General features: G+C 37.4%; 1 protein-coding gene across 1 annotated transcript; it reads right to left on the bottom strand.

Moving 5' to 3' along the window:
• Positions 1–9934: 9934 nt before the first annotated feature.
• Positions 9935–47778, bottom strand: LOC106069325 (uncharacterized). Its single transcript, XM_056039359.1, has 4 exons — positions 47759–47778; positions 35479–35827; positions 32967–33118; positions 9935–11833 (listed from the first exon to the last, which is right to left on the bottom strand). The coding sequence occupies exons 1-4, from the start codon at positions 47776–47778 to the stop codon at positions 10246–10248; spliced, it is 2109 nt and encodes a 702-aa protein (XP_055895334.1). The 3' UTR covers positions 9935–10245.
• Between the last annotated feature and the right edge of the window lie 7467 nt (positions 47779–55245).

The raw sequence follows: 55245 nt of genomic DNA, 5'->3' as shown, positions 1-55245 counted from the left end.
CGGTGTACAGAATACAGAAGATTTGCTAGGCCGCTAGGGGGCGGATGTCTCTCTTCATTCTCAACGTGGAACGTCTGAACGCTACTCAAATAGATGAACTATGCAGGGAAACAAATTCAAGCATTAAAAACAAAATTTATCTAAAAAATTCTCTTCATCTTGTTATTTTGGTAGTGCCTTAGACATCACAACCGCTTTTTGATTAACTATGGAGTTATTCATATTCCCAAGGGAAACAATTAAAATGACCTTTTGAAATAGAAAGATTATTTCCCTTTCAAAAGGTGGGGAAAACATCTCTTAGTGATGAGCAAATGTAAAGCGTAATTGATGTGTAAGATTTGTCTTTTCAATGTTGTTATATACTCCATAAATGCTGTCTTCAACCAGTTTCCGTGATATTGCAGTCTCTTCATCTTAGCATAAGTGGCCGCTCAGCAGCATATCAACAGTCACATTAATGACACAATCAAAACCAACTTGATCAGTCAGAGGAACACTTCAGGGATGACATCTTGAGGAAGGCGAGACTGCTGGCAGACGAACTTTGTAATCAGATGGTTCTGCAGAGAATTGGAAGACTACAGACACACCCAGCAAAAACCGCATGTTTGGATTATTACAAAACACGGCTTTACATTCCGTCTCTTGATTCGTTAGTTTCTTCATTAACGTCTCGCTTTTCAAGCAATACTAATGCTCAGTTCAACCTGTTTTGTCTACATCCAAAATAGATGCGAGAATTGCAACGTACAGAAGAATATCAGAACTGGCAGTTAAGAGTTTATCGCCGGGTTGTCCATCGCGCCGAGAAGCCATTTAGTAGCAAATTAATTGACAGTTTTGGCAGCGTTTGCATTTTTTGTTTGATCGACCGTCGGGATGCACGAACAGCACGTTTTAAATTACCAAAGTGTACAGTAAATTGTTTGTTCATAATTGTTTTTTATTTCCTGAAACATTCACAGTGAACTTAATATCATCGTATAGGAATGGGAGGGGGCACCATTTCTTTTCTTTAATATTCTCTGTAAAAAAAGTTGAAGCTACGATTTTGAGCCATAGGTGGCAACCTGTACAACCCCCTGCAAAAATTCCTGCGGGCGACCATGCCACGTACTATCAGCGCTGAAGGTTCTATATAGACACATGAGTGACTGAAACATAAATAAATCTTTATGTTTGGAAACCTGCTATCAGCTAATAGTGCTAAATGCAAACCCTTGACCAACAGAAGTAAAAGGCGGGCCTAGGCAAGTCTAACGTTTCTGAGATTATATAGATGTGGAAGAGAATTAATGTAGGAGTTATGTGTGGACTTAGAGATAATTATTTGTTAAAACTTTGAGTTCTGAGTGGACTATGAGATAATTGTTTGTTGACATGTTTAGTGGGTTTGTTAATACATTCTATGGTGTAAAGGAAAACATTTTATGTATTTCAATATTTAAGATTGATTTCTAAGATGTTGAACATTGTTAAACTTGCATTCAGAATATTGTTAGAACTTTATATCGTATAGGGCCTAAGTGTGTGTATACATTCTAACGTTTGACCGTAGTGATCTATTGGGGGACGATTCATGACAGAATCTGGCTGGACCAACAGGAAATAGCATGATTTGATTGGACATTGCAGCAGATGAAGAAAGCTGCTCAGAACCGAGTTCGGTGGAAAGGTGTGGTTGCGGCCCTATGCTCCCCTGGGAGTGCACATGATTAAGGCAAGTAAGTCATGATTTGTTAGTGCGTCACGTGGTTTAGAATTGAATCATTAATCTGCTAGGAACCTGTAGACCTACGATATTTATAAAAGGCTTGAAGTTTATTAATAAAGTTTGTTCCATAACAATGAATTGTTTCATTGAGTAACTTTGTGGAGAGCGGTTGAAAACACATTGAAAACATTTTGTTACAACGTTCTTATTGTTTTGTAACCTCTCACACCTGCAACTGGACCAGTCAGTGTAAGCTCGCTGTGCAGTTACATGCTCTCTATCTCTCACTAGATCTACCTGCAACTGGACCGGTCAGTGTAAGCTCACTGCAGTTACAGGCTCTCTATCTCTCACTAGATCTACCTATATAGTCCACTCAACACGTAGATCAGTACTATCTATCTATCTATATATATATAATTCTCTTCTTCGCTCAAGAGTTTGGGCGAGAAGAAGAAGTAAAGGAAAGATCACTCTTTTATTTCTGCGGATAGAGTTATCACACGAACTTTACGAGCCTTGCGTGTAGCGAAGTCATACAGTATATCTTTAAAATTCTATTTCCTACATAGATCACGCTCAATAGCAAGAATTAACAAATGTTTCAATCTATCTACGAGAATTGTTGAACTTAAGTAATTCTTCATTAGTTTGAGGCGCGAGAAGCTTCTTTCACCAGATTCCAAAATTACGGGTTAATGCCGTTTTTTTTTTTAATCGCGCGTAGGATTGGCATTTTCCTTATTTCAGATTTTCAGAACCTGGTAAATTGACAGGAGGCCGCGGGAAATCTGTTATAAGTTATACAATGGTTCAATTTAATAATTTATACACCTAGTATTAGCGCGGGTCCTATGAATGTGCGGGGCCCACTGCGGTCGCATAAGTGCGGAGCCCACTGCAATCACCTAAGGCCGGCCCTGCAAAATAGCGGCGTATGCTACGCCGCCGGTTGACTAGTGCGAATGAATTCTTGAACACACATAAGTCTAACGAATAAATAAACGCTGAAACTTCGCTGAGCCACACGTAGGATTGTATTCCTTTATAAATGGGAAGGACACACTGTTTTATACATTTAAAAATGCCGTTTTATAAATGGGAAGGACACACTGTTTTATACATTTAAAAAAGCCGTTTTATAAATGGGAAGACACACTTTTGTAAATAACAACAGAAGCAAGACGTCTAGAGTAGACGAGAATCTCGGAATGCATCCGTTTATTGTAGAAGTAAACCCGATTTGAACTTGCTGATCACGCCTTGACGGCGTGAGTGCGACAATGAAAAAACAAAATCAATGACAAATATGCGTCGGAGATGACGTTTGAAGTTAATTAAAATCTATAAATATATATATATACATCTTTGTCAACGAAAAAATATATATCTTAATTTTTACAAAAAATATACGTTTTATAATCGATTACGATTATGTATAATATATATATATATATAATATAAAGTATATTTAAATTCAGTATTATTTTATCAATTAATTCATTGATAAACAATGGAGTTTAAAGAGTTTACAGTTAGACCTCCACAAAAAAAAAACAAACTCATATCAAAATGTTAAAAACAAGATAATTATGAAATAAAAGTTACATGCGTTGATTTACATCTAGACCACACACACACACACATATGTATAGGCCTACATACATTCTAGACCTATGTATATTTCTATGCCTATGATTCAGACACATTTTTATACAATTATATTGACTACAGTATAGTTTCAAAACCTAACAAGTCATAATTTTTTATTAAGAGAAATATTGCCCTATGCAATAACTAAACCTCAAGACTCATGTGTTCTCAGAAGAGTTTTGAATAACATAATTATACTAAATGATGCGTATCAGTAATACGAACTGTTTAAAAGCTGGTCAGAAAAAAATGAACAACACATGAGTTTGGCAGAATGACAGCTATAATTGTGATTCGAAATTAGAGGAAATTAAATAGGAAGCAGAACATTTACAGTTGCAGTAAAATGTAAAAAATGTTTGTGTAAAATGTTTGTTTGTCAAATGTTTGACATGTTTCGGATGTTCCTTCAGAGTTGAAGATAGTTTATTTCCTAGATGGGATGGGAGCGGGAAGGGTTTGAACCCGGGACCATCGATAAATCCAAACGACAGTCCAGCGCGCAAACCGCACGACCAGGCAGCCATCCATTATATGTTATTTTTTTTTCTGGATCGACTTCTAATTTCCAAAATCCCTCAGACTTCATAAGATATATGGGATGGAAATATTAAAACATTTATCATTGTCAAGAACTGTTTGATTAATTTTTTTCTTGTTGCTTCTTTAAATCACTTCTGATTTGTTTTTTTGCAATGCGCAAGCTTTAATCATTAATAGTGAAGTAAAAAGCCTAGGGAGCAATTGGAAAGGATTAGTACCTTTGATAGTTCGGCATACTGCACTTTTGGGTGGACTGCCTCACTGGTACCCTACCATGTCTTGGAAAACTCTTCAGCTGGCGGACTAAACCATGCAAGGTGGTGGTGATAACGTGGCACCGTTGGACGAAAGGCCCTCTTGACTAACGTCACCGGCCAGGGTGGAAGAGACCCAGGATGGAATACAACGGCCACATGTTCAGGACCAAGGCGAACCACCTAATTGGAGGTAGTCTGCAGTGGTCAAGCATGGAGAAGGATGGGCGCAGCCATGCAATTATCTAACCCTCGTTACACCATATGAAAATATGACTCACGATGACCTGATAACAACTGTCGAAAAAATTGAAGCTTAAACATATCACAAGGTCCTCAGGACTCGCAATGACCTTCCTCCACGGAACAGTACCAGGAAAACGAAGAAGCAGACAGAGAAAGCGATGGTAGGACATAAAAGAATGGAGAGGCTTTTGTTTGAGACTAATTCTATCCAAGGCAAAAAAAAACAAACAAAATCCCTAAAAAAAAAAGCATATCTAAAGGGAAGAATCCTAACCCTAACACTTATAAATATATTTATCAAGAATGTAGAAGCTATTTCCTTTTTTTCAATAAAAAATAATTTATTACCAATGATTAATTAATTTATTGGTTAATTTTTTAATTGATTCATGTTTTGTTAGCTAGATACAATAAATAATTGTTTAAAGTTTCAATGTGTACGAAACCCGCGACATAACCGTTTGTATCATATAAGATAAGATAAGATATTTAACAATATCTGTGAATACTGAAGGATTAGTTTCCCTTGTTGATATCAAACAGAATAATTAATAACCTGTAATAAATTGACTAATTGGTTTTTTTTTTTATGAGTCATGTATTGTCTACGCCAATAAAAAATTTTGCAAATTTTAACTTGATCTGAGAATGTGGAGGCAATAACGTGTTCAAATGTTTTACCAGACAGACAGAGCGAGTTGATATAAGCTTTGTAAAGACAGAAAGGAATGGAGAAAGACGTTCAACAGATCTTGTGTGATGCCCCAACGGTTCTAAGGGATAGGTGAAGGTGAAAGTAAAGTACCTTGCAATCTTTGGGTGGACCCTAGAAATCTCGGAATTAAAAATTCGGGAGTTCGGTTCGGAAGCCAAGCGCTCTACCCTTCTACCACCTAGCCCCATTTCACTTAATGATATTTATTGCCTTTTTTATGTTCTGAAATTTCTAGTAACGTTTGTGTAACTCTTAAAAAAATATTAAAATATAGTCAGTAGTATTGTTTGATATTTTTCTGTGTGGTTAAATTCATAATTTAATAAGAAACTACCTACTAGCTAACAACAAGTCAAGGGATGTTCATTAAATGTATGTCATCAAAGATAATGTCTCTATACTGCTACATGCCCAAATTAATCACTTTAGTTTTATCACTTTTTGAGGCAACATGCCCAATAACTTGCTTTTCTCTTTTCATGGGCAGCATGCCCACTTTAAAATTATTTTTTTTTTGAGGCAACATGCTCAAATTCTTGCCCAATGAACATGCCCAATGATAATCTCTCTCAATCTCCAAATGCCCATCATCGCAAGGTTTCAATCTTGAGATCGAATGTGTCTCTGACCTAACACTCTGTCAATCATGCAGAAATTAATATTTACATTATCACATACATTGACGTCATATGTTTTGAAAGAAGAAACTTTAAAACATGAAACAAAAAATTTTCTGAAAAAACAAAACAAAAACAACAACAAACATTAGAAGTTACAGGATAAAAGAAATCTGAAAATAAATACAATAATGTGAAATTTACAAGATATTGAAGGTGATTTTTAAAAAAATACATTTATAAAAATGCAATCCTATTTTTTTAAATATATATTTCAATGTATTACACAATATATATATAATTAATGTATTATTTTGAAATGTGCAATTATGACAAATAGGTTTCTAATAATAGAAGCTTATGTCACAACGTCTAAACAACAAATACATTGCATGGGATTGAGAAATACTCAGAACTAAGTGGAACTGGCCAGTGTCTCTCTACTTTCTTTTTCCGATGTATCGTGTTCACTTGTTTAGGGCCATGTTTTTTTCAATAAAAGGGAGTCGCGGCGACAGAGTGGTAAGCTCTTGGCTTCGAACCCGAGGGTCCTGGGTTCGAATCCCGATGAAACTGAGATTTTAAATTTAGGGGCGCCTCTGAGTCTCACCTGCTCTAATGGATACCTAGCATTAGTTGGGGTAAGGGAAATGCAATTTGTCGTTGTGCTAGCCACATGACTCTCTCGTTAACCTAGGCCACATTGACCTTTAAGTTTATTTTACTTTCTTTTTGATGTAGACGGTTGGGCCAATAAATCCTTAAAGTCTAGAGGTGTTATAAAACCGAACGTGTCAATTAAAAAAAAAAATTAGATCCACAGCGGAAAGCCAGGCAGTTAACAGACTGAACTTTGTCGCTTTGTCCATGCGCTATTGTTCTGTCGCCTAGGGTGAAATAATTATTCTGAAAATGTCTTGTTTTAAACAGCGGCGACCTACTGTACGTCTTTGAACTGTTGCTCTACCATATTGAACATTCCTTTTCAGAAATGCCGAGAAAAGAAATACTAGCTCGTCGGCGACACGTGGACAATTTTAGTTTAACCGATATATTTTTTCAAAGTAAAAAATAAATAAATTTGGCTTTAAAAACATGGCGTAGTCAGTCAGTGTTGTACCGATAACCGATAACTGATTTATTTATTTAATTTAAGATTACATTCTGTTCATTGATAGATTATCTACGCTTTGCTTATGTTTTTATGTAAATCTAATATAGATTACATCTAGATTCTAGATCTAGAAGTAGATCTAGATCTAGACTGGATGAAAGTTTAGGTATCAATATTGACCAAAAATAAAGTGAAAATGTCAAGTTCTTAAGTTTCCAGTTTCCAACTAGACTAGATGTCCTTAGAGCTTTGTACATAATGTATTATGGGAGGACTACCTAGTCGTTTGGTACGCGCTCTGGGCTGTCGTCTCGATGGTACCTGGTTCTAACCCTTCCCTCCGCCTCCCGTTGGGAGATCTGGGCTAGGATGTAATAACCCTCCTAATGAACATCCGCAAAATGTGAAATGAACAGATAGGGTTCTATTACTTTGGTCATTACTGACAAGAAATGTGAAATGAACAGATATGGTTCTATTACTTTGGTCATTACTGACAAGAAATGTGAAATGAACAGATAGGGTTCTATTACTTTGGTCATTACTGACAAGAAATGTGAAATGAACAGATAGGGTTCTATTACTTTGGTCATTACTGACAAGAAATGTGAAATGAACAGATAGGGTTCTATTACTTTGGCCATTACTGACAAGAAATGTGAAATGAACAGATAGGGTTCTTTTACTTTGGCCATTACTGACAAGAAATGTGAAATGAACAGATAGGGTTCTATTACTTTGGTCATTACTGACAAGAAATGTGAAATGAACAGATAGGGTTCTTTTACTTTTGCCATTACTGACAAGAAATGTGAAATGAACAGATAGGGTTCTATTACTTTGGTCATTACTGACAAGAAATGTGAAATGAACAGATAGGGTTCTTTTACTTTTGCCATTACTGACAAGAAATGTGAAATGAACAGATAGGGTTCTTTTACTTTGGCCATTACTGACAAGAAATGTGAAATGAACAGATAGGGTTCTGTTACTTTGGCCATTACTGACAAGAAATGTTTTGTCCCGTCCTCTCTTCTCTATTTTGTTTTATTTCTCTCCTTCATATTCTGGAATGTCTTCCATTAAAAAGAACAAAAAGTACAACATTAACAACATCAAAATCGCAAGCTTTTAGTTGACAAGTGTTACACTTTGATCCTCATAACGTCTATTGACTTTAACACAAAGACAATCATTTTATCAGTGCAATGGTATTACTAAAGGTCTCAACGTGAAAATGAATAAATATATATGCAGTGGCTTATATATCTATCTATCTATATATATATATACATTGCATAGAGAAATCAAAGTGTATTTCATGAAAAAAAGAAAAAAAAAAGAAAAAAAAATAGGAGATGGGGTTTTAACAACTATCTAGGCCAAGATGGCGTAGTCGTAAAATGCTTGACTGCCAGCGCAAATATGTTTATATTACGTCATTGTTTGTTGTTGATGTTTTGTGAAAAGTACATGAAAGGACATGACGCAATTAAATAATAGCGTTAATGTCTACTCTTAATAAAGATGAAGTCTCAATTAATTCGTATATTTATTAGTCTACATTAATTTATTTCTCTGAAGTAACAACCGACCTGGACATTGGGAGACGCCTGGATGCCCAGATCATATCTAAATAGATTCGTATCATCCGTCAGAAGCGGCCCACAATGACTTTGCTAACATTTACCCAATCCCAATCCTGGCATTGTCAGAGAATGACTAATAGTATCATGTTTTCAACCATAAAAACAATCTTCTTACAATAATAAACACATTAATATGAAAAGTTTTAAGTATAGAAAATAAGTTCATGATATTCAAATAAATGTCAAGATTGATCTTGTGGTAGCCCTCCTTTCATGCTCCTGCTCCTTTCTGTTTTTCTTTATAAACTTTATCAACTGGCCATTTTGTCTTGAAGTTGATTATTTGAAAATATATAAGCTTCTTTGAAGTTTTCTTAAAAGCATGTATTAATTTACTATCATGCCAGTTATCAAAAGCTAACGTAAATGATTACGGTAATAGATCTACACATGATTTCTTAACATGTGTTCTAGGAATGATTTAAAGTGCTTTTCGATGTATTAAAAAAACAAACTAGGAGAAATCTTTTCAGAAAATAACTTTCTGCCTGAAAGAAGACCACATTTAATGTCTTCACTCATTTAAAATTAAAATGATCATTCCTTTTTTTTTTGTATTGCACTATAGCTTTTTCCCTAAACTTTTTCCACAACGGAACACTTTGCACATTGTGAGTATTTAGCGGAACACTTTGCACATTGTGAGTATTTAGCGGAACACTTTGGTTATTTTTTAAAGAGATTTATTCACGTAGTGGCCTACGAGTTAATTACTTCAGTAGTTCGTGAAACACATATTGAGGCCTCACGGAACCCTAGCTTTGGGAAACATTGCACTATAGATTGGACATTTCTATCATATCGTCTGCACATTTCAAATTAGCCGTTACCATTCTCGCGCCGAAAAAAAAAAAACGCCGCACCAAAGACGAAAAGTCAGAACTTAACAAGAAACATTTTTAAAGTTAATGTAATTTAAAGGTTTACCGTAATAAATTAATACATAGGTCAACATAATTAGGCTTCACGTAAATATTGTTTGGGCATTCACATTTACAGATACAACATACGAAAAGGGAATTAATTCTTCCTGAGAGACAAGGGAGTGCATTTTGGCCTCAACATTATCATCACAATTGTTTGGTAAACAGAACATATGCGAGGTGTCCGCTGAGTGAAAGTAATGAGTTAATGTCTGACAGGGCATATAGTGGACAAAGACTCAATGCTGGACCAAAAGAAATGGACTAGAAATAAAAAAAAACTGATTGTATGTCGTTTTACTATTTAACTTTTGAGTAAGTAGCTATATTTAGTTCCCTAGCAGTGGCGTAGATAGGGATTTGGGGCAGGGGGGGGGGCTTGACCTCTTTAGGGGCCCCTGCATTTTGATATTAGACATCATGACATGAGGTAATGCCGTATTATTTTAATATCTAATGTAAAAACAATCTTCGGACACTCATTTAGCCCCCCCCCCTCAAGTGGGGGCCCGGGGGGATTTTCAAATTTGGACCCCCTCTTCCACCCTAGCTACGCCACTGTCCCTAAGACAAGCATAAATCCTTTTAAATTATAAAGGTAATAAGCCTTGGTTTAAGTTACCGCTTCTCTACCAAATTTTTGCAGCTCGTTTCTTCGCCCCAACAATCTAAATGTTTGGACACCTCAAGAGACATCATTAACTCGAGTGGCTCAGAACTATGTGGGTTTAGTGTTTCAATCTAAAGTCGATGAAGTCTATGCTGCCTTTTTACTTGCGCGATGATTTTGTTTACGAAGCATTTAAATTCTCATTCAGGACGAACCAGGAAAAAAAGGCGTAATAGAGGAGGGCACAGTTAAATAGTTGCAGCTGTTGCCCCTGCGAGGCACAGCAGTGGGCACGGTGAGAGTGTTTCTTCTGGAATCATCTCGAATTTCTGGACTTGGGCTTTTCAATGTAGGCGATCCGATTGCGTCCGCGCTTCTGCTGGTTGTCAGGCTTGGGGAATTTCCTTTTTCAAGAGGAAGGGAGTCCTTGTAGTTTCGATTTAGTTCTAGACAGTCGGTCAGCTGTATTTTATTGTTGTTTTTACTTGCGTTGTCGATAGTCAAAACAAGGCGGTCACTGTCGTGATCCATGACCGGTGATGGCTGGTCGATGTGCAACGTTCTCTTGAAAACAGGGCTGGGAACTTTGCGAAGCTCCAAAACGACCCCGTCACTATCATTAGAGTTAAGATCGGCGCTATCTTCTATCAGTTTGACACATGCCTTGATGTTCTCAGGTGAGTTGGAATGTTTGAGCATTGCGTGTTTGCTGGCACGGACTTTGAGATGAGACACTTTGTCACCGCAAGATTTTCGCCTCTGGTATTGTTGTTTTTTTGCAGGGACCCCCATCTCAGCGACGCTATCCGATTCGGAACTCTCCGGGATCATTTCGCAACTTCCGAAGCGAGATTTCCCGGTGAGAGTGTTGCGCCGATTCAGGTCGACGACGGGCGGCTTGTTTGGAGGGAACATGAGATTTCTCGTGTTTTCCCAGGCACACGGTGATCTTGGAACGAGGTATGTGTACGTGACCACGGGGATCTGGAGCTGGGGCGCCGCAGGATTTGCGGCACCCAGAGAACTGTCTTCTACGTTCACATAGTTGTTGATCAGTACAAGATGGGAGTCATCCTCTTGTGGTGTCACTCCTGGGTGGTGCTCAATCTGGCACGAATGAGGGTCGTCAAAGGCGGATGCCCTCCTGCTTATGTCACTAGAGTACCTACGGCTAACAGACGGATCGCTGTCTAAAAGACTGGTCGACATAGGTCGATCCGACATCGGGATTGCCAGATTAGATCGCTGAACTTGCAACGACCTTTGCTCCCGGAAGTGGGCCAGCGCCTTCTCTTTCTTGCATACATAATGTCGAAACGCACCAAAAATAAATATATCCCAGAATCCCCTGGAGAAAGAAATGAGGTGCAGCACCTTCAAACTGATCAACTGGTCCGCGTAGTGCGCTGGCGCGTCGTGGTTCAAAACGAGGGTGGCTATCTCCCACGGAAGATGGCTCGCTACGAAGGACACCAGCAGGGCAAAAGTGAAAATGACCACCGACTTGGAGGACTTGTAAGGCCGCCCGGGTTTGTCCGCCTCCCTCTTGTTCCGCAAGAAGTAGAGGAATAGAAGGCTGGAGCATAAGGCCGGGAAGGTGAAGGTCACCAGCGGGTTGAGCACCGCGAAGATGTCGTGCAAGTACATGAAGCGATTGGAGGCAAAGCAGAGGAAGTACTCCGGGGACCTGGCAGCGGGCAGAAGGTTGACATTCTCTACGTCGTAGATGACCACCGACCAAATGTTATAGGCAGCAGAGAAGAACCATGTCAGGCTCGCAAAAAACAAACACCTGAAAAGAGAAAAAAACAACAAAGAATAAAATGGGTGACAAAAAAACAAACAACAGACAAAAGTGAATGAGAAATAACAGAATAAAATGGATGAGGAAAAAACCCCAAGAAGAACATAAATACTTTTTTAAAAAGACAATATCTCCTTTATACAACTTATAAAAGCGATTGTTATTCTCTTAAAAATTAATAAATGTTAGATTAAAACAAGGTTACAAAAGACAGTTTGTGTGGAAACACAAACTCAAAATCGGCCCCCGAAGAGGTCCACCCAGGCAGGCTTCAATATTTTCAGAAAGAACATCCAAATAAAATTATATCAAAGACAAATGAGAGATAAGAATGGAGAAAGAAGGTTAACAGATCTTGTGTAGTGCCCCAACGGTCCCGCAGATCAAAGGATAGGTGTAAGTGAATGTAAAGTTAGATGTGAACCTGGCCTAACTAGTTCCCCTTTTAGACCTTGTGGTCTATAGGGCAGATGATGTAAAGTTCATCTGTTTTTGTGTCCTACGGTTAACGAGGGTGTCATGTAGCCAGCACAACGACCAACCGCCTATACTTTTCCCCAACTAATGTCAGGTACCCATTAGAGCTGAGTGGACTCAAGAGGCGCCCAAATATTCCAAAGTTGAAAATCCCAGTCTTCACCAGGATTCGAACCCGGAACCCCCGGTTCGGAACCCAAGCGCTCTACCGCTCAGCCACCGCGCCTCCCCTGGCCTAACTGATGTCTTATAATTGATCTAATTGTTTTGAAAAGGCTCAATCTCTTATGCGAATCCTGAAGGTGAAAATAAATTACGCAATAAAAAAATGTTCAGAAAAATGAAGTTTTTTCATTTTAAATTAGATCAAACTTATAATGCATACTAATTAGCTTTTTCTCTTTAAAAAACTGCTTGCATAACTGATTTTAAAAATTAGATTTTTCGCTTTCAGAAAAAAAAAAGTAGCCGTTGCATCAGAACTTTGAATGGTCTAAAATATTGTGATGTCGGATTTTCAATATCTTTTCTAGTTTACGAGATCTAAACGGGACGGACGGACAGACGGACAGACATTTCGCACAAAACTAATAGCGTCTTTTCCCCTTTCGGGGGCCGCTAAAAAGATGGAACATTTTTTACCCCACTCCTCCCACCAGTGAAAAAATCCTGGTTAAAAAAATGTATAGATCTAGTACACTTTATAACATTCCAATGATAAACATTTAGATCTAGACTTAGAAGACGATGCGCTAAATCTTCCTGAACATTCATTTATTGAACTCTTCAGTCAGAAAAGCCTTGCATTCGGAAATTCCCAAAGGCGATAGTCATTTCAAGAACGAGAAAGTCCTTTCAAAACCGATGTTGGATATAGATCTAGACCTAGATCTCTAGCCAAATAAAAACGTATTTCATTTTTTGCTTGAAAAATGAAAACGCTCAACATAGCGTTTTTCCCCGTGTGACTAACTTGCTAGTAGGCTAATTCTTTTTTTAGCGATATAAATTGACTGTTAAATTTCTAGAAAAATAATCAGACCCATTTTTGAGATCAGCGTACAGCTTCCTACGTAAAATTCTGACTTGAATAGAGGGATTGTAACAAAATGGATGAGAAAAACTTATTTTCCCTTTTATTTCATTTTTATTTTAAATTTCTTTATTAATTATTAATTAAAAAAAAAGTGAATGCGGTACAAGCATTCTTCAAAATGTCCAAACTCAGCCTCACTTTCATAATGAGGCTAGAAATACTGAAGTATTGCACTTGCCAAATATTTGTTGAATTGAGAGAATTACATGACCGAAATAAACAACAACAAAAAACAAAAACAAAAAAAAAAAACGGTTCTCAGAGTATACATTTCGATTTGTTGCGATTGTAATGTATGTACCAGTTAGAAACAGCAGTATAAAATAAAGCCTAAAAGCTATTTATTCTAAACAAGTCAGGCTGATGCGCTTTTCTGGTTAGGGCGACATTCTTTTATGCTTGCGAATCTTGAACGCTAACTGCGGAATTAGAGAGGAGCCATGGAGTCGAGATGCTATAGAAGGATTCTACACCTACAAAGGCCGCATTATAAATGATTAAATTTGAAAAAAACAACAACACAAAGACTATTGAGCCCCACGATGACCTGCTGACCACAGTCTGAAATCGCAAGCTGTATGGTTATATCAAGAGAGCTCGTAAAAATCTTCCTAGAGGGAAAAGAAGAAGAGGCAGAGAATGCAATGGTAAGATAACATCGAAGAATCATGTGTGGTGCGCCAACAGAGTCAGGAATTGGTGAAGGTGAAGGAAGTGAGATACCATTTTGACAGCAAAACAACAACTTCGTCTCCATCTTCTCTTAACGCTATTGCTGCTGGTTCTTTGGCCATCTGTTCTTGTTCTGAAAACGAATCCTGGATTAAAAACTGATTGTTGCAGCCCACAGTTTTGTCTGTTATTGGTTTCAGTCCAATAGCAATGGAGTTTTTATAACACACACACACACACACATAGCGCGATTGAGAAAAAGATTCACGATAATTAAAAGTAACCTACATATTGACCAGACAAGTTACGAATGCACCGGGCTGTCCAAGTCTCCCTGAGTGTCAGACTATCCTGACAAAGCGAGGATTGTGTAGACATATTTAATACCTAAGAATCAATTCTGAGAATTAACTTTTAAGCACTGTCTGGAAGCATGTAACTAAAGCAATAGTTTGAAAGAATGCCACATGCTCTTTCAAGAAGACGTGAAAACGTAATTTCAATCAATATTAGCTGACATTTTCTTCAGCAATTTTAAACTATACATTTCTGTTCAATCTTTTATTAAGTTTGTAATAACATTTTTTGAAAGGCTCAGTTTGAATCCTTATATCATATGGGATTCTGGTAACCACTGAGCTAAATGAAATCCTGTGTTTGGTTTAAAAAAATCTCTTTTTTTTTTTTACAAAGTTTATATCAACTCATTCTGTCTGCCTGTCTGTTTTTCTGTCTGTCTGGTACAAAATTTTTACAAGTTATTTTTCCCACACCCATTCTCGGATCAAGATGAAACTTTGCACAATTATTCATTAGTGTAGACGATACACGAATCAATTAAAAAACAATTACCTAATTAATCAATTGATTACTGGTTATTAATTATTTTTGTTTGATACCAACAAGGGAAACTAACGCTCATCTCGTAGAACATTATTCCTTGTTACTTATATAAATATTGAAATGTTAAAATGTATTCTTTAAAACGTATATCCAACACAGTAGACCCTACTACATTTTTGTGCGTATCAGTCCTTATAGATTTATTTTGTCTTTTGTTGATAGTTCATTAAAAGTAAAAAGTTCCCCCATTCAGACGTTGCGATCTATAGGGCAGATTATATAAAGGTCATCAGTTTCTGTGGCTCAGGTTGTCATGTGGCCAACACAACGACCAGCCGCCTTTAATTTCCCTAACTAATGTCAGGTACCCATTAGCGCTGGGTTGAGAGAGGCGCCCAAAGAGCCCGGAATGAACAAAAAACCCTAGTCTTCACCAGGAATCGAACCTAAGCTAAGCGCATTACCACCAACCTGCGGACATTCATTACATTCCTACTCTCCCCTCACACTTTCGCCATAGTAAAAAAAATGCGCATCATTTATTTTGACAGGTTTTCATTATCTTAACAAGCTGAAAGAAGCTCGTCCTGCGAAAGACATTTTATTAAAATTTCAGAAATATCACTGCATTAATTAGTGAATTAATTGTCTGCCTTTAAAGCATTGTGATCCCCATGTATGGGACTCAGAGGAAGTAACAAGTATATTGCATTTTTCTTCTTATTGATTATTAGTAATTTCCCTATTCCTTATAATCATGCAACGGTAAGACAAAATATTTATTTCATTGATATGTCTCTAAATTATGTATTTAATGAATATGAATAGTATTCAATATGAATACGATATCTGTTTAGTATTAATTTCACTTTGTAACTGTTCAGTCTGAGGTGTCCCAATTGGATTTTAGGAATTGATTTTTTTTTAAAATCATTGTGTATGGCGTGTAGATGCGTGCATAAAAAACATACATCTTCATTCAAACTATTTCAATACCTAAAAAAAAAACATATATATCTTCCAACATTATATAGCAATTCCTTGTAACACCGCACCAGAGGCGTAGTGAGCAAAACGTGCGCCCGGGGCAAATTACTTTAATGGCGCCCCCCCCCCCCCCCCCATTTTCCATAAACCACACATAGTAATATAGGTTTATAAATAAAAAAGTATTTACTAATAATATGATACAAATAACCTTAAAATGTATGACCTAACTAAAATATCTACAATACTTTTATTTGTCATCAAATACTTTTAACATGCTGCGTCTCCATTCGTTTGTGACATCTGTAACTTATGTCTCATATAGTTTGTAACCATCTTCTGGTATTTTTTTAACCAACCGCAGACATAATCACCTTCCTGCATAATACTGTTTTCTCTCGCTGGTGATAGGTTCCTCAGTATCTACATTCTGAATATTCTTAGCTACTGAGAGTTTGAGATTTGAGACATATACATTTTTTCTCAGATTCGGACAAATACGATATTATAGCATTGAATAGCCGCTTTCATTACAACAAGTCCTCCCAAATCACTTAGACAATATGTTGGTCTTTGTAGGGAATCAAACAGTTGGAGGTTTTTGAGGTTCAAAACTTCGTCATTAGGTCATCTCCCACCCTCAATACAATTTCTATCGAAGTAAAGAATGTCAAGTATTTGGTTTATGTCGAGCTTACATCCTTTTCTTGTTTTACATATATATAAATTTAAAAAACATAACAAAATATTATTGTCTACATTCCGTACTGATTGTTTTTTTCCCCCAAGATTTATGAAGACATTTCCATCGCTCTCAAAGATTAAAACAAGACACACATTCAAAGATTTATGAAGACATTTCCATCGCTCTCAAAGATTCAAACAAGACACACATTCAAAGATTTATGACAATAAACTACTCCCACATTCATTTATATCTCCAGGGCATAATTAATGTTTCAAATTGAGTTCTTCTTGTCCATAGTGAAAAGGTCAGAAATGTTTTACTGCTAGTTAGCGTCACCAGCTTTTTTTTTTTTTTTTGACTTCTCAGTTCATAAGGACTTTGTGTTTAACAATAGATCTTAGAATATAATGAATTTTAACCTAATTAATATTTCTTTTATTGTGGACCATCACGTAATATCATTTAAAACAATACACTATGTTGAGATTGCACTTTTACAAAATTCTATAGTCCATTCAATAAAAGTGGTAACTCACTGTAGGAATAGAGTTTATCTGGTAACTCACTGTAGGAATAGAGTTTATCTGGTAACTCACTGTAGGAATAGAGTTTATCTGGTAACTCACTGTAGGAATAGAGTTTATCTGGTAACTCACTGTAGGAATAGAGTTTATCTGGTAACTCACTGTAGGAATGGAATCTACCTGGTAACTAACTGTAAGGATGGAATCTATCTGGTAACAAACTGTAGAATAGGAATCTATTCTATCTGGTAACTAACTGTAGAATGGGAATCTATCTGGTAACTAACTGTAGAATGTGAATCTATCTGGTAACTCACTGTAGGAATAGAGTTTATCTGGTAATTAACTGTAGAATGTGAATCTATCTGGTAACTAACTGTAGGAATGGAATCTACCTGGTAACTAACTGTAAGGATGGAATCTATCTGGTAACTAAATGTAGGAAGGGAATCTGTCTGGTAACTAAATGTAGGAAGGGAATCTATCTGGTAACTAAATGTAGGAAGGGAATCTACCTGGTAACTAAATGTAGGAATAGAATCTATCTGGTAACTAACTGTAGGAAGAGAATCTACCTGGTAACTAAATGTAGGAAGGGAATCTATCTGGTAACTAAATGTAGGAAGGGAATCTGTCTGGTAACTAAATGTAGGAAGGGAATCTATCTGGTAACTAAATGTAGGAAGGGAATCTGTCTGGTAACTAAATGTAGGAAGGGAATCTATCTGGTAACTAAATGTAGGAAGGGAATCTATCTGGTAACTAACTGTAGGAAGGGAATCTACCTGGTAACTAAATGTAGGAATAGAATCTATCTGGTAACTAAATGTAGGAATAGAATCTACCTGGTAACTAACTGTAGGAATAGAATCTACCTGGTAACTAACTGTAGGAAGGGAATCTACCTGGTAACTAAATGTAGGAAGGGAATCTATCTGGTAACTAAATGTAGGAAGGGAATCTATCTGGTAACTAACTGTAGGAAGGGAATCTACCTGGTAACTAAATGTAGGAAGGGAATCTATCTGGTAACTAAATGTAGGAATAGAATCTATCTGGTAACTAAATGTAGGAATAGAATCTATCTGGTAACTAAATGTAGGAAGGGAATCTATCTGGTAACTAAATGTAGGAAGGGAATCTATCTGGTAACTAACTGTAGGAAGGGAATCTACCTGGTAACTAAATGTAGGAATAGAATCTATCTGGTAACTAAATGTAGGAATAGAATCTATCTGGTAACTAAATGTAGGAAGGGAATCTATCTGGTAACTAAATGTAGGAAGGGAATCTATCTGGTAACTAACTGTAGGAAGGGAATCTACCTGGTAACTAAATGTAGGAATAGAATCTATCTGGTAACTAAATGTAGGAATAGAATCTATCTGGTAACTAAATGTAGGAATAGAATCTACCTGGTAACTAACTGTAGGAATAGAATCTACCTGGTAACTAACTGTAGGAAGGGAATCTACCTGGTAACTAACTGTAAGGATGGAATCTATCTGGTAACTAAATGTAGGAATGGAATCTACCTGGTAACTAACTGTAGGAATGGAATCTATCTGGTAACTAACTGTAGGAAGGGAATCTACCTGGTAACTAACTGTAAGGATGGAATCTATCTGGTAACTAAATGTAGGAATGGAATCTATCTGGTAACTAAATGTAGGAATGGAATCTACCTGGTAACTAACTGTAAGGATGGAATCTATCTGGTAACTAACTGTAGGAATGGAATCTACCTGGTAACTAACTGTAAGGATGGAATCTATCTGGTAACTAACTGTAAGGATGGAATCTACCTGGTAACTAACTGTAAGGATGGAATCTATCTGGTAACTAAATGTAGGAATGGAATCTATCTGGTAACTAAATGTAGGAATGGAATCTACCTGGTAACTAACTGTAAGGATGGAATCTATCTGGTAACTAACTGTAGGAATGGAATCTACCTGGTAACTAACTGTAAGGATGGAATCTATCTGGTAACTAAATGTAGGAATGGAATCTATCTGGTAACTAAATGTAGGAATGGAATCTACCTGGTAACTAACTGTAAGGATGGAATCTATCTGGTAACTAACTGTAGGAAGGGAATCTACCTGGTAACTAACTGTAAGGATGGAATCTATCTGGTAACTAAATGTAGGAATGGAATCTATCTGGTAACTAAATGTAGGAATGGAATCTACCTGGTAACTAACTGTAAGGATGGAATCTATCTGGTAACTAACTGTAGGAATGGAATCTACCTGGTAACTAACTGTAAGGATGGAATCTATCTGGTAACTAAATGTAGGAATGGAATCTACCTGGTAACTAACTGTAAGGATGGAATCTATCTGGTAACTAAATGTAGGAATGGAATCTACCTGGTAACTAACTGTAGGAATGGAATCTATCTGGTAACTAACTGTAGGAAGGGAATCTACCTGGTAACTAACTGTAAGGATGGAATCTATCTGGTAACTAAATGTAGAAATGGAATTTACCTGGTAACTAACTGTAGGAATAGAATCTATCTGGTAACTAAATGTAGGAATAGAATCTACCTGGTAACTAACTGTAGGAAGGGAATCTACCTGGTAACTAACTGTAAGGATGGAATCTATCTGGTAACTAAATGTAGGAATGGAATCTACCTGGTAACTAACTGTAGGAATGGAATCTATCTGGTAACTAACTGTAGGAAGGGAATCTACCTGGTAACTAACTGTAAGGATGGAATCTATCTGGTAACTAAATGTAGGAATGGAATCTACCTGGTAACTAACTGTAAGGATGGAATCTATCTGGTAACTAAATGTAGGAATGGAATCTACCTGGTAACTAACTGTAAGGATGGAATCTATCTGGTAACTAAATGTAGGAGTGGAATCTACCTGGTAACTAACTGTAGGAATGGAATCTATCTGGTAACTAACTGTAGGAAGGGAATCTACCTGGTAACTAACTGTAAGGATGGAATCTATCTGGTAACTAAATGTAGGAAGGGAATCTGTCTGGTAACTAAATGTAGGAAGGGAGTCTATCTGTTGCCAAACTGTAGGAATGTAATCTATCTACAAGTCAAATGAGGGAATGGAATCTTATCTGGTAACTATCTGTTAGAAGGTTTAGTTACTAATTGTAGGAAGGGAATCGTTCTGGTAATTAACTGTAGCAATGAGATCTATTTGAAAAAAAAATCTGCTTTTCATCGCATTGTGTGTAGATTAAAAAAAATCAGCTTTTCATCACATTGTGTGTAGATAAAAAAAATCAGCTTTTCATCGCATAAAGAGGTCTTAGAATGATTAAGTGAACGCTATTATTGCCTTGTATCACTCTACCTTTAGTGCTTCCTGTCTTGCTTATGTAGATCAAGGTCAGTCTCATTTATTGAATACAATTAGAACTAAAACTTGGGAAATTGTATAAAGTTTTTACTATTTAACTGGACACAATGAGAAAACTCTGGCTCGACCGTTATGATATTCCAACTACAATAATTTAAAAATTAAATTTGGTCTGGAGCTGTAGACATTCTATATCTTGAACACACACGTACGTCAGCGGGTATTCCCGAATGTATTCGTTAAAGAGTTCAATATAAACATTAACAATCTACATGTCGCGTACAGTCTTCTAGCCTCTATAGGCCTATTATTATAATTTTATATACTCTGAATAGATTTTTACATTCGCTTAACTCTTTCTCGCCGAACTGACGATACCAACGTTGATTCCACCAGATTGTGGTAAATAATTACGGAGAGAAAGAATTAACCAGGATTTATTTCTGAAGGGACGGGGTAGGGTAGGGTGAGTCGGGGGGGGGGGGGGAAGGGAGAATAGGGTCGGGATTAAAATGTCTCATTAAAAAAAAAATCTATCTATCATTAGTTATTAAGAACAAAATAATCGCTCTTTCAAAAAGTCGCCTGCTTCATAAACGAGGAGTTGTATTTTTTTTTTAAAATTTAATGTTACTTGTTACTGAAGTTCAATATATAAGTTAAAGTAAGTCCTAATAAACCTTCGCATGTTAACTATGAACAAAACTAGAAAGAGTGAAACAGGGCGATGTAGTCAATTACCCGACAATGCTGATCATATGCTTCAAAGCTGTTTACTTTATCAAGAATATCTTTCAAAATACTCGCCTCAGGGTATCCCTGAATAGAGAGCTGCCTGATCAGGTGAACCAGTTTAGATCAAGAAAGAGTTCTCTAAAACTTCTAAAATTGAGGAAAATGTGAAAGAAGAAAACCCGAAAAAAAAAAAGAAGAGATGTCGATATCCACTGCGAGTCAATGTCGAATAATAACAAGAAAAATATAAAAATATATTTTTTAAAATAACAAAAAAAAAAAACTTATCTAGTGGGAAGAACCGCGAAATCATTGTCACATAACTAAATACTTTTTTTTTATTGATTCATGTATTGCCATCGGCTACGAAAAATGTTGAAAAACATTTCAACGTGACCCGAGAGTGGGAAATGGAGGACAAAATGTGTACAACATTTTTAGCAGAAGGACAGATGGAGTTAGATAATATCTTTGTAAAACAGAAGCACTTTTTGAGAACAGCCGAATTCCTTTCCCCTGAAGTCTTTAAATGATGCGCCCGAGAACACCGATTCACTCAATGATCTTGAGCACTAGGTAATAAGAACCAAAGTATATTTTAAAATCAATACATAGATGAGAGAGTCTATCATGCGGTAAAAAATATTTCCTATCATGTGATAGATTATCTCCTATCATGTGGTAAACATTATCTCCTATCACGTGATAAAGAATATCTTCTATAATATGATAAAGAATATCTCCTATCATGTGATAAAGAATATCTCCTATCACGTGATAAATGATCTCCTTTCATGTGATAGTTATCTCATATCAAATGGTAGTTGTTTTTTTTTCTGTCATATCATAGACACGACCTTTGAAAAAAGCAACATCCTAACTCACACGTGACGGTAAGTAATGACACTGTACCGAGTGTACTGACATCTGACAGTATCTGCAGTGTTGGCAAGTTTAAAAATAATATGGGCTATTACTCCGAGCATTTTCTCCCTGCACACACCACAAAACAGTTTCATTAAATTCAGACGAGGCAAGGGAAAGCAGGAGAGTGTTGGAAGTATAGCCAAGGATTGTCTGCGCTTTGACATTGTCGCATATAACATTGACGAATCTTTTTTTTTTTCTTTTGTAATCGTATTTTCTATTGATATTCTTTATTGATCAAGTACTCTATTATGTTGTACTGGCCTATAAATTTGGCCAGGTGAAACTCAAACTGAGAGATCTAAAATCAATTTCATTTTTTTTTAAATTTTAGTTTTGAGTCCATAGTCAGATTCTTTAGTGAGCCTTGACCCATAAAAAGATTGAAAAGCAAAACGGAAGTACAGCTCATTACGAAATAAGAACTTGAAGCGGCGGACAGAAATAGCTCACTGTGTCTCAACATGGGGTTGGCGTCTGCTTGGCGTCCTGACAAGGGAGGTGCGATGTCCTGAATACCGGTTTTGGGGGTGTGGGGGTGTGTCAATTTTCTTTTTCAAGGGACAAAAAACTTATTTTCATTGTAGTTACGAATGCAAGTTTGAATATTAACCAAAGTAAATGACACTGTTTCAAGTATTGAATTTTTTTTTTATTAGTATCTTATATAATACAGACGTTACTTCAAAAAAGAAGATGATTACGTCATACGCTTCATGCATTTAGTCATGCATATTAACCAATGACTTAAATTCTGCCAAGTCACTGGTTTTCCTGGCTAGCTCAGGCAACCCATTCCATGCTATAATAGCACTAGGGAAGAAGGAGTATTTGTACAAATTTGTCCTAGCATATGGGATGAGGAATGTGCCTTTATCTTTGTGTCTTTCAGAGTATTTTATTAAATTTTGTTTTTGTATTTGAAGATTATGGTTCAGTGTTTTATGTATGATTGCTACTTTACTTTTGAGCCTTCTGTCCTGAAGGCTTTCTAAATTTAGTGATTTTACTAAAGGTGTTACTCTAGCCAAATGTGAATATTCTTTAGTTATGAATCTCGCTGCTCTATTTTGTGTCTGTTCCAGTTTCTTAATGTTTTCTTGAGTTGAGGGGTCCCAAACGGAGGATGCATATTCTATTATTGGCCTAACCAAGGTTAAATAACATTTTAGTTTTATGTTCTTATTTGATTTATAGAAATTTCTTTTAAGAAAACCTTAAGACAGTTATACACTGGATATGTCAGATCTGTAATGGATAACTGTCTCTCCATACAAGTAGCTGCCAACAAAACCTATCAATCATCATTAGATACAATCCAAAACCAAGCCTTGCGGCTAATTAGTGGAGGTATGAGAACTACTCCCACAGCAGCCTGTGAAATAGACTCCAATATTGAACCTCTTAAGTTAAGGCGCAACAGAGCAGCATTAGAAGCTATTGAGAGATACAGAAGGTTGGAGGACGATCATCCAAATAAATTACTAACACAGAGAAATAGGAAAAACAACAAAAAAAAAGCAAAGGACTCTGATCCAACTTACTGACGAACTAGCCCTAAAACACCACCTACCCAATAACAGAGAAAAAATTACCAGGTTTTCAAACATTACACCCGGACTAAACTACAAACAACCAACCATCAAAACACATTTACTAAATAACACCTTAACAAAAGAATCAAATCCACTGGAGCTCAAAGTAGGCACGCTTGAAACAATCGAAAGCTATCAAAAAACAGCTATCCTTATTTATACAGACGGATCGGCTTTCAAAGCCACCATCAATGCTGGTCTTGGTGCCTTCCTGGTCTTCCCTAAAAATAAACACTTTGAGATAAGCGCACCCTGTGGTGATTACTGCTCAAACTTCCAAGCCGAAATTGAGGCAATTGCCATAGCACTCCAGACGGAAAACAAATTATATGAAGGAGTGCAACCACCATCAGATATTGTTGTCTTTACAGACTCCCAATCTACTCTGCAAGCACTTAACAGCAGCACCTCAAACAGCCCAAGAGAGTTGACAACACTAATTGTGATAATCCACCAGATGATATCAAAATTAAATATCAATATTACACTACAGTGGATCCCTGGACACATTGGCATCATGGGAAATGAAAAGGCAGATAAGCTATCAAAGGCAGGTTCATCTATGGAACAACCAGATAGACCTGTTAACTACCTCACCCTAAGGTCAATGTTAGTCAACAATCACAAAGAGGAGTGGCTCAACCAATGGGCATCAGGAAACACAGGCAGAGCCATGTACAGAGAAATGACTACGCCTAACAAACTGGACAGTATTAACTTCCTCCCCCGCAAAGAACAATCTACAATTTTCCAACTAAGAACAGGACACACACCACTATTAAATTACCACCTGAACAAAATAAACTCCACACAACTACCCCTTTGCAGACACTGCGCCTGTGACAGGTGGGGAAATGTGACGTGTGTTTGGCACGTTTTATGTCTAGGGGATGATTATTTTTAAAGCTATCACACCCCCACTTATCAGCATATGAATCGGGAGCAGACACGCAACGAGACAAAGCAATGAAAGATAGATACAAAAGTTAAAATAAAGGATATTTATTTACATAAATATACATATAATAATAAAAAGGGGGAGGGTTTGCATCTATCTCTAGTATATTCTATGTTTAATCATCACTCTTGCACATAATAAGAGAGTATGTCACTTTGTCCTCTGACTTAGCTGGTTGTCCTGTTGATGTCGCAGCTGGCTGTGTCCTGGCTTGAGGTTCTGCAGCTGGAGGTGGCGCTCTAGCGGATAGAGGGACGCCGGCGATATAGTTCTTGTGGAGTCTCAGTCCCAAGTTCTAGTATCTGTAGTGGGCACAGTATGGCGGGTGGCCGGATACCGTGGGCACAAGGTTACTGCGGGCAGAGCTGATCTGCCGTGGGCAGTGTAGGTAACAGGATATGTCCAGTGAGTTGCAGAGGGTTGGCGTAGCTATGACGTCTCGCACAGATCTGACTCTATAGGGACGTCGCGCCTAATAGCTTGACAGGTGGGCTGTCGAATAGGCGGGCAATGCCGATAGCGCCAGGTGGTAGGGTTGAGTAGATATCAGTAGGCAAGGGCAGCGCTGAATAGCACTAAGCACAGATGCAGGTAAATAGATCGTTGATCCAATAAATAAATAGGCAGGTAAATAGGCAATAGGTGATTCTCGATGGCAAATACAGTGCTGAATAGCACTAAGCATCTAAATAGGCAATAGGCAGACACCTGAGGGAGGCTGCGGATAAATAAAGACAAGTTAGGACATGTCTCTCATACATCTTATCGATGCCCTCGACTGAGGTGCATTCGTCAGATTGGTGAAATTGCTTTAGAGCACAATGAGGAGATGATGACAAATGGGATTTGGGAAAATAGATGGCAGATAGTAGCAATATAGAAATGTACATAAAAGGGGAAATAATACTATAAAAATGTACATAGAAGGGAAAATACTAATCTCAAATAAACAACACAGGTGGATAGAGAAAGAAGGGGGGGGGCGGTGGTCAGCGACCCAGATGGTTTGTTTACATATGACCGTGGGTCGAGAACAATGAAGCGTGCTTGAATGTCCCTTCAAGCGGCGCAACTCTCATTAGAGTAAAATGAGTAAAGGGGAGATAATTCATATATCTTCTCTAAACGCAGTATCAGTGCGCTAGTAAAATTATCACGGTTGTCAGCCGAGATAAAGAAAATAAAATAAGATGTACAAGTATATACATGGTTGCATCAATGATCAATTGAGCAACATAGCATTAATAGATTAATGCAATACTAAAATACATACATAGCACATGTTTATATTTTCTACTTACGCCAGTGAGAAATACACAATTCACTAATTAAATATAAATGAACTAAGCAAAATCCACATGATAAAATCCAATGGAAATATACAAAAGTAATTAAGATGGAACTTGTGATTAAGTTCGGCTTACCACCAGGTATTCCTCTAGGAGAAAGAATAAGTGATATAGTCCAGACTCGATAGCTCAGCTCGAATGAGAAAGAGAGGGTGATTTGAGTTGGTTTACTATATATATATGCCTGAAAAGTGTGGGCGGACACCGGAAATGTCCTAGGCTAAGAATTATCTTACACGTGGGTGAAATCCGACAAGAGCCGCACCTTGGAGTATCACGCGGTGTGTTGACCAGGGTAATCTCTTAGATCAAAGAGAGACGTGAGGAAAGGGGGGGGGGGAGGATTAGCTTGCATTCAAACCAAGGTGGTGTCAACCGCGGCTGTCAGACATCCTGTCGATAAGATCAAGGTCTGAGCGTATCTTTGCCCCGGTCAAGGGAAGATAAATGAAAGGACTGGCCTAATTTTCTCCAAGGTGGTGGACTAAGTCTAGCCTGGTAGAGAGGAAAAGGTGTGGCGGGTGAATGATTTAGGGGTTGGATGGGGAAATAATTAAAATGAAATAAATAAATAATGAAAAATAATAATTAATGCTGTGATAAATTTGAGTGACTCTGACAGCGAGTTTTTGACTTGTCACAGCGCCCACCCCTTTAAAACCGTAAACCATATCCTCTTTGAATGCCCCTCCCTAATCCACCTTAGGCAGACCCTACTTCCACTACAGCCCAACATAACCAACACCCTGTACGGCAGTGCTGAACAACTGAAGAAAACAGCACACTTTTTTTCCTTGGCATAGTCTGCAAAAGAGCTCACAGCTCAGCAGCAATAAAGCTGGCTAGAAGAAGAAGAAGAAGAACACCTAGGTATTTTGCGTTTTTAGTCTGTGTTACTGGTTTGCCATGAATAAGATAAGTGGAATCAATTTGTTTTAGTTTTTTTGTTACTCTTAACAACTGACATTTTTCTGGGTGGAAAGACATGCTCCAATTTGATTCCCATTTCTGTAATTCATCTAATTCTCTTTGTAAAATATCTGTGTCTTGTGTTCTTTTTATTGTTCTATATATTATGCAATCGTCTGCAAATAATCTGACTCTTGTTCCTGAAGTAATGCAATTTGGTAAATCATTTATGTAAATTAAAAAATAGTAGTGGACCCAAGACTGTTCCTTGAGGTACACCTGAGTTTACTGTTATCGGTGTTGATTTAGAGCTATTTATTATTACAGTTTGTTCACTCCCTATCAGAAAATCTTTAATCCACTGATGCAGTGGACCATTAATGCCGAAATATTTTAATTTTTTAAGCAAACTATGGTGGTGAACTTTGTCAAAAGCCTTAGAAAAATCTAGTAAGATAGCATCTATTTGTTCACTATTATCTAAACCTTTTGAAAAATCAAATCATCAATTAATCCTATTAGTTGTGTTTCACATGATCTATATTTCCTAAAGCCATGTTGGTATGGTGTGAGGACATTATGTTTGTCTAAGTGGTTTATGATGTTGCTACATATTATGTGTTCTAGGATTTTACATGTGATGCTGGTAAGTGATACTGGTCTGTAGTTTCCTGGGTCAGATTTTTCTCCTTTTTTAAATAGGGGGGTGACATTAGCTTCTTTCCAGTCCTTTGGTACTCTGCCCTGGTTAAGTGAAGCCTGAAAGAGTATTTTGAACACTGGGGCTAGCTCATTGCTTAGTTCTTTGAGTAATCTAGCTGGAATACCATCAGGTCCCGACGCTTTATTTGGTTTGGTGTTGGCTGATAGTTTTTTAATTCCATTTTCTTGTACTACTATATCTTCTATGTTGTCTACTTGGTTCAAATTCAGTAATATGTCTTTGTCTCCTGGGGCTGAGAATGCTGATGCAAAGTATTTGTTTAGGATGTTTGCTTTAGTTTCATTATCATTATGTATTATGTTATGTTCATCTTTTAATGGCGCTATGCCTGTTGTTTCTATTTTCTTAGACTTAATGTATGACCATAGGTTTTTGATGTTATCTTTAGATATTACATTGTTTATGTATTCACTCTGCAGCTGTCTGCTTACTTTTTGGGTTAAGTGTTTAATTTTTATATACTTTTTGTAAACTCTTTCTGCATTAGTTTCTTTAAATTTTCTATATAGGTTTTCCTTCTGTTTATTATTAAACCAGCATTTATTTATTTTGTTTGCGATTTATGTAGTTGGTATATGATTTTCTATAATGCTTTTAAGATGTTTTTTAATGAAATTCCAGAGGTCATCGACTGGTTGGTTAATGTCTTTTTCTAATAAGAACGTTTCTTGAAAGTTTAATGCAGCTTGGTGTAGTTGTGTTAGGTTACATTTATTCCAGAGTAAGATTTTTCTTTTGGTAAAATTCTTTGTTTCATGTTTAATGTAAAATGTAGCACCTTTAGATGTATAAATCGTGCGCTGCGTTTATCTTGAATGTTCCTCGCATAATAGTATTGGCTAGTGCTGCCACCTTCTTTATTAGACTTTATTTACCCCCCCCCCTTTTTTTTTTAAATACCACCATTTTGTCGACATGAACTCTTCTTCCTATGAAAAAAAAAAAGAATGTTGCAGACGCCAGGACGTTTGATTTCTAAAGCTCAAAGTGCAGGACTCTTTCAGGGGAGCTAACAGCGCTCTACAAAACCCATTGCTGGCTGAAGAGGAAATCTGTTGTCAATATCCAGAAAAAAACAAACTAGTATCAAAACACTTTAAAATTATAACGAAACACTTTTTTTTACGATTAAAAAACTAAACGGACTAGCCTAGATACAGAAAAACTGGAAAATCGTTATTATTATATGCCTGTCTTTTTCTTTTTCAGTACATCTTTAAAACCCTCCCTCAGACACAAGGAGGGCGTGTATGTATTATTTTATCAATGGGGGGGGGGGGGGGAAGCTACAAGAAAAAGTTTGAGAAACACTGACACAGTTCTAGACAGCACTGTGTGGAGAGAGGCTAGGACAAGCAAAGATATCGACAGTGATGATCGCATCCCTTCAAGAAACACGAGCCAACGCTAAAGACAACAAACAAAAAACCACTACAAAATACATTTAAAACAAAAAGACAATACATCTGTGTCACGGTTGACCACACATAGTAGCCGTGACACAACATCTATTACACAGCTTAAAATAAAATAAATATTAAAAAAAAAATAATAAAAAATGTGTTTTGCTCATGCCAGGTATCGCGCTTGTACTTTGGCACTATCAGCTCTTCTACTTACTGAGCAAGAGCTACATTGTGTCATTGCGTAATTATTTTATATTGGTACTTTCATTATATACACATCTAGAACTAGAGAACTCCTTAAGATCTGATCTAGATTACATTTACGCATAAAGAATAAAAGCAAAGCTTAGACAATCTATCAATAAACTGAAAGCAACTTTAAATCTAATGAACTCAGTTATCCAAGTTAACGGTACACTATGGCTGACTACGTCATCTTTTTTTAATACTAAGATTTGAAGCCTAATTTAATTGTTTTTTTTTTACTTTGAAAAATTATAACGGTCAAATGTTGAATATCTCGGAAAATCGTTAGAGCGGTTTTCGAGATCTGTGTCCAGGTTCCAGGGCTGACTTGAATAGAGATATTGTAAAAAGGATTATTCTAGCAACCAACCAGGCGCCACCTTTACTTTTGGGCGAGAACGTTTCTCTAGACTAAATTCCACAGCCACAAGAAGTGCTCTATGAAGTACTCTATGAAGTGCTCTATGAAGTATGAAGTGCTCTATGAGATGATTCTCAGATCTTTTATTTTTACGACCGAAGGCGGCCAACAAAAGAAAAATGTTTCGGATTTGAATAAGAATGTCATCCAATCAATAGTCACTTTAATGTGACACGTGACGTTGTCAGGAGCTATCATTAATTTAGCAAATAACACTTAGCAATGCTTATTAGCAGGAATTGTTCTCCCTACTATTAGTGTGGTAGTGGTTGCAGAGACAAACAATTGATTTACCCATCTCCCACTCCACCCTTCACATCTTATTAAGTGCACTGCCTGCAGTGGTGTAGCCAGGGTTGGGGAAGGGGGATGGAAAAATGAAAATCCCCCCGGGCCCCCACTTTAGAGGGCCCTTGAATGAATGTTCGAAATTTTGTTTTACATTAAATATTAAATATTACGCAAAGTACAGGGGCCCCCAAGAGGTCAAGCGCCCCGGGCCCCTAAGTGATGGCGAATTTCTAGCTACGCCACTGACTGCCTGGTATGTGTCTTCAAGAGATTTAGTGTGTGTGTGTGTGTGTAGGCCTATATAAGTAGAGATGGGCTTATGTCCGAAATCAGCGCCACAGTGGGACAGTTTCAACATGCCTTTACTTTTTAGAAAGTTAGTTTGCGGGAGTGATTGCTTGTTTGTTCTAGACCTTAAGTTACAAAAAATAGAGTTTGGATTCTAGATCCCACGTGATGCTCGAGCCCCCACTGGTTCTACAGCAACAACCAAACTGTTATCAAATCAATTGGATGAATGCACGCGTAAAGATACGAAGGTGAAAGGGGGGGGGGTAAGGAAAAACGGGCGGGGCGAGAGAAGAACAAATTGGGTGAGGGGTAGAGAAGGGAGGAGGCGGGAGGAGGAAGTATGGACGTGAGTACTTAGTGAAAACATCAACATGCACTGAGCTGTGGTGAAAGATGAGGAGAGAAAGCCCTCTGAGTGCTTTATAATAACTATGTAGATATATATTTGTGTTCGTTTCTGTACAGACTAAGAAAATCAAACATGACAGGGTTGGGGGGGGGGGGGAGGGAGGTGGGAGTAAGCGTGCCACGAAATAACAGATCAATTTGAAATGAAGTGATGCAGAAACTATTGGGACTACAAGCAGAATTAAAGGACTTGTCCGATCAATACATGTGGAAACTGACTGTAGGAATGAAGTCTATCTGGTAACTAACTGTAGGAATGGAGCCTATCTAGTAACTTACTGTTGGAATGGAGCCTATCTGGTAACTAACTGTTGGAATGGAGTCTATCTAGTAACTAACTGTTGGAATGGAGCCTAACTGGTAACCAACTGTTGGAATGGAGTCTATCTAGTAACTAACTGTTGGAATGGAGCCTATCTAGTAACTAACTGTTGGAATGGAGCCTATCTAGTAACTAACTGTTGAAATGGAGTCTATCTAGTAACTAACTGTTGGAATGGAGTCTATCTAGTAACTAACTGTTGGAATGGAGTCTATCTAGTAACTAACTGTTGGAATGGAGCCTATCTAGTAACTAACTGTTGGAATGGAGCCTATCTAGTAACTAACTGTTGGAATGGAGTCTATCTAGTAACTAACTGTTGGAATGGAGTCTAACTAGTAACTAACTGTTGGAATGGAGCCTATCTAGTAACTAACTGTTGGAATGGAGCCTATCTAGTAACTAACTGTTGGAATGGAGTCTATCTAGTAACTAACTGTTGGAATGGAGCCTATCTAGTAACTAACTGTTGGAATGGAGCCTATCTAGTAACTAACTGTTGGAATGGAGTCTATCTAGTAACTAACTGTTGGAATGGAGCCTATCTAGTAACTAACTGTTGGAATGGAGCCTATCTAGTAACTAACTGTTGGAATGGAGCCTATCTAGTAACTAACTGTTGGAATGGAGTCTATCTAGTAACTAACTGTTGGAATGGAGTCTATCTAGTAACTAACAGTTGGAATGGAGTCGTATCTGGTAACTAACTGTTGGAATGGAGTCGTATCTGGTAACTAACTGTTGGAATGGAGTCTATCTAGTAACTAACTGTTGGAATGGAGTCTATCTAGTAACTAACTGTTGGAATGGAGTCTATCTAGTAACTAACTGTTGGAATGGAGCCTATCTAGTAACTAACTGTTGGAATGGAGCCTATCTAGTAACTAACTGTTGGAATGGAGTCTATCTAGTAACTAACTGCTGGAATGGAGCCTATCTAGTAACTAACTGTTGGAATGGAGCCTATCTAGTAACTAACTGTTGGAATGGAGTCTATCTAGTAACTAACTGTTGGAATGGAGCCTATCTAGTAACTAACTGTTGGAATGGAGCCTATCTAGTAACTAACTGTTGGAATGGAGTCTATCTAGTAACTAACTGTTGGAATGGAGCCTATCTAGTAACTAACTGTTGGAATGGAGCCTATCTAGTAACTAACTGTTGGAATGGAGCCTATCTAGTAACTAACTGTTGGAATGGAGCCTATCTAGTAACTAACTGTTGGAATGGAGCCTATCTAGTAACTAACTGTTGGAATGGAGTAACTAACTGTTGGAATGGAGTCGTATCTGGTAACTAACTGTAGGAATGGGATTAATCTGGTAACTAACTGTAGGAATGAGTCTAATGAAAATCTGCCTATCAAGTTCTTTGAGCTTATTTCTTTAGCAGAAACTCTTAAAAAGGACCTACAGATTACACAATACTTTATGGTCTTGCATGTTTGTTGTTTATTTAAAATCATGAAATATAACAACATCATATCGAATAAATAACTCACTATAGAGTCTAGATACCAAAACAGTCCTTAAGGGTGCCCAAACCAAGACTGGCTGGGCAAACGACACAATCATCAACCCGCCATCGAGAGACAAACATGAGGAGTAAAGCTAACTTAAAACAAAAAAACATTTGAGGCTTTGCCTTCGATTCCGAAGATGAATTATGAGTGGAGCATTTCACGTGACAACTCAAACTTCACTGCTTCCTTCACATTTAGCCACGTCTGATGCAGAGTCATTGAAGACAAAGCCGTTATCCACATAGGGACTACGTCAGTGGACATCCTTAATTGTGTGCTGTAAAGCGTGATATGTGACACGGAGCTATATCAATTAAATCATTACTATTTTATCTAAAAAGACCACAAAATATCAAGGAAAAAAGAACATAAACTGACCACAAACTGACCTTCCAGGCGGCAGTATCCTAAATGTGTGCATTAATACAGCCAATATTCTCTCCATGGCGAGCAGAAGTATTGTATAACCAACAGCTGTCTTGGACACATTGGCGAAGTAGAAATAGCCCTTGCACAAGAAGTCGGACGGTTCCATGAGGATCTATTGGGACAGAGTAGCAGATAATGAAAAAACTTTATCAAATGTTGGCGTGGGTAATGATTAGGTCTATCTATCTATCTATCTATCTATCTATCTATCTATCTATCTATCTATCTATCTATCTATCTATCTATCTATCTATCTATCTATCTATTTATCTATCTATCTATCTATCTATCTGTCTGTCTGTCTGTCTGTCTGTCTGTCTATCTATCTATCTATCTATCTATCTATCTATCTATCTATCTATCTATCTATCTATCTATCTATCTATCTATCTATCTATCTATCTATCTATCTATCTATCTATCTATCTATCTATCTATCTATCTATCTAATCTGTCTGTCTATCTATCTATCTATCTATCTATCTATCTATCTATCTATCTATCTATCTATCTATCTATCTATCTATCTATCTATCTATCTATCCACAAACACCCACACACACACTGTTCAATCTTGATGTTGCGCTAATTACTGATTGGTCGCTTAAAACCTAGTGACCTCACACAACTAGGTCAAGTTGACATTTAATTCAAAATGTCTCATCCACTTACAGCTACATCGCTTAATGAACAGTGCACGACCGACATTTGGAAATAGCTTGAATATGTTTTAATTGACAAAATAAAAAACAAAACAAAACAAAAACAGAATCACAATACTAAACACATAGAAAGAAACAAAAAGTTTTATACAGAACAAAAGAAAGAAAAAAGCAACCAAAACAAAATACAAAAACAACAACAAAACAACAACAAACAAACAAAACACAGAGAGTGTGAAGTTTGTCAACATAACACTTAACACAATATTTCAAACAAGTATTATTTAGATCTACATCAGAATATTTCTGGCACTGACTTCATTCAATTTGAAAAGGGAAGTAATTTGTTTGTCGCCTTTATTTACTGTCCGAAGATTGAAACCTTGAGATTAAAGTCCAACTGAAGTGTTTAAAGGCTTAAAGTGCTTGTACGATTAATGGACATGTATGTATTATGTATGTATTATAAAAGTGCATTTAGGGCTAAAGTGCATGTACGATTGAAGTGTATAGGGGATTTAAATATATGTTAGATCACAGTGCATATAAGGTTAAAGTGCGTGTAGGATTACAGTGTACGTAGGAGTCTCTGTCTATATTTCTATCCAGGCTTTAATCTTACTTTTTGTTTAGTTCAAATTTATTCTTTCTTTTTTTAAAAAGTACAAACTTTAAAAAAAAAAATGATAAAAAAGTTTTATCGAGCTGGGTTGAGAGGGGATTTTTTTTTTTAAATTAAAGATTTACAACTGAGAATGTGTTTTACAGTAATACTGATTGTGTGTCCTCAATAATCTCCTTCCACGAGTCATCAGTTGTTTTCTTAATTTCCACATATTCATTGCTGCTCCTTCATTGTAACTTTGCTGTCATTTAGTGTCAGTGTAAATACAGCTTATTACCTCACGCAGGCACGCACACACACACGTAACTGTATACTGTAGTAGGTAGCTGTCCATGGGCGCTGAGTGTGTTTAAAGCTCATCTGTTTCTATAGGCGACAATTAACTAGGGTGTCATAGCCAGCACAACGACCTACTGCTTTTACCCTATACATTTCTGGAGAGAGAGAGAGAGAAGGAGAAAGAGAAGAAGAGAAAGAGAAGGAAAGAGAGAGTGAGAAGGAGAGAGAGAAAGAGAGAGTGAGAAGGAGAGAGAGAATGAGAAAGAGAGAGAAAGAGAGAGTGAGAAGGAGAGAGAGAGAGAATGAGAGAGTGAGAGAAAGAGAGAGAGAGTGAGAAGGTGAGAGAGAGAATAAGAGAGAGAGAAGGAGAGAGAGTGAGAAGGAGAGAGAGTGAGAAGGAGAGAGAATGAGAGAGAGAGAAAGAGTGAGAAGGAGAGAGAGAGAATGAGAGAGAGAAAGAGAGAGAGAGAGTGAGAAGGAGAGAGAGAGAATGAGAGAGAGAGAAAGAGAGAGTGAGAAGGAGAGAGAGAGAATGAGAGAGAGAGAAAGAGAGAGAGTGAGAAGGAGAGAGAGAATGAGACAGAGAGAAAGAGAGAGAGAGAGTGAGAAGGAGAGAGAGAGAATCAGAGAGAGAGAAAGAGAGAGAGTGAGAAGGAGAGAGAGAGAATGAGAGAGAGAGAAAGAGAAAGAGTGAGAAGGAGAGAGAGAATGAGAGAGAGAGAAAGAGAGAGAGTCAGAAGGAGAGAGAGAGAATGAGAAGAAGAGAGAGATGGGGATAGAGATTTATTTAGGGGAGGAAGAGAGAGATTGAAATAGAGATTCATTTCGGGAGAAGAGAGAGATGGAGACGGAGAGTGAGAGTGAGAGTGAAGGAGTCAAAGAGGGGAAGAAAGGGGCAGATTTTACCTTTTGCATCATGGCCAGCGGAAGTGCCAGTAATCCCGTCACAAGGTCACCGATGCCCACAGAGAAGACCAGGATGTTGGTAGACTGGCCGAGCAGCTTGCGGGTGAAGAACATCATGAGCATGGAGATGTCCCCGATGACGATGACCACGATGGCCGCCACCTCGATGATGATGAAGGACCAGTGCAGATACTCCCTGTCGAACGACGTCACGTTGCCGTCGATGGCCGGAGACTCGTGGCGGGACATGTTCCCTGAAGTCATCTGCGGCGATAGCGACGGCGGATCAAGGGAGTCGACAGGGGCGTCTCCAGCTTGGGCGGCGCCTGAGATATCATCGAGTAGGAATCTGTTTGGGAGGAAATTGCAAACGTTACATTCAACGTATTCTTCTCAGAGGGAGGTGGGAGAAAAGGGAAGGGGAGACAATTGAACATGTGAACAACAAAATATGTGCAGAATTGATTTTTTGTTGAGCAGTCTCGAAGATGACGTTTATCTCACGTGCCTAATTCACGTGCCTCTCTAAGAACGTGTAAATCTGTTGCACTTCTAAAAGAATTTCTTTTGAGTCGTAGCGGTATTTTCTTTTCCCCTGGGGAAAAAACTGCCATTGGTTTTGTTCTGACTTTCTGTTCATCTGTCTGTCACGTTTAAATGAAAAAAAAAAGATTAAAAGCGTCATAAAAAAAAAAGAAATCTGATTTCAACATCGCCTCTGTCTGCTCAAAATAGGAACAACTGCTACTTTTTGGTCTTATGAGAGAAAAGCATACTGGATTCACCGGGTAAAAGAGTTAAAAGTCTTTTATTAGGAAATCTCAACTTATGGGTGCTCTAAAGCTAAAGGTCCAGCTGGCGTTGTTTTACAGTTCAAAATCAATGTGGCTGAAAAGTATATACAATCTTTTGCAAAGATAAATAACTACAAACATTGTTTCTATTTGATGAAATAACAACCATTTTCATGAGACATAGATAACGTAAAATTAGTTTTAAAAAAGGTTACAAGACAAATTGTGTGGAAATACAAACTCAAAATCAGCCTCCGAAGTGGTCCACCCTGGCAGGTAAAAAGGCAGGTTTCAATATTTTCAGAAAGAACATCAGAATGAAATTCTATCAAAGAAAAATGACAGAGAAGAATGGAGAAGGAAGGTTGACAGACCTTGTGTGGTGCCCAGCGGTCCAGCAGACCAAAGGATAGTTGAAAATGAATGTGAAGTTCGATGTAAACCTGGCCTAACTAATGTCTTATAATGAATATCTAATTGATCCAATTGTTGTGTAAAGGGTCAATCTCTTATTCAAATCCTTAAGAGAAAAACATTTAAGTAAATTTTTTTCCCCTTTAGTTAAGTGCTAAATGGTTGAGGCGGGACGCTACAGTTCACGCGATAATATGGAAAACTACTTATAAATTGTTGTTTTAAATTATGTCCAACTTCTATGCATACTAAATAGTTTTTTTTTTGTGTGTAAAAATAGTAGTTAGAATGACAGAACTTATTTAATTTAGCAATACAAAATTTTGTTTTTACAAAAAAATTTAATACCATTAGCATTAAGGTGTTAAAATATGGTACATATTCATCTCCCCTACCAAAGAGCCTCCCGTGTTTGTTACTATTAATAGTGAATATTTGTAAGAGTAGTGTATTTTTATGTAAAAACTGCTTGCATAAGTGATTTAAAAATTAGATTTTTCGCTCTCAGAAAAGAAAAAGTAGCCGATGCATCAGAACTTTGAATGGTCTAAAATATTATGATGTCGGATTTTCACTATCTTTTCTAGTTTACAAGATCTAAACGGGACGGACAGACCGACGGACGAACAGTCAATCCACACAAATTAATAGCGTCTTTTCCCCTTTCGGGGGCCGCTGAAAATGATAAAATAAAGCAAAATTTATACATCAGCAATAGGTGAAAAATGTCCATTTCTAATAGAAATATTGATCGACTTTACGACTATTTCCTTTACGACATATGTAGTTTGTATAAGCCGATGGGAAGGCAGCATAAAAAAATGGACGGGTCAGCCATCGAAACAACTTCTAATCCAAAAGACTGAGAGGAATGGAGAAAGACGGTCAACATATTTTGTGTGGTGTCCCAACGGTCATACAGATTAAGGGATAGGTGAAGGTGACATTGCGCAAGTGGGATGCGTGGTCGAGAGGCTAAGTACGCTTAAACTTAAACCCCTGTGAAGTGGCTCGAAGTTCGACACACGACTAGAGCAGAGTTGTGTTAACTGAGTACCTAAAGGCAGCACGGAAAACCTTCTCCCAGATACCCCCACTGGTCCACAAATCAGAATGGACCATAGCGCTCTGAGCATTCAACAAACATGAAAGTAGCGCTATATAAAGTCTATAATTTTGAGTGTCCAACCAGTTGTACAGTAAATGTAGTGTTTGACTTTAAATCTGATGAAAATAGACGTAACAACACGAGTGAGAGATGATCTAAACAATGGCGGCATAGAAGAATCCCAGCACTAGCTGTAGATGCAATAATTTAAAATAAAATTTAGAGACACCGTAACGTTATTAGAATGATTGAAATTGTTTTTCTTTCTTTCCAATGATCCCCCCACAAAAAAATTCTTGAAGACTCGACAGCACAGAATGTGGAAAGATGAAGTTGAAGAGATGATGGAATGATGATGTGGAAGAGATGAATGGCGGGGGAGAGAAACGAACTATTGATTGGGATGGCGGCAAAGTGTTTGGATTTACATTTGCTGATGTTGTTGAAAACACAGGATAGAAAGAACATTTTAGAAGTTGTGCGCGTGAGTGTAAGAATATTCATGTTAATCTCTCTCTCCCTCTCTCTTTTTCTCTCTCTCTTGTTAATTTCTCTCTCTCTCTCTCTCTCTCTCTCTCTAAGCCTGGCAAAAGCAAATATGCAATTGAATTGAAAGCGGGGTCAAGGGTTAGTGGGAAATCCCAAAGACGACATTCTGAAGTAGCTAAAATTGGTTGTCTAGGTTTAAATAGTTGAGTGACTACACATCTCTCTTCCTAACCTTTCTGCCTCTCTCTCTCTCTCTCTCTCTCTCTTTCTCCTCTCTCTCTCTCTAGCAATCTAGATGTGAGACAAAGAAATTAGTAAAAATAAAATAAAACGCATTAATAACTTATCAAAAACATAATGTCTTTAATGTGCATGAGAACTACTCTAGTATACAGATACTAGTCGACCGGAGGCGTACCATACGCCGCTATTTTACAGGACCGGCCTTAGGCCACTGCAAACTATGCGATCGCAGTGGGCCCCGCACTTTCAAAGGACCCGCGCTAATTCTAAGTGTATAAATTATTAGATTAAACCATTTTATAACTTAAAACAGATTTCCCGTGCCCTCCTGTCGATTTACCAGAAGCTCCTGGAAATCTCCCGAAATTACAAAATATACGAAAAAGTCCTTAAAATATACGGAAATATATAGACAAAATTTTCATTTTAGGGTGTCATTCAATATGGAAAACGCCAATCCTACGCGCGATAAATAAAAATGGCATTATGCATTAGTCGTAATTGTGTAATCTGGTGAAAGAATCTTCTCGCGCCTCAAACTAATGAAGAAATTCTTGAGGTCAACGATTTCAAAGATAGATTGAAACATTCGGTAATTCTTGCTATTGAGCGTGATCTATGTAGGAAATAGAATTATCATGATATACTGTATGACTTTACTACACGCAAGGCTCGTAAAGTAATTCTGTACGTAATAAAGAATGAATAAAATGCAAAGACGAATTCATTTTCTAATACAAACTGTTAAATTTCACTTATAATCCGCTTCCCTACCCAAACTTGGCCCCGCGATATCCGTTTCGCATAGGGCCCCACAATGCTTAAATCCGGCCCTGCTATTTAGTGACGGGTGAATATAAATAGTAGGTTACTTGTACTCTTTCCATGACTTCTTGGTCACAATGGTTAAGTCCGGCGCTGCTATTTAGTGTTTGTAAAATGTTTGTTTGTAAAATGTTTTACATATTTCGGATGTTCCTTCAGATTTGAAGATAGTTTACTTCTTTGTCGAAACCTCCCGCAGAACGAAGGGTGATGGGAGCGGGCAGGGTTTGACAGTCCAGCGCGCAGCCATCCGTAGCGACGTGTGAATATACCCACTTGTTCTCCCCCCCCCCTCTTGTGTTTTCGTGGGATGACTATCCGCAGAAATAAGAGAGTGATTATTCCTTTACTTCTCGACCGAACTCTTGAGGGAAGAAGAAAATTATATATATAAATATTTGGTGGGCATATACAGATTAAACTAAGACTTCTAGATATTTAAATGAGAAGTAAGCAAGAAAAAACAAGAAGAAAAGAGAACGTTCCTTTGTACTCAGTAGACATTGAAACACCTTTCGTAGCGTTAACATCAATACGTATTCCTCATTGGATTAGAAACAGTTATTCATTTCAGTGTCCAACATTGTCTAATTTTCAGTTTCATATAAGGACTTTTGAATTTCGATGAATCTTTACTGGACTAGATTATTTCCCCTTAAAAAGAATATCCAGGATCCAACAAAAAGATTGGTCGCAATACAAACAGACCCAAAAAAAAAAAGTAGTGTATTATTGTGCCTCCTAAAAAGAAAGAGCTATGCCAACAGCTCCAATTCTTTCTCCTTTTCTTTCTAAGATTGGGTTACGAGGAGGGAACAGCATGTAATCCAGTTTTGGGATTTTTTGAAGAAACTTCTTAGACTGTCCCCCCCCCCCCCCCTTTTTCGCTCCAGCCCTTCACTAGCACACACACACACACACACACAGACAAGCCCACTTCATTTCCAGTTTCTTTCCATCTTAGCCCGTGGGAGATATTAGTGGACAGAAATTAATAGCTAATGGCTCACTTCGTCCCACCTCTGTCACAGTGTCACACTGGTATCGATTCTCTTGACTGAATAGGACCACGGAGTCACAGAATGGGAAAGATTTGTTGCTCTATGAGCTGAGTTTGATCTCTGTATCTTGATCTAAGCGCTTAGAGAAAAAAAAATGACATTAAAAAAAGGTTATTGCTGCTTAAGTCATGTATCTTCAAAAAATATTGCTAACTCAATCCATATGATCAGTTAGTTTTGACTGTACAATTGAAATATGCTTCTGCAAATCTTTGTTGCTCCTATTCTTAATGCTACTTCTAGTGTATAAAATTTTAAAATGTCTGTCTGCTTTGTTTAACATCTCATATTTGTCCTTAAATGCAATTTAGTATTATATGAAGTATGGGATAGAAAAAGATTTAAAATGTTTTATGGTCATTATCATATTTATTATAATAATAATAGGACAATGTCTTTAATTCTGAAGATTAAGAATGAGTGCAGTATTTCAGGTAACCACGCAAACCCAGTTGCGGCCTGAATTTTTTGCTACATCTGATTCAGACAAGGCCACTTTTTGTTTGGAGTTTAAGTTCTATTTTGGTCTATGCAATGGTTTTTCTTTTGGTCTCAAACGCATGTCCCTCGACCTGCATGAGAGCTCTTAAGATGTCTCATTCAGAAGCCATCTGCAGCTACCTTCTTACCATTCTGCTAGCGCTAGTTAACCAGAAAGGCTGATAGACAGAGCACTATAGTTTGCTTTTTAGAGGCTAAAGATTTGTCTCTGAGAATTCTTTTGTTGAAATCCACAGGAAACAGTTCAAACGAAGCTTGATGACTTCCCAAAGCGTGATTAAACTGAGTTGGAAATAGGAAAAATCCAAAAACGCGAAGCGAATTGTTCTGATGATCTTCCAGCAAAAGCTCTTTGAATGTGTGGGGATTTTTTTTTGTACTGAGATTATTCGACACGGTCATAGTGTCTATATTATCCTGTCAGTGATAACTTCCGCCGGACCTAAAAAGTTGAACTTCTTGTCAGTGTCTATTTGCGACGCTTAACACTGGAAGCATTTATATGTAAGTAAAGTAAAGTTCCCCTTTCAAGCCTTGTGGTCTATAGGGCAGATAATGTAAAAGTAAGTGGTCTACGGTTAACAAGGGTGTCATGTAGCCAGCACAACGACCACCCGCCTTTACTTTTCCCCAACTGATGTCAGGTACCCATTTGAGCTGGGTGGACTCAGAGGCGTCCAAAGATCCCGAAATAAAAAATCCCAGGATTCGAATCCGGGACCCCCGGTTTGGAAACCAAGCGTTTTACCGCTAAGCTACAGCGCCTCCTATTTATATGATGTGGAGTGCTTATATCTAGCTTAGCTTTCTTATAGATTTTTCCGCCAAATAGGAAAATCTGCCTAATTTAAATCAGAAAACAAAAAGTTACAGTTTGTGATTACAATTTTTAGCAAATATTAAAGGTGCTCCTAATCCATAAGTTCTTCATGAACTAATTTGAGTTCTTTCAATTCTCAAGTGTTCAATCTTTTTTTAGTTCTTCCTAGACAAAATAGGATGTGTCGTATTTACATTTTTTATTTTTAGCACACACTTTAACAGTTATAACCAGCCTGTGACGTTTCCGTGACGTGCCTGTGACGTTTCCGTGACGTGCCTGTGACGTTGGATTCGCTGATCCATGACGAGGTTGCTCGAACGAGACAAGACATTCATCGCGTCATTCCTTTGAGTGCTGCACTCGCGTGAGGCTCAAGCTATTTCTTCATTACCCTAAGTAAAACCCCGACCCACTCACTTTGACATCGATTTGATCCAAAATGTCACCACTAAATGTCAAGAGACAGACGACTCTGTTTATTTACACTTGTCACCCAACAATCGCGGTACTACCATCAATCTTAAGGTGACATTTACGTTGAGCTGTGGGCGGAGATGTCATACAAGGCCTACCTGGTATATGTTTTAAAACAACAACAACTAAAATATAACAAGCAAAGAAAACAACAACAACAACAAAGCTTATATTAAGTGCATCAATTAGTTTGGATCAGTCATATAATTAAATTTGTAATAGATCTAGACTAACAATAATAAATCTGAGCGATTAGAAGTATTTTTACCATTTTTTTTGTTTAGTGCAATTTCATGCATTTAGCTTTCACAATACGCTATGATTGTATCACTTATCTGGACGAGTTGGAAAGGGGTAGGGGGAGAAAGAGAATGTATCTGGGTGATCGCTTTATTAAGTGTATTTATATATATAAAAAAGTAGAAAGACCTGAACTCGTGAGCTAAATTAGCAGGGGGAAGGTTTCCGTGCTGCAGTTTCAAAAGCGATTGAAAAAGAAAGTCTGCTCGAGTTGAATTGGAGCTTGACCCCCTATGATGGGAGTATAACGTGTTTAGCCACTCAGCTATTCAAGTAATTTTAACTTTTAATTTTTATCGAACGAGCTAATTTTCTCACCTCTCCATGTAAAATAAAATTTATTATGACTAAATGATGAACTAATTGGTTAAAAACAAAGCTCATCTAAGAGAAATAACTACGCACTTCCAACTATATCTCTAAATCATATAAACGTTATTTCCCTTACTCGATATCAAACTAACTAATTAATCACCAATAAGTAAATTAGTAATTACTTAATTTTTAATTGATTCATGTTTTTTTTTGTTACGTACAATAAATACTTGTTTAAAGTTTCAACTTGATTCGAGAATAGGTGTGGGAGAAATAACGTGCACAAACACTCAAACACAAACACATATAGAAAGACTTACAGAGTTGATTTAAGATTAGTAAACAAGACGTCATCGGTGGCATCTATATCGTATTAGGTAATAGGCCTTCATTAATAGCCTGGAGAAACTATGGGGTGATGTCAAGATAGATCAAAAGTATATTTGGACAAAGCTGCTTTAAGGAGACAGTGTGATTCCCTTCTGGTGATTTGTATTTCCTTTTCTTACATTTATTACTGACTTAGATTTTCGCTATGACGGGTGCAAAAGTTAGTTAGCCTCAAGTGTCCCTCTCATGGTTAAGTCATAAGTTTTAAAATTGCAATAAACAAAAAAAATTCAATTATAAGTTGTTTTTTTTCTTTAAATAAAAGTTCCCAAGTTCATCCACAATTAAAAAGGCTAATATTTTCATTAATTTTTAATCTCTAGAATTTAAGCTTTTTTTTATTTTAAAGCATGATTTTGTAAGCTTAACTTAATTTTTTCATATTTAGTTATTGGGGAATTTGACACCAAAAGTGAATCACATTAGCATTACTCTTTGGTTAAGATTTAACATCATTTCTTACATTACTAAAACAAGAAAAATAGTAACAGAACAACAGAAGAAATAACAATATGGGGAAATGTGGTGACGTTATAATGAAGCTGAAAGAAAATCAGAAGAAAATAAATTACGGAAGATCGGGAAAAAATTTGAAATAGACGAAATAAACAAGGTCAAGGACGACAATATCAACGATCACTGATACCAACTTGATAAAAGAAAATTACTTTGTGTTACAAAGTGAGACTTGATTTAACAGTGCTGAAAAGTGCACGGAGAACAATCTCTTTGGTTTATTTAAAATACATTTTTGTATCAGAGCTTCCGAATTGTGTACACCGGATGCACGAACATCTTCAGTTTTGAAAGTGTCCTAGAGAAATCTTATATCATAATGAGATTAAAAATAACCAACTATCAATTGAAAGGGAAACAATGAGAACTGTAGTGTTCGCCTTTTTAAGAGTTGTACATTGCCTCTCATCTTCTTCCATTTTGTAAAGATTTAGAAACAATTTCTCGGGAAACAGAAGACAGGAGCAGAGTAGACTCACAGGAAAGTGGAAATTGAATTTGGGCGAATCACGCACCGAGAAACGAACAAGAATCTACATTTAGCACAATGGAAGTGCAGTCTTGCAGTTCAATTGATACCGGACATTCTACTTCCGGGTCTGAATCAAAAGCGGAAGCTGAAACACCTTCAAGAAATGAAACGAAAGGTTAAAGAAAAAAAGAATGGTTCAATGCCGGCTGTTGTAATCTCACAGACTCTGAGGTTTCAAACGGCTCCCTGTTGGGTCTTGTCGATGCGGGAAATTTAAATTATTTTTTTACTTGTTACAGTAATAGGATTCTTCTTTTTTTTTTTGTAAAACACACACACACACACACAAACCAAAATTTAAGCATTTAAATATCAATTGCTGAACGCGAATAGTATCAATCCACTCACGCGATGATAGTTTCAATTTGTTTGTGTGTCACGTGTGTATGTGTACGTGTTTTAAGATAGTTGTTGGGTTGCGTTGGTGTTAAAGTTGTTGGATATTAAAAACTTATTATTTTGAAGGAACTTATCAGATTTATAAAATAAGAAATGTGTCTCTTGATAACCCTTAGAGAGTCTCTTTGCTTTTCCCAGGATATGTGTCTCACATTTCTCAGTGTGTCTTTCAGAGTCAGTCTATAGATCATCTGAATGTGTCTTTTAGTTAGTCTTTGACTGTATCTGAGTTGATATTCTCTAAATGACTAGTGTGAATGCTTATTTTGTTTCTATAGTTAATAATGTACTTTTTAATGCACAAATTGTAAAACACATTTCCTCATGGATAATGAAGATTATTATTATTATTATTATCTTGAATTAGGAACACATTATCTTGGAAATTATCCCTCTGTCTTGATTTCCAAACATATTTGGTGTGTGTGTGTGTGTGGGGGGGGGGGTCTGTTAGACCGTCTTGATTTAAGAACACATTTTAAAGAAACTAAACGTTAATTTCTATAAAGCTTATATCGTAGCTTATAGATGTACAATCTAATGTTGTAAGAATCCAGAATGTCTTTGAGTTTATTGTGTGGCTCTCAGTTGGGTCGCTGAGTTTGAAGGTTGGCTAGGTGATGAGTGAATAGGAAATGGAAATGAGAAGCTCTTGTTTATTAGTCTGTATGATTGTCGGTCTGTAGGATTGTGTGTCTGTATGATTGTGTGTATGTATGTTCTTTGGAAAGGGGCTTAGAAAAAGCGGCTTTGCTACATGGTCTACAAATACAAGAGAAAGCTGTTGAATTATTGACTAGCAGTACGACAAGAGTCTGTAAAATGTTATAAAGAACAGCTCTGTGCTCATAAGAATCCTCTGTTTATCGCCATTGCTGTCAAGAACTTATTGAAAACCAATCACTCTTAAATATTACCTGAACCATGGATCGACCAATATAACGCAAAGAACAGAAGTAATAATCAGCTAATAATAAAACTTCCGATACAGCCAGCGTGACTAATACTACATCTTATACGAGAACTAATATCATAACAGAATTACATACAAATTATATAAGATATAAATAACAATGATAGCCATTGAAATTGTAATTGAAACAAACAAAAAATAGACTTTGCGATCTATATGATGTAAAGGTCATCTGGTTAACGGTTAACGAGAATGTCATGTGGCCAGCACAACGACCAAGCGCCTTTACTTTTCCCCAACTAATGTCGGGTACCCATTAGAGTTGAGTGGACTCAGAGGCACCCAAATATACCGAAATTAAAAATCCCAGTCTTCACCAGGATTCGAACCAGGGACCTCGGTCAAGCTCTTTACCGTTCAGCCACCACGCATCCTAAGCAAAAAAAAAAACTATAACAAAATACTTACAAAAAAACAAACAAACAAATATAGCTAATAAGAAAATGTATATATTATAGACTTTTGTAAAATTGGCCTGTATCTTTACGTTCGATTCTTCGTACAGATATAAAGTTATAGCAATCACGACCGAACTTTTAATGTCATTATAAAATTGTCTAAAAAATCATTCTAATCCTTTCAACAGCAGACTAGAAGAAGTGAAGCGTGATCAATTTAAAACAATGAAAGTACACTAAATTAAATTATAGCTTTTATATAGCCCTACTTTCATGCTTATAGCATGCTCGGAGCGCTATGGTCCAATCTCATTTGTGGACCAGTGGGGGGAGGGGGTATCTGGGAGAAGGTTTTCCGTGCTGCCTTTAGGCACTCGGGTGTCGAATCTTGAGCCCCCTTTCTAGGTAGCCAAGCCAAGCCAAGTTAAAGCGTACTTGGCCTCTCGACCACGCTTCCCACTTGTACACTAGTACAAGTCTTTATTAAATTATAAATGATTGGAACACACTAATTAGTGGCGCTGCTGAGATTTCGTCTCTGGAGATTTAACTTCACACACAGGCACACCATAATGACTATCCACACATTCAAACATACACAGGGTTGAAGTAAGTCATCCAACTTGTTTGGACAAATATAGAAGTGTCGATTGTCATTCTATTAGACACAAAATTTGACTTGCTATGTATATGGAAAGAGAAAGAGAAAGAGAGAGAGAGAGAGAGAGAGAGAGAGAGAGAGAGAGAGATAAGGGGTTGAGACGTTGAAGATACATATATTCTCGTTCTCTAGCCAAATTTAAATGTATTTCTTTTTTACTTTGAAAAAAAAAATCACATAATTAATGCTACTTTATGAAATCTAACAGTTCTTTTCTTCGCATATTTAGAATTTAGGGCTTAAAATTTAGATGGTGGGGGGTTGGGATTGGGGGGGGGGGAGGGCTTTCCCGACGACAGTCCAGAGCAAATACCACACGACCAGGCGGCAGATATTGCATCAATAATTACATCATTTTTTTATAGTATGATCCAAATATTTCTCACCGAAAGCCTTGCAGTCTGCAAAATCATTGATCTCGCGTGTAATTAGAATTTTAATATCAAGTAATGGCAATTAAAAACAAAAGAGAAATTAATTTTACATTTTCTTTTCAGTTAAATCTGGCCAAGACCGTTTCTCGCGTCTGCTCTGGCGTCACGCGATTTAAATTTCTAATCCTGGCATGTCAGCGGATGAAATTAAAAACACATTTTGATCTCCTCTAATCACAGTTTTTATGAACTGATAAAAAAAAATTGTCATAATTATTGGTCTCAATGGCCCCAGAGAGGTGGCAAGGAAAATAAATGGTTCAAAAATATTTAATTTAGTGAATTTTTAATTGTGAACGTGACGTTCTTCATTGCTATTAGCCTAATTTAAAAGTTCATAGAGATCCCTAGGGTGAGTTCTTCCATCAACTAGCACCTTCATTGATGACTGGTCCATGTTTACCTAGACTACTGTATTGATATTTCTATAGCTCAGCTCGCCGCTAGCGACAAGTCCTGTTCGCTTCAAAGGCAGTTGTAAAAAAAAATGTAATTAAATTTGTTATAGATCTAGACTCGATTCTAGACTGACAATAATAAATGTGTGCGATTAGAAAATATTTTAACCAATTGTTATTGTTTAGCGCTATTTCATGCGTTTAGCTTTCTCAGTACACCATGATCACTCACCTGTCTAGACCAGTTGGCATCTGGGTGATCGTTTCTTAAATGTATTTATATAAAAAAAGGTGAAAGACCTGAATGTGAACTGGTGGGCTAAAGCCTTCCCTAATCCTAACCCTAAGCCAACACGGTAACCACTCTGCTAGCGAAGATATTATAAACATGAAAGATTGTATAGTTATCTATTGTTTCTATAGTCTCGTCCTATTTTAAGTTTGTGTTTACTATGACTCGGACGATGACCTATAAAGGGGACTAATTCAGCTTATACCACCCTTTCAGTCAAGTACAATTTCTGTCCCTTGTTGAATATACCAAACAAAATAATTTAATACCAATATTTAATTAACTAATTAGTAATTTTTTTTTTATTATTGATTCTTGTCTTGTAGGTAAAAGAAATAATTGTGCAAAAGTTCATCTTGATCCGAGTTTGGGTGTCGGAGAAATAATTTTACAAACTTTTGACCAGCCAGACACGGTGAACGACCAGGAAGGACAGGATGAAGACAGGCCTGAATGGATGTTAGTGTGGTTAGCGTTTCTGACTGTTGACAAGCTGGTCTGTGATTACGTATAATCTTGCTGCAGTCATCAAAGTCCTAGGTATTTCAGTACATTGATTACATTGTGGGTATGATGGAGAACTGTAAGACAAAAAAACACCCACCCCTCATTATAAAGTCCAATAAAGGTAAGACACAGTTGAGGTAACAACAGATTGAGATAACATTTAAATGGTTTGAACCTTGCTCTTTGGGGAAATACTTTGGTGCCACACGACTCTTGTGACTTGCAAAGATTTCCCAGCAGAGTACTTGAACGTTAAGAGAGTCAGGCTGGAGAACCACAGCAAGACAACATAGTAGATATGAAGTTATGAACTTGTTTTGGATGGTGTACCGAGGATATCAGAAAACTGTGAAATAGAAATGACTAGTCAAAGTACATCTTCTAGTTTTTGGTGTTTCTCCAACTGACCAAAAAGACTGGTTGTAAATAAAAAGCTTTGAGTACAAAATAAAAAAGAACTAGCAGAATAAAAAAAAAGCCTTAAAAAAACAAAGCTTATCGAAAGGGAAGAACTCCACACTGTTATACAAAATAATTAATTACCAATAATTAATTGAATACTTGGTTAATTTATTATTTTTTAAATTCATGTTTGGTTAGGTACAATAAATATTTTTTTGAAAGTTTCAGCTTGATCCGAGAATGGATGTGGGAGAAATAAAGAGTATAATTATCTAAGTTCATCAGCCATGTTTATGAAGACTGAAGGATTAATTCCCCTTATTGGTGTCAAACAAAGTATTAATTAATTACCAGTGATTGACTGACTAATTGATTTCATTGGTTCATGTCTTGTCTAAGCCAATAAATGATTGTTCAAAGTTTCAATTTGATCCCAGAATCGGTGTTGGAGAAATGACGTGTACAAACTTTGTAGTAGACAGACAGACAGACAGACAGAGTTGATATAAGCTTTGTAAAGAGTACAGTTCCCTTTAAGACCTTGCACTCCATGGGGCAAAACTCTTCCGATTCTACAGTTAACTACGCTGTCACGAGGCCAGCGCGATGACCAAACGCCTTTACTTCCACAACGTAAGTCAGGTAGAGATAGGTAGACTCAGAGGCGTCCTTAAAATCCCGAACTTCAAAAACCTAGTCCTCACGTGATGGAAAGCAAAGTGATTAAGCACTCAGCCCCCTCGCCCCACAGAACAATATAAACGAGACACAATTTAGAGGTCATTGATTGAGCATAAAAAAAAACAACAAAAAACAAAAGTGAATAACAGCAATAAAAGAAAAAACGTGCCGAGATTTCACAAAACCTCTTCATGTCAACACGCACACAGCGCACACGCACAAGTGCAGTAATTTTTCAGGCTTCACTTGCAGGAGTCAGAAAAACTTTTGACTCACGGAAGCGGATACAATCACAGGTCAATCACACGAGTTAAACCCTAGTTAGACCGACTGCTTTCTGACACAAAGCTTCAAAGAGATTTCCTCAAAGATCAATTCCAACCCATGATGGACTCTGGGGTCTGTTTAAAAGAGTACTAGTTTCCCGAGGACCCAAAATACATGCGTACTAGCCACACTTCGAATCGCTCGCGCAGGGACGTCTAAAACGTGGAGGCTGAGTCACGTGATGTTTTGATGGGTCTTTCCTCTTCCTAATGAAAACAGATAATTTGTTCCGTAAAACATTATTTTGTGTGATGAAAAAATGAAAATTTTACTTGTTTCTGTCCAGTGCGAAAAGATCCTAACCAAGGATTATTTTTAGAAAGAGGCGGACTAGCATATGCTTAAGCTTTTCATAACTTGCAACTGCCGCGAGAATAAACTGGTCTTTCCGATACGTAGATGTAAACAGGACCTTAAAACAGGAAAAGCGTTCTTGTCAGGCTAAACTTGCTCTGATAAAGAAAATGCATGGAGTCGATGAACTGCTCCTAGGACGGCCTCATCATTCTTCGTATGGCAGAGAACCAAATGTACAGTTATTAGAGAGATCTCATCTACTGCTCATTTGACAGAAGAAAGACAATTACGTATGTTACACTTCGGTGTGGCGGCCAAGTTGTAAACCGCTTGGCTTATGAACCGAGGTTCGAATGTCAGTGAAGACTGAGATTTTTAATTTCGGAACATTAAGTGCCCTTTTGAGTTCAACAACTCTATTGGGTAACAGACATTAGTTGGGAAAAGTAAAGCGGTTGGCCGTTGTGCTGGCCACATGGCACCCTCGTTAACAGATCATCTTGACATCTGTACTATAGATCGCAAGGTCTAAAAAAAAGGGTGGGGGGTAATTTCTTTACGTTCACTCAGCAAGACGAAAGGATTTTAAAAAAAATTACGGGGTGTAGAGGAAGAAACGTTTGACGAGACTAATTTGTGCAGACTTTGTTTAATAACTTGATTACCTTTGTTATACAAATGATCGTCTGCCCAATCATTTTCGCACTGGGAGGGCATTCATATATCCGACACGCGTGTCTCGAGACACATCACACGCCACATTCGTCGAGCGGAGCTTTAGCTGCTCTATTATGCACTGTCTGCACATGTTTCTCGGGGGCCGGATGGCCCGGCGTCACTGGCCCGGATATGGCCCAAAGGCTGTAGATTGGACATCACTTGTTTGCTGATTTACCTCTTTTAAGGATGTCATCAAATGAGTGTGTGTATCGGTATGTGATTTGATGTTAGTGTAAGTGTGTATTTATGTGTGTGTGTGTGTGTGTCTGAAGTGGTCTCTCCCCCCTCTCTCTATCTAAGTAGTATGTGAAATGGTATGTATAATTGTGTTTGCAGTATTCATTATACCGTCGCTATTACGTAATACATCAAGTTCACGCTTACCCTTCGATTACAATATCGGTATGAGGCTGAAAGAATAATTATTATTCCATTCTTTTTTAGTGACATTATTCAGTAACCGACCTTTATGCTGCAGCTTTTTGTTTCTTATAGCAGATGATCAGCACACACATACCCACTCTCGTTGTCACGCACACACCTCATTCAGGGACTCACACACAGACACACACACACACACACATTTCTACCAGTTCTTGTTTGTGTAAAAGCAGTCTATGAATCATAACTTGACAGAAGTAACTCAGATTTCCCCAAGGGGAGAGAAGTCTCCTCATCCTCAGCTTAGTCCCTTACGAATGAGATCCCTTTGTGGACCAGTCGCACTCACACACACTAGCCACATAGTTTGTCATAATAATTATGATAATAGTGCGGAAACGCGGGTGAGTCAATCGAACACAAAAATGGCAGGATGTTCAGCTGTGTCAGAATCTGCCTACCTAGGTCGCCATAACCAAGTGGCGAGACAAATCCGTCATCACGTGACTTTGACACAGGATCTGGTAGAGGATGATGGTCCTCCGTATTTCAAATACTCGCAACAAAAAGTTATTGCATTAATCTACTACCTACTATACGGGTTAGACCTTTTTTGACTGACAAAACGTTAAAACATCTGCAGTCATCATTGCCATGGCAGTACCATTATCCCATCATATAAGTAAAACTTAAGTGGAAAAACAAAGAAAATATTGGAACCTATGCTTGGAGATTAAAGGGTTTTGGAAGTTGTCTAAAAACAAAATATATCCAGTTGTTATATCAACTGAGGGGATAATGACAACTGACCTCACAGATACTTTCAATTTTCAAGGCCCTTAACATCCTGTCAGAGGGCGGTACTGCTGCAGACCTGCCACATCACCAGAAAATTTCTCAGTGGACACTTTTAAAGGGAGACTACAATGAATTTTGTTTCACTTTAACGAAGCTCGACCCTGGCAATGCCAGAGATGGAATATTAGTTCATGTTTAACCAGGGTCCGCCTTAACAATCGCGGGCCCTATGCGGAACAGATTCCTCGGGGCCTAGTCTGGGTAGGGGTAAGCATAATGTTAATTTTTCTTTTATTAAATGAAAGCCCACCATGCCGTTTTTATTTAATGGCATCCCAAAATGACAACTTGGTCTATTTTTCAGTAGATTTTTATGAGTATTCAGACGATTTTAATAATTTCAGGAGATTTCCAGGAGGCCCTGGAAAATCAGGACGCCACGGAACCCCTGTTATTATATATGTTATAATTGTTTAATTAAATAATTACACCTAGCATTAGTGCGGGGCATATGAAAGTGTGGGGCCCATTGCGACCGCATAGGTTGCAGTGGCCTAAGGCCGGCCCTGATTCTAACATAAAACATAATAATAGTAATAAAATAACACAAAAACCAAGATATACTGCTGCAGGGGAGAACAACTGTATAGAATATACAATAAGCATGCATATATGTACCCTACAGGACCAAGTAAGAAATAGGACGTTTGGGCCACGAGGCCTTCATCAGCTACAAAACAAACGAAAAAAAAAGACAAACAATTCTCACAAAATAGGCTGATCTCCTCGTACAACAATGCAAATGACAAAAACACCCGTCTGCAGATCAAAAACAAACTTATTTACATGTCAGGCACACTTCAACGTCAACGGGATCAACCACCAACAGACTTTTATTTAAAATGAGATGGGCACTAACACTACACTCTTTTCCCATTCATCTTTGCCTGACATCACCGCCCCCTTCCGATTTCCTGCGCTTTTATACCAGCGTAGCTCATTTCTTTTCTCCCTCGATAGAGAACAACATCGGAGAGATACGTTCACTTAAGTCTATTTTGTGTTCATTTATTGTCTTTTTGTCACTTTAACACTTATCAAATCCAAATCGCCTTAAGGATAATGGTGCATATAGCAAAATGTTACGTGAAATAAAGATACTTTTTTAGTACCAGAAACTACGGAGGAACTTTAAATAGATCTCTTGAAAAGTGAAAAAAAAAATTTAAATTATGAAAAAAGAAAAGTGAATTCTCTCTCAACTTGTACAAGGGAGGGGAGGGGGAGGTGCGTTGAAAAAAAATAGTTATGACACTAATGCCCAGACGTAGTTCTAAAGACACACAGACATCGACTAAGACGTCACTGCTTCACTAAGTCACACTGTAGTGTCATTAAATGACAAGTCCTTTAGTCTGACATGACACAGTGAAGGGACGACAGACACTATTAGCTATTCACAGTTTTAACTTTTCAGACAACAAAATGCTGATGTCAACCAAAAAAAAAAAGTTAAAACCTGGCTTCACATTTATTTTATTAGCCAAGAACAATTTGGAAGAATAAACGTCTAAGTCAGTGATGCCCAAAATACGCCCCGCGGCAAGTTCCGGCCGGCGACGTGGTTACATCCGGCCAGCCGAAATGTCGGCACAAAGTGTTGAAAATTCACTACCCCCCGCCAAAAAAAAGGTTCAATCATGTCTCTTTACCTACGTTAGGGCCCCCAATTTTTCTTCGATTGATTGGTACCATGAGCTTTAAACATTTGTGCGTTTATGAAATGGGACTTTTAATATAGAATCTACCAGAAAAAGTGCAAAGACCTTTACTTTTTTGTGGAACATGATAATAATCCAACATATTTGATTTGTAATGAAAGTGTGGCTGTTTTAAAAAATAACAACATATAAACGTCATTATAAAACAAATTTGAAGGCATTCTTGATTTTAACCGTGAATAAAAAGATTGTTAAACTACGTCTAGAGATTGGAGGATTCATGAGACTATTACCAAAAAGAGACAAGAAAATGAGTCATTGGCAAAGCTAGCTACACTTTTGCTTTTTTTAGTAGAAAAATGAAGCCGTTTTCTGACACATTAAAAGGGGATAGTAATATCCCATTCATGAACGTAAGTACTAGATCCACAGGTTTCTAATCAAATTTTATTTCGTTTTTTGTACCTTTTCGTTAATGTGCCCGCGACACCAGTGTCGGAAATTAAAATGGCCCACAAGTCGATTTATATTGGGCACCACAGGTCTAAGTGTAGGCCTATATATGTAAGGTTTAGTTCATTATTTAGTGGTCTATATTACATACACCGATATAGTACCTAAAATAAACTCCGCGCAATGTTAACTCAGCTCGGAGATTTCTTATTCTATTTCTTTTTTGCAATGCTTAACTAATGCACACAGGTAGCCTTTCTAGAGACTTCAATAAGAACACAGGTAGCCTTTCTAGAGACTTCAATAAGAACACAGGAAGCCTTTCTAGAGACTTCAATAAGAACACAGGTAGCCTTTCTAGAGACTTCAATAAGAACACAGGAAGCCTTTCTAGAGACTTCAATAAGAACACAGGTAGCCTTTCTAGAGACTTCAATAAGAACACTGGTAGCCTTTCTAGAGACTTCAATAAGAACACTGGTAGGCTTTCTAGAGACTTCAATAAGAACACATGTAGCCTTTCTAGAGACTTCAAAAATAACACTGGTAGCCTTTCTAGAGACTTCAATAAGAACACAGGAAGCCTTTCTAGAGACTTCAATAAGAACACAGGTAGCCTTTCTAGAGACTTCAATAAGAACACTGGTAGCCTTTCTAGAGACTTCAATAAGAACACTGGTAGCCTTTCTAGAGACTTCAATAAGAACACTGGTAGGCTTTCTAGAGACTTCAATAAGAACACTGATAGCCTTTCTAGAGACTTCAATAAGAACACTGGTAGGCTTTCTAGAGACTTCAATAAGAACACATGTAGCCTTTCTAGAGACTTCAAAAATAACACTGGTAGTCTTTCTAGAGACTTCAATAAGAACACAGGTAGCCTTTTTAGGGACTTCAATAAGAACACATGTAGCCTTTCTAGAGACTTCAATAAGAACACAGGTAGCCTTTCTAGAGACTTCAATAAGAACACAGGTAGCCTTTCTAGGGACTTCAATAAGAACACTGGTATGCTTATTAGAGACTTCAGTAAGAACACAGGTAGCCTATCTAGAGACTTCAATAAGAACACAGGTAGCCTTTCTAGAGACTTCAATAAGAACACTGGTAGCCTTTCTAGAGACTTCAATAAGAACACTG

The sequence above is a fragment of the Biomphalaria glabrata genome, chromosome 8 (genome assembly GCF_947242115.1).
Source record: "Biomphalaria glabrata chromosome 8, xgBioGlab47.1, whole genome shotgun sequence".
NCBI classification, from domain to species: domain Eukaryota; kingdom Metazoa; phylum Mollusca; class Gastropoda; family Planorbidae; genus Biomphalaria; species Biomphalaria glabrata.
The sequence above is the reverse complement of the archived record's forward strand: the minus strand, read 5'-3'. Positions and strand labels throughout refer to the sequence as shown.

Excerpts from the sequence above, each read along its gene's own strand:
- LOC106069325 (XM_056039359.1), bottom strand. The coding sequence starts at position 47,778 with ATGCCAACTGGTCTAGACAG. Across the intron at positions 35,828-47,758 it reads ATGCCAACTGGTCTAGACAG|ATTCCTACTCGATGATATCT; the intron begins GTGAGTGATCAT and ends CCTCCCAAACAG. Across the intron at positions 33,119-35,478 it reads CGCTGGCCATGATGCAAAAG|ATCCTCATGGAACCGTCCGA; the intron begins GTAAAATCTGCC and ends CTGTCCCAATAG.